The following is a 72,089-nucleotide window of genomic DNA, read 5'->3' as shown; positions in this document are numbered from 1 at the left end:
AGTTATGAAGTGCTGGCAGCCTTGAGGAGCCTAGGAGGAGTTGGTGCTGTTTGTGTCTCTGCAGTGCTTGTTATCAGGAAAGCAGGGGGCTATGTTTAGGGGAAGAGAAAGGAACAAATTCTTGGCAGAGAACTGAAATTATGTCCCGTACATGAGCTTAGATGCAAATCAAAGCATGATAATGGAGAAATACCCAAGGATTTAGCAATTCTGGATGAGAAAGAGGATTTTGGCCTTGCACTTGAAATCTCTAATCTTGAGTGAGCAAGTAATCTAAATCCACCTAATAACAGTGAATGAAATTATAGTTTAGCTAAGTTATTACTCCCTTTTTTCCTTTGTATCATTCACAATAATTTTATCTTTCACTAACTTTAATTGGAGCATTAATTTAAATTGCAGTGATTTTAACTATTGAGCTTTCAGTATGTGTTCTCTTGGTTGATCAAAACCAAACTTGGTCTCTATTTTTACTTTTCATTGTTGATAAAATCCTCACTGCAGCCTGGTACTAGTGTAAATTGAAATGATGCTTTACTAGATCTCCATCTGTGAATTTACCACCTTGGCTACCTCAGAGAGTTTCAGGTGGGCACTAAGTACTGAAACAGGTTGTAGTAGTAGCTGTAGCCAGTGTCCCTTCCTAAAGGCTGTTCTAACACAGCCCAGAGATACTGTTAAAGCAGTTCTAGTAAGACAGCACATAGGAAATGCACAATAAAAGCTAGGAGATGCTTTGCTAGCAATTAAATATGAGACCAAGCTTGCTCTTTCTTGGGTACAAATTTAAACTAAGTTCTGGAGTAATCAGGGCATATTTTAGGATGGACCCAGAGTTTATCTGACCTGGCTGGATGTGGACCATGTTTTTGGCCCAAAGTACAAACTGCACAAAGTGGTGGTACTGGTGGTACTAAAATTATCCACTTCACCGTGAGTAGATATGAAGTTCCTGTTGTTATACAACATAATTTGAACTCCCAATTTTCACTCAGTATTGCAATAACGTTAGAATTTTGTTGCAGCCCAGCAGACAAAGATGTCATGCAGCATGAGGCAGCCACCCTTTTGGACACTGGTGGCAGGGGCTGCAGCTCTGCTTCTTCTTCAGTGTAGTCCTGCAGCACTGATTGGCTCGGTCCTTTCCCTCTCCCTTACATGGGCTTGAAGAGCCTTGGGTGGATTCAAGCAAGTGGAAACCTTGGTGGGCTATGGCTGAGCAGGCAGAAGAGGGGAGAAACAGATCTAAGGTTTGCTAAGAAGCATGTGAGTCAGTGTATGTCAGAATGGAGTAAATGTAATGATTTGCCTTGTACATTCTTACAGGGTTGGGGAAGGAAAAAGAAACCATAAACCCAAGGAGTGGTGACTTAATGGGTGTACTTGTGATGTGGTGGAGGCTCAAGCCCTGCTGAGGAACATCCCCTTTACATCAAAATCTAACCCTGCAGTAAAAGGATGTGCTCATCCTCCTGCTAGCATGAAGCCTCTGTGTAAAATGCAGTCTGCTGAGACAATGTACACAGAAATTTTCAATCTCTTGCCTGTGATAATCTGTGCCTCCTCATGCCCTCCCCAGACTTACAGAGTGGTAGGGGTTGGACAGCCTCTGGAGATCACCTATTCCAACCGCCCTGCTGTGTCACCTAGAGCAGGTTGCACAGGAATGGGTTCAAGTGAATTTTGAATATCTCCAGAGAAAGAGACTTCATAACTTTTCTGGGCAGGTTGACTGCTCTGTCACCTTCACAGTAAAGAAGTTTTTCCTCATGTTCAGACTGAACTTTCTGTGGTCTGGTTTGTGCCCACTGACCCTTGTCCTGTCGCTGGGCAGCACTGAAAAGATACTGGCCCCAGCCTCTTCACACCCACTGTTTAGATATTGATAAGCATTGATAAGATCCCCTCTTAGCCTTTTCTTCAGGCTAAATAGACCGAGGTCTCTCAGTTTTTCCTCATAAAAGAGAAACTCCAGTCCCCTCATTATCTTTGTAGAGCTCTCCTCACATAGCACCCACCTCCTCCCTGGGGTGCTTGTGCCAATGTTTCACCATCTTCAGCATAAAGAATTTCTTCCTTCTATCTAGTCTAAATCTTCCCTCTTGTAGTTTAAAACCATCACCCCTGGTACAACAGGTACAAGGCCCTGCTAAATGTCTGCCTCCATCTCTCTTATAGGCCGCCATAAAGGCTGCTGTAAGGTCTCCCGTTGGAACCTTCCCTTCTCCAGGCTGAACAATCCCAACTCTCTCAGCCTCTCATAGCAGAGATGCTGCAGCCCTGTGATCATTTTTGTGACATCCTCTGGACTATGGCTTCATGGCCATGATTCCTCATTAAAAAGCCACAAGCCTCTCCAACAAGTCTGTGTCTTTCTTATGCTGAAGGCTCCCAAACTGGACACAGGTGGGGTCTCACCAGAGTGGAGCAGAGGGGCTGAATGCCCTCCCTCAACCTGCTGAGAAGGCTTCTTTTGTTGTGGCCCAGTGCCCTTCCTTGTAAGAGAGATGCCCCAGTCTCTTAATCTTGTGTGTAAATCCCTAATCATCTCCAAACTAATCCTTCCCCACTATGGGCAGGGTCCAGTAGATTTTGCTGCCCTGCTCCAACACTAGCCTAGAGTCCACTGGATCACAGTTATGTCAAACACTGTCCAGACTTTCCTGCAGTTGCCACAGATCCCAAATGTCTGAAATATTTGTGACCTGCCATTTTCTAACCAGTGTAACCCAGTCTTGGTTGTTCTTGCAGCCAAGGAGGAGTAATCATTGAGTTTGAAGACTAGAGTAAAAGGTAAGTAAAAATGATGAGGGAAAGTCTGAGGCAGGGAAGGAGAAGGGAAAGCACATGGCATGGGTGAGGTTAACAGACTTGTGAGATGCACAGTTAAAAAGTTTGGTGGTCTGACATGTGCTAAACTTCTGCCTCAGAGCTTCTTCATCTAGGACAGCAGCGTATCCACCTGGAGGAGCCAGTACTCAGGTATTTAAGTCCTCCTGTACAGAGAAGATGAAATTCCAAGGTTATGTCCAGGTAGGCAAGAGAAGATGAGGACTAACACACTTCAGGAGCTGTTGAATTACCAGTCCTGTCCCAGAAGTTTCCAGGACAAGCTAGAGACCATCTCAACAGCTGTTTGACAGCTCTCAACCTTGAGCAAGGGAAACTGCTGCCTACTGTTTGGTCACTTCTGCCAGTGAAAATTACTTACCCAGCAGCCTTCATCTCTGGCTGCCAAGTTGTGAATGATCCACAGGTGGCTTTTTAGTTGTCAGATTATTTTTTGTTCTGCAACAGCTGAAAATCCAACTGCTGGATGAACTGTGACCTGCAAATTGGAGTCAGGGCAGGCAAGGAGAGGGAACAGGCTGTGCATTCCTTGCTCCTCCAAGGAAAGAAAGCAAGATTTTACTTAAACAAATAATAAAGATTAAGAAGCAGTGAAATCCTTTCTCCCCCCTCTTTATTTTGTCTCAGCAGTATCTCAGATATGGTAAGACAAGGGTTACAAGCAGAGACATTTGAGAACTTTAGGACATAGTTCAGGGTTGATCAGTGTAAGGGCAACATGAACTAACAGACACAGTGGCCACGGTTATGGCAAATATGGAAGCTCTTGGTGAATTACTGACAAATCAGGCAGCTAAGTAACCATTTTAGATGTCCAAAATCCAAGCTCTGAATATCCTTTTTGATTCACTGTTTGATGTTTGTTATCGTCTGTAAGACTCTTGGCTGAACCACCCCACTCGTTACAGTGGCATCATTTCATCCTGCCATGTTTAGCACTTGCTGCTTATCCAGCCTAAGTTTCCTCTGTAATCCTGTGGTTTGCTCCCTTTACACCCTCTGCTGCTTTTTGCATTCAGCTGCCCTGAAAAATATTTATCCCCTGCAAATGCCTGTCCACTCATTTTTGATGCTCTGAAGGGACTTCTGCCTATATTGAATTGTACAGCTGAGATCTGTTGGTGACCTGTCTTTGGACTGGAAAATATGGACAACAACTGGTGTTTTTTAGAATGTTATCTTCTCTGGAGGCAGGATTAGGCCACAGAGATGTGTGTGTCCCCCGCCTCAAGTCCTGTTTATTAACCTCATTTTGATACCAGAGTACTCTTCACTGCAGAGGTGGCAATACTAGTGTCACACATAAAGGACCACAGAATGGCAGGGGTTGGAAGGGACTCTTGAAATCATCTTTTCCAAATCCCCTGCAAAGGCAGGTTCACCAAGAGCAGGTCCAGCTCTGCTTCTCCAAGGCAGAAAGATATATAGACTTATTTCTCAGTTGATTAAAATTAATTTTTTTTCTCCCAAGACATAACAGTTTCCATTAGAAATGCCAGTGTCCCCCCCAACTGTCCTTTCTTTCATTTGAAGAGAGCTATGAAATGACATTGCTGTTAAGTGTGTCTTACCTTCTCACTAATCAAAACCATCCCTGTTTTTCTCTTATAAGCTGGCATGGACTGCCATCCCAGCTTTTCTTTGCCTTTCACTATCTTTCCCTCCCACCCCCTTTGTTTGGAAGCAAGAGATCATCCAAGGGACACCAATGTATGCATGCTCAAGAGGCCTTCAGCTGTGCTCCAAAGCACAAGCAGGCAAGACTGAAAAAACAAACTTGACTCTCCATCTTCAAGGCAAAGGCATACAAAAACATCTGATTCCTAGCCTGGAAAGCAGGGTACATGCCATTTGCAAAGGCTCTGAGGGAGATGGGCAGGTAGTAGTGCCCACCACAGGGGCAGAATAGGTCACAACAATAGATCTGTCCTCTTTGAAAAAGCAGATATTGAAGCTATCAGGGATTTCCTGGGACACAAACCCTAATACTCATCAGCAGACTACAGCTTGCAATAAAGTCACTTTGGGAAAGAAACTGTCACTTTCTAGAAATGTTTGGGAGATTTTCAGTGCATGATGCTCATGGTGTTTTTCTAAAACCATCTCCTCCAACTCAACTAGAAGTTATGGTTTTGATATGTAGCCCTCATCTTGGCAGGCAGGAAATTAGCCATTAAGGCTGCTTCTCAAAACTCCTTCTTTAGGCAGTTGTATGTTTGATTCTGCCTCAGATCATAGAATTTTGTCACAGGCCAGAGTGGGTAATTCCTTGGATACACCTTTCACCACTGCACACAGAAGTAGCTTAGATGCCACTCTTATAATAGCTCAAGTGCCCCTACACAGGGAAATTCTACATTTTGTGTTACAGAAAGTAGAGGAGATGATCACAGTAACAAGGAGGTCATAAAACATTAGTTATACACAAGGGCTAAGGCTCAGTCTTCTTCCCTGGACACAGAAGGAAGCAAAACCAGTCCTTCAAATTTCAAGTTTCTGGTGAATTTACAACATAAATTATTCATTGTTCAAAGCAAAGGCATTCCCTTATCAACTCCATCTCTACTTTCCTGAGCATTAAGTATGGTTGCAATTAATTCTTGAGCAGAAGAACAAATAAAATTATCTCCCATAAACCTTTCCTTCTGCATCCTATTTTAAGAGCAGTAACAAAAGCACATTGCTGGAAGTTTGTTTCAGACATGCTGTGATGAATTATGAAGATGCTGGAGGAAAACATGCACATGCAGACCCCCTTAGACTTTGGTCCTTCACCAGCAGAGACAACTGCAGCTCTATCCTGTTCCCCGACTGAGCTCAAGGCTTTCATGGCTGGATTTTGTCTCTCCCACTGACAGAAGTGGTGCTAACATACTCATGGAATCATAGAATTGTTAGGGTTGGAAGGGACCTCAAGGATTATCTAGTTCCACCCCCCCTGCTGTGGAGAAGGATGCCTCACACTAGATCAGGTTGCTCAGAGCCACATCCAGCCTGGCCTCAAAAACCTCCAGGGATGGGGCTTCCACCACCTCCCTGGGTAAGCTGTTCCAGTGTCTCACCACCCTCATGGTGAAAAACTTCTTCCTAGCATCCAATCTGAATCTCCCCACTTCCTGTTTTGCTCCATTCCCCCTAGTCCTATCACTACCTGACACCCTAAAAAGTCCCTCCCCAGCTTTCTTGTAGGCCCCCTTCAGATACTGGAAGGCCACAAGAAGATCTCCTCAGAGCCTTCTCTTCTCCAGACTGAATAGCCCCAACTCTCTCAGTCTGTCCTCATAGGAGAGGTGCTCCAGCCCTCTGATCATCCTCATGGCCCTTCTCTGGACATGTTCCAGCACCTGGTGGGGTCTCATCAGAGCAGAGTAGAGGGGGAGGATCACCTCCCTTGATCTGCTGGCTATGCTTCTCTTGATGCAGCCCAGGATGTGATTGGGTTTCGGGGCTGCAAGCGCACACTGTTGGCTCCTGTTGAGCTTCTCATCCAGCACTCCCAAACTCTTTTCTTCAGGACTGCTCTCCAGCCAGTCACTGCCCAACCTATATTTGTGCTTGGGATTGCCTCGACACAGATGCAGGACCTTGCACTTGGTCTTGTTGAACCTCATGAAGTTGGCTTGTGCCCACCTCTCCAGCCTGTCAATATCCTTCTGGATCGCATCCCTTCCCTCCAGCGTGTCTGCCACACCACACAGTTTGTAAGGACTTTGCTTCCCTGCGTGCCTGTGTGTGCAAGGCAAAACTGCTCAGCTGGAACCCTTGAGGAAAAGAGCTCAAAAATGTAAACTACCCCAGCTGCATGGCTCTCATGGCAGCTCCTTGGGCATGCAATCCAGAGCGAGTACTTTGTACCCCATTACATAGGTCCTGAGCTGAAGCAGAGGATGTGTAAAGGTTGGACTAAAGGACTTTTACTAAGGACTATTCATTTTGCCATAGGACCTATATGTGCTACCTGGTATCAGAGTTAGTTTTAATGTTTACAGAGGATAGCATTTATCTCCCTTAGCATAAAGCATTGGATTACGGAGACCTGCACTTGAAGAAGAAAATCTGTGCTTTTCTTGGAGTTAGTGTAGAACCACAGGCATATTATGCAGTGATCCATTTGTGATAAGTGAAGGAAAATAAGAGTAAGTATGGACCTGTTAACCTGCATTGAGTACCTGGGGAGGCCGCAGTAATGAGCTCAGCTGGTCCAGCACCTCTGTCTGTCCAATACAATGCTGCATGGCCAGGTCACAGAGTCTTTGTTTGCTGTAGGTGGCACAAAACAGCCCAGCTCACGCTGGAGAGATAACTGACCACAGATTTTACACATCTTGGGTTAATGCATCACTGAAAAAAGCCCACCTTCTTCATTCTGATCATGTTTCCAAACCTGAAGCAAACAAAAAAGCCTCTAATACTGAGGCCAGTTTCTGCAAACTTCCTAAATCCCTGAGCACAACCATCCATGGTTGTGGAGACCTTAGAGCAGCTATTTAGTTGAAACGGGCCTATAAGAAAGATGGAGAGGGACTATTTACCAGGGATTGATGAGAGGTAATGGCTTCAAAATGAAAGAGGGGAGATTTACATTATATATTACGAGGAAATTCTTTACTCTGAGGCACTGGAACAGGTTGCCCAGAGAAGCTGGGGATGTGCCTTCCCTGGAAATATTTAAGGCTAGATTGGATGAGGCTTTGAACAACTTGGTCTACTGGCTTGCCCACATGTGCAAGGCAAAACTGCCCAGCTGGATCCCTTGATTTACAAGCTTTGTTAGACCTCATACAACTGACCTTGACCCATCGATCCAGCCTGTCCAGTTCTCTCAACAGAGCCTTCCCACCCTCAAGAAGATCAGCACTCCCACCCAATTTAGTGTCATCTGCAAATGTACTGAAGGTGCACTCGATCTTCTTGTCCAAGTCATTCACACAGATGTTAAAGAGATCTGGCCCCACTACTGAGCCTGGGGGAACGCCCCTTGTGATCAGCCATGAACTGGATTTAACTCAGTTCACCACCACTGTTTGGGCTCAGCCATCCAGCCATTTTTTTTTTTACCCAGTGAAGCATACACCTAAGTCATGAGCCACCAGCTTCTTGAGCAGAATGCTGTGGCAGACAGTGCCCAGGTCAACAACATCCACAGCCTTTTCTTCATCCACTATGTGGGTCACCTTGTCTTAGAAAGAGGTCAGGTTGGTCAAGCAGGACCTGCCCTTCATGAACCTGTGCAGGCTGGGCCTGATCCCCTGGCTGTCCCACACATGCCATGTGAGCTTGTTCAAGTTGAACTGCTGCACACTCTTCCCTGGTACCGAGGTCAGCCTGACATTTCCCTGGATCCTCTTTCTGGCCCTTCTTGTAGACAGGCATCACAGTGCCAAGCCTCCAGTTATCTGGGACCTTCCCTGTTAACCAGGACTGCTGATAAATGATAGAGACTGGCTTGGCAAGCTCTCCACCAGCTCCCTCAGTATGTTGGACTTTGATGACCCTTGAGGTCTTTTCCAACCTTACTGATTCTGTGTGATTCTGTGATTCAGGTGGATCTCATCCAGCCCCATAGACTTATGAGTGTCCAGGTGGTGCAGCAGGTCATTAACTGTTTCCTCCTGGATTACAGAGGGCTTATTCTGTATTCCGTCCCTATCTTCCAGTTCAGGGGATTGAATACCCTGAGGATAACTTGTGTGATGATTAAAGATGAGGCAAAGAAGGCATTAAGTACCTTAGCCTTTTCCTCATCTTTGGTAGCAATGTTACCCCCTGCATCCAATAAGGAATGGAGATTCCTCCCATCTCACTTGATCCTCCTGTGCTAGTGCTGTACTTGCCCTGACTGCATGTGGTGGAAAATAAAAAGCAACTCCCAAAGGGAGATTTGACATCTAGCCAGGAGTTTTCCCTGTTGCTTCTCCAGAACATCAGGAGAAAAGATAATTTCTTCTCTGAGACATTAAACCTAGCTTTGTACAGTGAAGTAGGCTGAATTTAGGGGTTTGTCTACTCTCCTAGGTTAAGTCCCAGCTCAAATGCCCTTCTTACATGTCAACATAAACTCTCTGCCCATTCCTTGGCAGGGAGAAGAACTCTTTCTGAACAGATCTGGGACACTTTGCACATCCCTGCCATCCTTCAATCTCCTGATATTTTATTGTTTCCAGGCTGCTATATCTGTTGCAGTCCCACCAGCTCCCTGATTGCCTTTTCTTACAGCTTCTTTACCACCTCCTTGTTTCACATATTTTATGCTTTTCAACACTTGGAGATGCTTCCTGTGTCTTGTCTGATCATGGACACACTTGTGCAAGAGCACCAGTACATGCGCATGGGTTAAGGGCACAGCAAGACTCATCTCCCACTAGTTGTATTTCTCATCTCTGCCTGAGCAAGCAGATCTTGCTGATCGTGTACCTGCTCACTCTGACACTGAAATTAGCTCTCAAATCCCTCCCTCCCCTTCTGCATTTGCAAATCCCACTGTGTCCTTGGAGTGATTACGGCCATTGCAGGAAAGCAGCATCCTGATCAATACGGCTAATACACGTTCTCGTGCTGGGCTCCCTCATCGGGGCACAGCAGAGTCTTAGATTAAGCAGTAATCCTCCCCACAGCCCACAAAGATGGATAAAGTCATCATTTCCATTTTACAAATATAGGGACTAAGGCAGAAAGATTATCTGCCTTCCCTCGAGGAGCCCAAATCTCAATCCTGAACTCAAATGAAATTAGTTTCTCTCTAAGCAGGGAGATGCAGCAGGTTGCAGCCATGGGCTAGGAATCACAGCGTGCCTGGGGTAGACTGTTGGGAGAGGACACGAGATAATTTATTAAGTGCAATAGCAGGCCTCTAAATCTGCCTTAGGTCCCCTGCATTGTTTGAACCCAAGATTCTAGCTTATTTAGATAAATTTACAATTTTTCCAAGCCAAAAAAGTTAGTTTTCAAACATTTTGACTCTTTTGCATGATGCAGATATCTTCTGTCACCTCTATCAGGCTGAGCCACCAAGGATGCATGACATATCCCCATGGTTAACCCCATGGTGAGGGCTGAACGAGGTGAAGATCCCACCAACCCCTTCCCTAAGGATCTAGGATTAATGCAGCACAGCCTAATGTCCCTTTTCAATGCTTTAGGCTGAACCTGTGGAACTTCAGCTGGTCGTGGCCCTCCTTAGCCTGTCACCTAATCTGATAGCCTTCTATGAAACCATGACCAAGAGAGTAGATGAGGGCAGAGCAGTGGATGTCATATACCTTGGCTTCAGTAAGACTTTTGATACTCTCTCCCATAACATCCTCACAGAAAAACTCAGGAGATGTGGCATAGATGGTTGGTCTGTGAGGTGGATTGCAAACTGTCTCCACAACAGAGTTCAGAGAGTCATCATCAATGGCACAGAGTCAACCTGGAGACCTGTGGCAAGTGGTGTCCCCCAGGGATCAGTACTGGGTCCAGTTTTGTTCCATATCTTTATCAACAACCTGGATGAGGGCATTGAGAGTACCCTGAGCAAGTTCGCTGATGATAGAAAACTGGGGGGGTTGGCTGACAGCTGACAGGCTGTGCAGCCATCCAACGTGACCTGGACAGGCTGGAGAGCTGGGTGCAGGCAAAGCTCCTGAAGTTTAATAAGGACAAGTGCAAGGCCCTACAGCTGGGGAGAAATAACAACAGGCACCAGGACAGGTTAGGGGCTGCCCCGCTGGAAAGCAGCTCCACAGAGAAAGACCTTGGAGTGCTGCTGGACAGCAAGTTCTCCATGGAACAACAATGCACTCTTGTGGCCAAGAGAGCCAATGGGACCCTGGGATGCATCAAGAAAGGTGTCCAGCAGGCCTAGGGAAGTTCTTCTCCCCCTCTACTCCTCCCTGCTGAGACCACTGCTGGAATACTGTGTCCAGTTTTGGGCTCCCCAGTTCAAGATAGACAGAGAACTGCTGGAGAGAATCCAACGGAGAGCCACGAGGATGATGAGGGGACTTGAGCATCTCCCCTATGAAGAGAGACTGAGAGCCCTGGGGCTGTTTAGTCCGGAGAAGACTGGGAGAGGATCTGATCAATGTCTACAAATATCTGGGGGGTGGGCAGGCTCTTTTTGGTGGTTCTCAGTGATAAGGCAAGGAACAATGGGTTCAAACTTGAACATAGAAGATTTCACCTCAACATGAGAAGATACTTATTTTACCAGGAGGGTTGGACTCGATGATCTCTGGAGGTCCCTTCCAACCTCTGGTGTACAGTTATACTGTGATACCTGGCAGGTAATGAGCTGTGGGCACACTCAGAGCCTCCTGCCTTTCTTCTATGTTTATCCATAGAAGAAATTTTGACTTTAGCACCTGAGCATTTAAATGTGTCAAGCTCTACAACAGTGATTAGTGAAAGCTTTGAACAGAATTTATAGTGATGCTGAGTCGCTGTGCAAAGGAACAGGTGGAGAGTGCACAGCAACCAAAGGGACAGTGAATGAACAGCGGGACATATGTCTTTCTTTCCTTGCCACTGGAGAGCAAGGAGTACTTCAAAACTGTGGCTTATATGATCCATTTCAGATATTTACTTATCTTCTTGACTCCAACAGGACTGTTGATAGCAAGCTGAGGTGACAATCTCTCTGTTGCAGGTGTCTGACCTCTTTTACTTCATCCAGCCCATTGCTGCCATGCAGGCAGGAGGTGCTTCCAGTGAGCAGAAACACCAAGGACCTTCGGATTTCCAGTACTTTTTAAAAGCTTGTTGTTGTAGTCTTGAGAACTCTTTTTTCATAATACGTTTCTCACATGCAGCTTCCTGACAAACACATTGCAAAGGGTTGGTGGTGCCTTCTGAAACCCCCTCATCATCTTCCAGTCCTATTTTGAGCCGCTTCACATCAGGAGCCCATTGTTGCTGTTGGCCATGGTGCTCCTCGCCCGGTGCCTTTTGGCCATGGAGCTGCTTGCCCTGTGCCTTCTGGCATAAGCTCTTGCACCTACCAACTATCCTTTTCCAATACCCACATCTCCAGTCCCAAAGGCCACTCTAAATCATACCTACTCAAACATGCTCGGATGTCCCTTTTCCATCCTTTAAGGCCCATGTGAGCATCCCCCTGTGTGGATCAAGCATATGGCCTGGCATATGGGGCATTAGTGCAGCAGCTGGTGCAGAGCTATGTGGGCTTCAACGCAGCGGGCGCACACATTTGCTGCAAACAAGAAACCCATGTATGTGATGTGACCACATCCCGTGCTTTGGACATCCCAACCTGATTAAGTGGTAGGGTAGCTTCGTTGTGACTGCATCCCCTCCCTGCTGCTGGGGCTTTACTCTGATGCTGCCTGTAGAAGCATCAGGAAGGGAATTCCTTCCTCATCCACATTCAGAGTCATTCCTACATTTCATTCTCCCTTGTTCTTGCGCAGTTGCTTCAGAGCATCACCAGGTGGGACATGGACACTTATCTCTTTTATTTTGGGGGGTGTTTGGCAGGCTTCCACCCTTTACCACAGATGTCTGCTAATTGAGCACGGTTCCCTGAGCTAGCCATGGCCACACAGGTTCCTGGTAACTCCTGCTGCTCTCACTGTCTCATTGTCACAGGGTCTCCTTCAAAGAAGTTGTCTCTTGATTACTTTCATTGTCCTTCTTGCTCCAGATTTGTATAGTGGCCCACTCTATCTGAGAGTGTAGCTGAAGACAAAAAGATGAGGATCCATGGGGGTGCTCCCTCTGAGACTGATGAAGCCAATGCCAAGGCTGACTGCTCCCCAGTGATGATTCACACCTATACAAGGCCCATGTGTAAGAGTTAGACTGAGAGCACACACCCATCTGATACCTGTGCAGCAAATGGAACCACAGATGAATTTCTGTGCCTCCCTGCACCTCAGTTTCCACACAAAAAAAGGAGAAAAAATATTATCTTGACTTCTCTCTGAGTTCTTGTGAGGACAACAGCTAAACACATATTATATGCATGTGGATCTGCATGTGTATTTACACATATGTTTTGGTTATTGAATCTGTCTCAAAGCAGTCATATATCCAGCTTGGCTATTTTTGTTCGAGGGAAAAATCATCCTTGGAGCTACCATACCTTTTGTCATGGGCTGAGCTGATCAAATGCAAAGGCAGCTGGATAAGGAGCACGTCTACACATGGGCTACTGCTCCAGCAGTGGTGATTGCCTTCTGTTCCACCCTTTCCCCATGGGAGATCATCTCCCAGCTCCCATAGAGCCTCTGCTTTGCTCTTCGCTTTCCTCATCCAGGTCTTCTTATTTCAGTATTACACAGCCCAACTCCTTCATCCCTGCAGCAAAACTCAGAGCAAATCACTGCTCACCTTTGCTTCAGATCCAAGGACTACATCTCAGAAAGGTTGTGAAAGCTGGTGGGCTGCTAGAGACAATTTTATATATCCAACTGAGTTTTCAGTAGGGCAAAGAAAGGGCCAGAAACATCTCATAAAAGCTGCTTACATAAGAATCCAGGTTCTAAGAACTCAAAGACTAAGCCTTATATATTTCCTAAACAATGCAAAACTCCACCTAAGTTGCAGAAGTTCCTTCCACTAAGAAAACACTTCTCTGTTTACTACAGAAGTGGACTTAACAGCTACACCTTACAGGCAGGCAGGCAGGTTTGCAGCCATTAGTATAGGCATTTGCCAGAGGTTACCTGAGAGCAGAGGAGAGTTTTAGCTGACAGTCAGAGTCTGTCCTTAAAACCTCAGCCCCTGCCTGGTTTGAGCAAGCTAGTGCCTTGTGTGCTTTGCATCGCCTGCCTGCAAATTGGCTGACTGAATTTAAGATGACCCCTGAGGCTCAAGGCACTGCATGAGCTATTAGGAAGCCCAGTTGCATTTGTGATAACTCAGTCGGTGTCATCTCTACAGAAAGAAAAGAAATAAAGTAAAATTTCCAATTATAAAGGGTGGTTGTAGCTTGTCACTAACATTTGGCTTCTTCCTTTGTATTTGCATTTTATGTTTCAGGTTTGTTTTTTTTTTTTTTTTGGGGGGGGGTGGGGGGGGGGAGGAAGGGGTGTCTCTTTAGCATCAGTTCCTAAGGATATAAGCTTTATACAATTGCATAATTTGGCCCATCTGCTTATCTGAACTGGTTAATATTATTAGTGGTACCATGAGCAGAAGAGGCAAATAGCAGCTGGGGCCTTGTGTTGGGCATGAGGGTTCAGTCCCAGTTCATACTTGGGCTGCAGGGAAGCAGCCTTCTCAAAATTAGGGTCCTCAGGATGTCACTGAGGTTGTGGGTTGGACATCCCTGCCCTCACTGACCTAATTATTTGGCTGAAAGCTCTTAAAGAGTCATAAAATCATTTAGGTTGGGAAAGACCCTTAAAATCATGAAGTTCAACTGTTAAACTCTGTCTTGATGTGGTCGAGCTTTGTATTTGCTCTGCCTGGCTGGTAGTGAGGCTGGGTGTGACAGAAGTTAATGGAGGACCTTGCTTGTCTCAGTGCAACCCAGATCCCCAAAACACCTCCAGATGCGGGTAGTGGACTACCCACGTCCTCCACATCATTCTGCTGCCGGAGCTGTCACTAGGCCACCACACGAGGGCACTGCACGTTTGAGCATGCCAGGGAGCTGCAGAAAAGGGATGAGCAGAAACGAGGAGAAAGTCTTAACGTTTTTATCTTCTGCAGACAGATTTCATGCTGGAGTACCACACGTCGACAGCCCAAGCAAGGAGTGGTGACAGCCCAGATGAAGGGTCACCAGAAGGTCGTCCAACGCCTACCTCACCATCATTTATTAACTTCTCCATCACACAGCCCCACAGCAGCATTAAGGATACATGAGTCAATCACTGCTTCAGGTAATAGTTTATTTTCTCCAGAGGTGTAAAATGTGCAGCAGGTACACATATAGGACTGCCATTTTCTTAGCCAAGAGAAATTGCAACCAAACAAGAGGCCAAAACAAAGAAACCTAACAGTATCCTGCTCTATAGCAATTAGTGCAAGTCATGTAAAACATTGGTTCAACACAGGAGAACAAGAAACTGGGGGAAAAAAAAAAAAAAAACAACCAACCAACCAACAACAAAAAACCCCCACTTCCAAGCCACAGGTATTTTCTCTCCTGTTGTTGGGATGGTAAGGATCCCAGAAGTTGGGCTGGGAAGTTTGGATGGGGCCACATTCACTTGGGCTAGACAGGGAGAGTAGGTGTATCTTCTAGAAGAAGGTTTTGTTCTCATTTCTTTTCTTTTTTTTTTTTTTTTTTTTTTTTTTTTTTTTTTTTTTTTGGCTTGGGAAGAAAGTCACATGTGAAGCAAGAAGGTGCAGGCTGTCAGAGGTGCCAAAAGGTGATTGCAGATGCTAAAAACTCAATCATGGGTCACCTGCTGCAAAACACTCTTAAAATGAGATGATTGTTTCATTACTGTCTTAAAACTTTCTTCTGAAACCACACAATCTCCCAGCTCCAGGGCACCTCGACTGTAAATAGAGCACTATTCTCCTCCAAAATGTGTGTAAAAATTCCTGTGGGGATGGGGGCACAACAGGTCCCTCCACACTGCAGGCAGGACAGGAGTGCAGCAGATATGGGGCAGTATTTGCAGCACCACTTATGTAACTGGGACTCCTACTGAGGACCACACAGTTGAGTCTAAGGCATTTTAAAAATTATTTTAAGAAATTACTTTTTTTTTTCCTTTGCTTTTATCCCCTTTTTCTTTCTGCAGGTGACTACCAAGTAGAATAGCCTCTCCTCAAAGTGCAAGGTCTTTCTTTCATTTTATTTTTATTCTATTTTTTTTCTGCATTTCCTTTCTCTTGCACAAGTGGAGAAAGAGGGTTTTGTACTGCTCACCAAAAGGTTTCAAGCCAAGGGCAAGGAGTTGACCATCCAGCTCCATGCTGTTGTACACAGGAGATGCTCCTTTTGCAGCAACATCTGGTGCAAATGAATGCTGCATGCACAGCATTGCCCCAGCACAGCTTCCCCCACAGTGATCTGGATGATCCAGCAGATAACAGCAGCTGTTCAGGAGCAAGAGCACGGGCATATGTTGCTGCTAACAAGCATTTACAGAAGCTGGTTTCTTTCTGTGATTCCCATGTGTCTGATTAGCACACAGTTCCTTCAAGCAATTTTCAGATTTTTTCACCATCCCCTTGCAATTTTTTTTTTTTAGCATTATAAGCAAACCAGAATATCTTGTGTTAAAAGCTAAAAGATATTAAAAAAATTAAAAGTAAATACTTTAAAAGTACTTAATTTTATTTTAATTTTGTATTTTTTTGTGCTCAGGAACACACCGTTTATGTGCTGACTCTGCCTTGGTCCTGCAGGTGCTGAGAGCATTTGAGATACTCAATGGCCAGCTGCTTGCCCTGGGAGGGAGATTGATATTTCCATTTTATCAAGCCACATTTTTGGACTGTGCCCATAGGTCCAGACCCCTGCCCAAATACCTCATGCTGTGAAGCCCTGCTCAGGAATATAAGGGAAGGAAAACCGTCAGTGGCTGTGAAAGCTAAGGGTACTTTGCTGGGGTTGCAAAGTAACCCAAGTCTCTGTTCCCCAGGCTGGGGGAGGATGGACTCAGACTTTTATTTCCCACTGCAATCCCAGTCTAAACAAACTGAAAAGAAGTTAAGCTGTCAAAGCTGGGAATGGTCCCTGGACTGTGCCACCCGCCTGAGAAAGATTTTGCCAGGGAGTGCCCCATCATCTAAAAAGGGAGGAGGGAGCTGTGGTGCCACAGGGAACATCCATCCCCATGGTTAACCTTATCTCACTATGGGAAAGGAAAGCAGTTTAGTCCAAGCCAGTTTTTGTAAACCATTCTGGTAGGTAGTAGATAGTCAGGTGCTGTCAAAGGTGATTCATCCCACCCTTGGGAGGTCCAGCGTAGGTGGGGTGAATCACCCTCCAGCTGTACCTGCCTCCTTCTAGAGCCAGGACAGCGTGAGAGAAAGGCTGGAAATCATGTTGCAGGTTAGGACGCCCAAAATTAACGTGTCAGCATGTCTCAGTGTGCACAAAGTGTCAGTTACTTCACTTCCAAATAGATGAATGACATGGGATGAGTCCCATAATTCATACCTGTGACCTGTTTCCCAGGGTTTTGCACCTCTTTCATAAATAGTAAGGAAATTCTGCAACTCCACAGCGGCAACATGAATTACAGAACTCACGTTCTTGTCAGTTGTATTCATAGAATCTTTGAGAGGGAAGGGACCTTTAAAAGTCATCCAAACCCCTGCAATGGGCATGAACATCTCAAACTAGAATAGGTTGCTCACATCCCCATCCAAACTGATCTTGAATGTTTCCAAGGATGGGCCATCTACCACAGAATCACAGAATGGTAAGGGTTGGAATGACCTCTGGAGATCATCTCGTCCAACACTTCTGCTACAGCAGGTTCAACTAGGGCAGGTTGCACAGGATCATGTCCAGGTAGGTTTTGATTATCTCCAGAGAAGGAGACTCCACAACCTCTCTGAGAAGCCCCTTCCACTGCTTTGTCACCCTCAAAGAAAAGAGGTTTTTCTCTGTGTTCAGATGGAACTTCCTGTTCTAGTTTGTGCCAATTGCCCTTTGTTCTGTGGATGAGCACCACTGCAAAGAGTCTGGCCGCATCCTCTTGATGCCTGCCCTTTAGCTATTGATAAGCTTTGATAAGATCCTCTTTCAGTCTTCTCTCCTGGCTAAACAGCCCCAATGCTCTCAGCCTGTCCTCACAGCAGAGGTGTTCCAGTCCTCTGATAATTTCTCTGGCCTCCTCTGGACTCAGTCCAACAGGACCAGGTGTTTCTTTGTGCTGAGGATACCAGAGCTGGACACAGCACTGCAGGTGGGATCTCACCAGAGTGAAGTTGAGAGGCAGAACCCCCTCCCTTGACCTGCTGACCACACTGCTTTTGATACAGTTCAGTGATTACTGGTACTGCTGCAGCCAAGCCCTAGGAACTGTTGTGAGAAGATAAACAAGAATCAACCACACTGTGAGCTGGGAGAGAGCCCCCAGTTCTTTAAGCCTGAGGCTTTGGTGCTCATCACACCTGTTCAGGCTGGTGAAGAGGACTGGAGCCCCAGAAAGGCACCTCCATACTTAGCTGTGCTCCCATGTGGATACCTGTGGCCTGGAGTCACTGCACAACATTGAAATGGGAAGAAATATTTTTTTTTTCTAGTCCTCCCTCTGCACCTTCAAACATGATCACTGCCAGCTTCTGGCCCTGTCCAACCCAACCCAGCGCAACACGGGAAAATCAGCCTTAACTCATTAATTGTCATCACCATTGCAATGGCTCCCTCAGGTTGGAGTCCGTACCAGCAAGATGCTTAATTCATGTGTGATTATTTTGGCTTTCCAGAAGGTGTTTTGAGAAAGCACCAAATTTGTGTTTCCATCAAACATCTATAGACCTGAGGTCACAGGAATAGCTGTGCTGGCCTGGGGAGGAAAGCAGCTCAGCATCTGCAGTGGCTTAGCCTTCTCAGCATGGCCAGAGGCAAAAGAACCAAGTCCTGCTGCTAATTAAAGAGCACAAATTAATGCAGTTTAGTAAAGACATAAAAGGCTCTAGTCAATTTTTTTCCCCATCCACTTTCTATCATGAATGAATGTTAAGGGTGATTGTCCCGTGAGTAACTAAGGCAAATTTGTTTGTGTGTGTGTGTTTTTCTCCCTTTTTGTTTTGATTTTCCCCCCCATTGTTTTGTACATAAAGCAATCACATAAAAATAGTTATAAATAGAAAAATTGCAAAGGTTTTTCTGCTCTAGACAAATAGGAAAAAGTAATCCCCAATCAACCCAACATTTGTTGGATTCAAGACAAAAAACTGAGACAGAAAAAACGCCTTGCTTCAAGTCCTTGTAGATTATACAGTACTCAGCATCTTTGGATACTTTACAATGACTCCAAATCGTAGACAAAAAAAACACCTGAAGTAACCAGTCATCTGCAAAACGTTGCTTGTGTAAGAAGTTGATATGGATTAAAAATGGAATTTGATGCAGTTTAAGAAGCTCTTGTTTGTTTGTTTGTTTGTTTTTTCATTTTTTTCTTTTTTTTTTTCTTTCCTCTCCATTGACTTGTTGCACGTGGAGTCTTTGTGTATTTCTTTTTCAAGGAGGAAGCAAGCATTGGGCAAATTCCTTGGAACCATTCTGCTATTGATGGTCTCAGTGCAGAAGTCGTTCATGCCCTCATGGGGGGTTGTGGATCCTGGACCCTTTGTGTGTCCCCCCCACCATGGCCCAGTGGGGAGACCCTCATCTAGCCACCGCTTCAGAGTGGCACCATTGATGAGCAAACCAAAAAATGAGCGAACCCAAAGTCCTTCCACTCCCTTTGATTCTGTTGATGTTGACAGGTAACAGTAAAAAGAGAAAGAAAATCCTCTAATTCGTAACATTTACATTTTCAAGTGCTGGTTTCATGTAAAACCAGATTCCCAGGGCACCTGCCACAAGCCATCTCAGTGGTGGTGAAATTAGTATCTCACCACATCTAAGAGGAGTTGTCAGAGGCAGACAGCCAACAAAAGCCTATATCCTTGAGAGCAGCTAATGTTTTTATGGGCTGGAGGAGGCCAACAGGGTGATTTCAGCCAACTGCTACTTTTTTGGCCTCAAAATAAATATTAAATAAAGGTGGACAAGCCATGGTCCTCAGGGATGCTGAGGAAGACCTCAGACTGTTGGCCACCAGGAGCACCAGGCCATCTTGGAGCACCTCATTATATGTTACTGCCTGTCCTCGGTTCAGATATGCTAGGATTAAGTCTTCACCTTTTTCTCCCAATTTTCCTTCCCATACCACCAGGGGTTGGGAAGTGGCTGTGTGGGGCTTGGCTCTGAGGGGTTTGGCTGTGTAGGCCGTGGCTGCCAGCTAAATCTGAACCATGACAGTGCCTTTTGGAAGGCATGAGACTCTTAATCTCAAGGTTCTGGGTTCAAGCCCCGCATTGGGTGCCAAAAAGGACTGGCCTCTCCCAGCTTTCTCTGAAGGGAAAAAGAAAAACAAATCAAGGCCAAAATGTAACCCTATCCTAGCCAAACCCAGGAGATTGCCTCATCTTTTGAACCAGCAAATGGTGCTTGGATGTAGATAATCTCAGGTGCAAGAGATCTTAAGTGGACTTCTTTTCCAAAAATATCCTTTGAGACAAGCAGTACAGATATTTGCACACAAAATTTTTTCCCATTGACAGTGCAGATCTAGGGACACACGTTTTTTTTTTTTTTCTGGTCTGGTTTTTTGTCATCCAAATACATATAAACACTGGGGAGAATTAAGGACAAACTCACAGACATTTCAGAATGATCATCAGTGGTGAATTCTGTCTCTTTGGTTTGAAACAGTTATTTAATTTCAAAATTTTTATGTGGTTTATTTCACAAAGTAAGAGCTTAATAAAAGCTCAGAACTGAAACGTTTCTGATCCTTCAAAAAATTTTCCTTCACCTTTTCAAGCAACTGAAGTCAAAATACTCAAAACAGGCTTTGGTTCTCCTTCTGAAATTTTGAAATGGACAAAGAGCTGAAATAAGTAGAGCTCCTCTTTTCTCCTCAGAGATTTTCTCTCTCTTTTTTAAAATTTTTTTTCTATTGCTTTTTAGGGTTCCAACTCATCCTGCACAGCAGGGCTTTCACCTGCCCTGCAAATCTGATATACTGTTGAGAAAGGCAATGGTCAGGATGCTCCCCATCCCAGCATGGCTGCTTGACCCTCCCTTTTATCCCCTGTAGAAGAAATTTTGTAGCCAGACATTGGAATTCATTAAAAAAAAAGAAAAAAAAAAAAAAGAAAGAAAAGTCCTTTTGGCCCAAAAGGCCAAGGAATGTATCATATCAAAACCAAGTCTGGACGGCTCACCAGTGCCCAGCAGGACCCACAGGTGGAAAATGGGGAACATCTCTCCCCAGAAGAGCCATCTCATGGTGATGGCCATGCCCTGGACTAAGACAAATGACATTTTCAGGCATGTTGAAGAGAGTAGTAGTCCTGGCCTTGCCTTCCTGGATGGAGCTGCTAGCAGTGGGTGACTGGACAGGGCATCAAGTGCCCCATGGCCTCAAAGCCAAGTGCATCACAGAGTCTAAAGTGCCAGTGGCCATGAGGCACAGCACCTGCTTACCCACCTGCTCGCCCCAGGAATGGCCCCATGCCCCAAGCTGCCCCAAGGCAGGCCACAACAGAAGAGAATCACATAATCACAGAATGGCAGGGATTGGAAGGGACCTTCAGAGATCATCTAGTCCCACCCTACTACTAAAGCAGAGTTGCCTAGATCAGGTTGCAAAGGAACACATCCAGGTGGGTTTCAAAAGTCTCCAGAGAGAAAGAGACTCAGCAAACTCTCTGGACCATGGACAGCAAGGGGACAAAGAAGAAGATTCTTGGGAGCATGGGGATGTGAAAGGGCAGGTGAGGACCCTGAGGGGCCAGCTGCCCTGTTGGGAAGGAAGCAAACTTATGGTGGGACCAGGTGCAGGTTTAGTTGCTTGCCTCTGAGATAGGAGGCATGTGGCTGAGCCCTGCCAACCCACTGAAGCCTGTGCTCCAAGGATCAGGGAGGGAGAAGAAGGGCTGGGCAGCGAGATTTTCATTATGGCCCAGAGTGAAGGCGAAGATGCCAGCATTCCTCTCCAAGTCCAGCTGGGCTCGCCTGAAGAGGTTCATCTGGGTTTCTTCAAACTGGCTCTCCAGCTCCTGCAGGCTGAAGGAGGTGTTGGCCTCACTCAGAAAGTGCCTGGGGCTGGGGCCAGGAAGGCACATGGCTGCACTGCTGAGGTGGCCACTCATCTCCTCCAACGTTGGCGGCATCATGAAGCTATTCTCCACCGGCGGGCCACCAGGAGTAAAGAGCAAGCCAGCAGCCCTCCATGCCGCCGGCTTGCGTCCTCGCCGGGGTCGCGCGATCCGGCAGCTCTGGCGCTTGATGTGGCGGTGGAGGTGGTCGGAGCGGGTGAAGCTTTTGTAGCAGAACTCACACTGGTAGGGCCGGATGCCCGTGTGGATGCGCATGTGGTTCTTCAGGTCATAGTTGTGCACAAATTTGGCATTGCAGTGGATGCACAAGTACGGGCGCTCCCCTGTGTGCTTCCGCATGTGGATTTTGAGCTTGTCTTGCCTGCAAAAGAAAAGGCACTTGGTCAAGTGGCATGGGCTGGAAGGGATGCAGTTGGGATTCCTTCTTAGATCAGGACAGTCAAAGGTGATGGGAAGGTGGGGGGGTGATCCTTGGGCTTCACCCAATATTCTTGCAGGCTGGTGTTTGCATCTGCCTCCTCCTTCGTGGGGCAGCATACACCCAGACCTCCACAACAGCAGTTTGCAGTCCATCACAGAGTGTTCAAACCAGCTTTAATGGGAGGAAAACAAAACAGTAGAAGAAGTACACCTGAATTTTTTGCCTGCAAATATGAAAATTAATTCATCTTATGGGAGCATGCTGCTTGGGCGTGAACCTCATGAGGTTCCACAAAGTCAAGTGCAAGGTCCTGCACCTGTCAGTACAGGCTGGGGGATGAAGGGATTGAGAGCAGCCCTGCAGAGAAGGAATTGGGGGCTATTGGTGCATGAAAAGCTGGATGTAAGCTGGAAACATGCGCTTGTGGCCCATCCTGGCCTGCATCAAAAGCAATGTGGCCAGCAGGTTGACAGACCTCTTCTCCACTCTGGTCAGACCCCTCCTGCAGTGCTGTGTACAGCTCTGGAGTCCTCAGCACAGGAAAGACATGGATCTGTTGGAGTGGATCCAGAAGAGGCCACGAAAATGAGCAGAAGGCTGGAACACCTCCCATGAAGACAAGCTGAGAGAGTTGGTGTTTGTTCAGCCTGGAGAAGAGAAGACTCCAGGGAGAACTTATTTAATTTTTCCAGTACTAAGAAAGATGGGGACTTTTGCAGCAGGACAGGGGGTGATGGTTTGAAACTAAAAGAGGGGAGATTTAGACTAGGTATAAGGAAGGTTGCCCAGAGAGGTGATAGATGCCCCATCCTGGCAAACACTCCAGGTCAGGTTGGACAAGGTTCTGAGCAACCTGATGTCCCTGCTTACTGCAGGGGTTGGACTAGATGACCTTCAAATGTCCCTTCCAACCCAAATCATGCCATGCTTCTATGAAATGAAGTCCCTCTTGGAGAGGATTTTCCTTTTCCTTCCATGCTTGCACTGACCACTGGGTGTCTCAGGAGCTTTCATTTGAAGCTGAAGCACGGTAGAGGGTAAGGCAAGCAGAGTGCACAGGCAGCACTGTCCTTCCCTGCCATGTTCTCCAAGGCCAGCATACATCCAGCCTCACACACATTTTGGGAGAGGTTTTTAAATACAGCCACGGGACAGTGTAATACACATTGCAATGGGGCTTACTTACAAATATAGTTGGGGTTTTTAATTCTAACATCTAAAAGCAAGAATATTTTCCCTAGCTGGCAGTCCCAGTCACTTATTTTTTATTTTTTTTCCCCAAATAAACATTTCTTTGCTACAAAAAGCACAACTAAGACATACGATTATAAAAAGCAAAGCTCGTTGTAGCTGAACCAAGCCAAGTAGGCTGCACCAAGCCAAGTAGGCTGCACCAAGCCAAGTAGGCTGCACCAGTGGAGTTCAAGTAAGTAAACAGGAATGTGAGAGATTTCCTACTGGTTTTGAAATGCTTCAGTACGATCCCTCCAAGATGGTAGTAATGTGGCTAAGAAAAGCATAATGTATATGGAGGCACATTATTGTTCTATATAAAATATGTGAGCATGCAAAAAAGAAAAGCAAAAACCACCCCCAAAAATCTATCTATGCTAGCATGTGAAGTCCTAAAAACTTACAAGGTGTTGCCTTTGCACTAATTTCTGTTACCCTGCCCATGTGGACCTGAAATCGGTTTTGGTGATACGACCAGCAGTATGCTGATGCTGGCCACGGTGTGAAAAGTGCAGCCCTGAGGTGGGTATCTCTGCAAACCAGTTACTCAAGACCAAGAACACAAAGTAGTATCCCTAGCAGGAGAGTAACTTGTTCATCAGATGATGCTTTACTACCTTTGGAAAACTGGCCTCAGCCTGGTCCGCCACCAGCACCGGCAGTGGAAATGCTCCCTGGTGCTAACGAACTTACAACTCATGCAGATTTTTAGGGAGGCAGGAAAAAAAAGGCTTCTCTGGGTCCCCATGCCAAGCCCGAGGCCACACACCAATCTCCCACTCCAATGTTTTCAGAGATGTTGCTATCGCAGGGTTTTAAGAATGGCACATTTCCCCCAAAATGGCTGAAAATCAGTTCTCAGCAGCAGACAAAGCTGTGTGGAAAATTTCACCACAAATGGATAATGCAGACGAACGAAGGGGCTCATAATGAGAAGTGTTGGGAAATGTTAATAAAAAGCAGAGCTACCAGCCCCACCTATAATATAGTTTAAACCTATATATGTAATGTTTAACATAGCAGGATCACTTTTCCTAATAAACATGCAGTGTGCCAGGACTGTATAATGTGAATACAGGGAAAGCTTTTTCAGGCTGTTACCCATCTCCAGCAGCAGACAGAGAGAAACTCAATCCTCCCTGCCCCAGCAGTGTCTCAGTGGGATGGAAGAGAGATTTTATATGGCTCTACCTGGAGAAGCTCAGGGCTTGGGGTGAGGGGAGAAGATTCCCTGGCTTCAGTAAAGCAGCTGGGGGAGGATGTGGCATGGGAAACACAGGCTTTGTGAGATGGGATCTCCGAAGGAGAACTGCTCTCCCTGTGTGTGAATAACCTTAATGCAATTGCATTAGGAGAGCGATTAGGGCGCTGTGAGCTGTCACAACACAAATAACAGGAACAAATAATGTTAACCTTTCTGGATGGAACAGTTTCTCCTTGAGCACTCCAGGGTTGTCTTGGTAGAAAAGCTGAAATATTTGCAGTTTTCTCCAGCATTCTAGCAGGGCAAAACAGCAGAGTAAAAGCTGAGCAGCCTTTGTTTAAGGAAAAAAAAATTAATGAGCTATTAAATTAAGTCCTGCTTCCTGCCATCAGACGTCCTTGGGAGTCAGGAGAAGCAGAACCAGGTGCATGTGGGGTCCTTGCCATGGGATGTAGATTCCACTGATGTGAAAGGGAAGGGATCTGACAGGGAGGTTGGGGGACTCCCACCCAGCAAAATATATTTTCTCTATTTGTCCTCTTACATTTGCTCCTCAAGTGTAGAAATGATACAAAGGACTGATTCATTCATATGCCCCACTTGGGAACATCTACTTCCCTGCATCCTCACTCCTTGAGGACCCCAAGGGGTCTGGGCTTGCATCTCCCTGGTGGAGGCACCACTCAGTGCTGTGGGTGGAAGCCTGATGCTTTTGGGAAGCATGAGATTCTTCCTGAGAGCAAAACATGTAAAGTAAGTGGTGACATTAAGCAAACACCTGCAGAAATCTCTTTCTACATTTCAATCACTCCACTTTGCTTAAATACACTTTCCCCTAAAGCAGAGCTCTCACATTAAGAGGAATGCTGAAAATGGCTAAAAAATCCACCCAAACAAGACGAAACAGCTGTGTGCTATTCAAAATACTTCCAAATACATTTAAAAATAAACCAACATTTTGAAATTTCTACTTTACTCAGGGGGTTAAAAAAGAAAAAAACCTCCAGCCTTCAGCTCTCTGTGGGGTGACCCAAACTGTTTTTTTTCTTGAATGATGATGGGAGACCCAATATTGTGATTATTTTCTTGAGTTAAAATTGTCCTACCCTTATGTTTCGCATTTAGAAGTTGTTAAGCATATGGCAGGATATAGAAACTGTCAGGTTTAACCCTGCCTTAGTAATGGGCTTCAATAGACGATTTCTGTGTGGAGCTTGTAACCAGAAAAATGCTGATTTAACCTGTCTGGATTAGGTGTCATCATATCTAAATTCCCACCTATAGAATCATATAATGGTTTGGGTTGAGAAGGGTGTTTAAAGGCCATGTAGTCCACCCCCCTGCAGTGAGCAGCGATATCTTTGACTAGATCAGTTTGCTCAGTGTCCTGCCCAACCTTATCTGGAATGTTGCCAGGCACTGGGGCATCTACCACCTCGCTGGACAACCTGTGCCAGTGTTTCACCACCTTCATTGTAAAATATGTCTTCCTTACATCTAATCTAAATTTCCCTTTTTTAAAAGTTTAAAATCTTCACCCCTTTTGTCCTTTTGTAACAGACCCTGCTGAAAAGATTCTTCTTATAGACTCCCTTTAAGTACTGGAAGGCCACAGTAAGGTCTCCCTGGAGCCTTGTCTTCTCCAGGCTGAACAAGCCCAGCTCTCTCAGCCTGTCCTCACAACAGAGATGTTCCAGACCCTTGATAATTTCGGTGGCTTCCTCTGCACCTGCTCCACCAGGTCCCCGTCTTTCTTGTGCTAAAGACTCCAGAGGTGGACAAAGCACTGCAGGTGGAGTCTCACCAGAATGAAGAGTTTTCACCTGAAGCCTCCTAGTAAACTTCACAGTGAGTGTGAGTGAGTACTAAGATCATTCCATGCTTCATTTTCCTCAAATGAAGCCAACAATGCCATCGTTGCCTGTAAAGAACTTTGCAAGCCCTTTGGGAGAGCTCAGCTGTCTTATTCCCATTATGAGGAAGGTGTCAGTGACGGATCAAGCCAAGTTATTTCCTCATCAGCAACTGGCACTTGCAGCATCACACCCAGGAAAGGGATGGGGACCACAGGATAGGGCCAGAAGCTACACTCCACAGGCTGAACCCATCCCTCTCTTCTCAGCAGATCCTACCCATCTGTCTGGAGGTGATGACCCAGCACTAAGCTGGGGATGCAACACTAGCAAGGGCAGGATCCAGATTCCTGGAGGCAGGAAATAGCACCAGGCAGTGGCCTTTCCCCTGCAAATACCAGGGTGAGCCAGCTCACATTGCATACGCCCGCCTGAGGCATGATGTTCCCTGCATTATAACATAGTGTCTGCTGTGTTAATGGAGGGGAGCATGGAAATTTATTTTCAGGTCAAATCCTCATCATCTGCATAACTTCCACTCACATATTATTACAGGGACAGGAGAAGAAAAGACAGGCTGAATGCAGGAACACCCCAGGTGTCTAGCCATTGTCAGGATCTCGCCTTTGCCTACTGTGCATATTATATTCCTCTGGTTTGCTCTCCACAGCCTAATCGGGCTCTCTCTCTCATGCACAGCCAGGAGCTGAAATAGCATGCTCTTGTCAAAAAGCTTTATTATTATGGTAAAGATTGTACCCATTAGATATTAATTATACCCAGCAAGAGCAGGTCCAGGAACCTGTTTGTCTCTGCTCACCGACTAAATCTGCCCAACTTTTCACAGAAGGGTTGCAAACTGTAGCATTAGATTTGCATAGCCCACTCCAATTTATTCCCTTTGAGGGGTCTGCTGATCTCAACAGAGATGCAAAGGCTGGGAATTGGTATGAGGGACAGATCTAGTTGGCCATGGCTGCCTCAAAGCAAGCCACTTTGGGGTTGGTCTCACCAAACTTCAGATACCTAAAGGTTAGTTGCCTTAGCTAAGCCCTGCAGGTTGTCTTTGTGGTCTTTGATGATACCTTTGCTCATCCTTTTTTGTAACCTACCTTTGTGAGGGTGCTGATCTCCTTCTGTTAACAATGGAGGGAGTTCAGGTGCTAGGCTGTTGGGCAGCCACCTTTCAGGGTTATTAATCATAAAAACATTGAGGTTGGAAAAGACCCTTCACCATTAATCCAGCACTGCCAAGTCTACTACTAAATCATGTCCCTCAGTACCATATGTCTTTTAAATGCCTCTGGGTATAGTGACTGCATCAGTTCCCTGGGTAGCCTCTTGACAACCCTTTTGGTGGAGAAATTTTTCCTAACGTTCAATCTAAAGGTCCCCTGGTGCAACTTGAAGTAATTTCCTTTTGTTCAATCATTTGTTACCTGGCAGAAGAAGCTGACACCCACCTCACTGCTAATGCATAATAGTCAGGACCATTCCAGCCTCAGAAAGCCCAGGCACATGTCTAAACATGTGCAGCTTGGTTGTGGTTTACACTGATGCCAAAATGTGCAAACCCAAACTAATTACATCCTGCATCTAAATGATCCTCCCAACTCAGCACATCTCCCAGCATATTAAAGATGAAGCCTTTTTGGCCATTTGACAATTATTTTCCAAGTCCTTCTGGTCCAGCTGTGGTGGACTATGCTGGATTGAAAATATCCCATTACTTATTCAAGCTTTTGACCAGTGAGGTGATGGATCCTGTGAGTTGTGGATGGCATACACAACACACCAAAAGCAGTAGGTTTGTTTTCTTCCTTCACCTTCCCTTCCTTTCTTTTTTTTTTTTTTTTAAATTTTCTTCCTCTCCAAAGGGATGGAAATCACACCCTGATTTCTTCAGTACTTTTTAAGGGAAAAGAGATTTGTAGCTTAGGAATCAGCCATGGGTCATGACATGGCCCCTCCAACCCCCACCCTCCCTGCACATGGCAGAGGTTACCAATGCACACCTGGTAAAGCGGACTTCACAGATATTGCACATATAGGGCTTCTCTCCTGTGTGGGTCCTCATGTGCCTGGGCAGCTTGCCAGCTCCCATGATGACTTTATTACACACAGGACATTGCTGGGATGTCTTGGGCTTTATCTTCCTCTCTTCTTCCAGGGGCCATGGAGGAAAAACTCCTCCAAACTGAGTAGCACTTAGGCAATTGAGATAAGCACTATAGTCAGTCTCTGCCTTAATATGCCCTAAGGGAGCTGCTGGCGCGTTGATAAACATGTTCTTGAAGAAGTCATTAGGGAAAGGAGGCGGAGGTAGGTCTTCCTTCTCCTCCTCTTCCTTGATCTTCCTCTTTTTGATTACCAGATCCAAAGGACTGTTGTCTATCTGTGGCTCCTCGAGTTGGGGGAAAGAGCTAAAATCACCATTACATAGATGGGGGAGGAAGCTAGGAGTGAAAGGAGAGAGAACTGGCCTCCTTTCCGTGATGTTCACTGTAGGGTACAAGTTTTCCCTTAGCAAAGACTCGATGGAGAAGTCTCGTATCATGCCCAAGTGTCCAGCAGGGTTATTGGCTGGGTAGTGATTTGGAAAGTCTTTAGGAGCCTCTATATATGCTTCTTGGGTAAGATCAGGCTTAGAAGGGCTTTGGTGACAGCTTACTTCTTGGACATCAGTTAGGTTCTCCTGATTGACAAAATCTTCCCCTTCTTCCTCCTCCTCCTCTTCCTCCTCTTCTTCATCATCATCTTCGCCATCTTTGTCATCTTCCTCTTCCACCTCTCTGTCAGGCTCCATGATTTCAAGGCATACGTTGATAATGCACTGGATCTCCAGCATCTTGGCGGCGCTGAGGATGTGCTTAACATTTGAGGTGGTGATGGTGAGGGTTGAGGTGTAGGCAAACTCGAGGATGGCAGAAAGTGCTTCAGGCTTGACAAAGTCAATCTCGTAAATGTAGGGCTGTTCTGCTAAAGTGCCAGTAGTGAAGAGTTTTTTGAAGTACTTGCTGCAGGCAGCAAGGACCGACCGATGGGTCCGGTACTCCTGGTCCTCTACAATGAGGATGACGTCGCAGAGGAGACCATCATGCCGCTGCTCATTTAAACCACATAATACTTCACTGCTGTGGTTCGGGAATGGGATCCCGATAAGATCTTCAATGCCATTGGCCATATTCTCATTTAGTGCCCTAGAACAAAACACAGGCAGTAAAGAATTAGCAGAGATTTCGAAATCAGTAACATGATCCAAACACAAAAATGACTTTGCCTTTTGTCAATGTCCTCCTCTCCCTGTCCCCACTTGGATCTCTGTAATCACCTCCTGCTTGTACTGCCTCAGTGCATCTCCATATCAACTTTAACTCCTTCTGGGTCCTCTGTGATTTAACCCCTGATTCTCTCCAATCACTTTGTTTCAATCTTTGTCTCCACCTTTCTCTTCTCAGTTCTCACCCTCGCAAGCTCCCTCCTCTTTCACATCCCTCCCCCAGAAACCTTGTGTACTAACTCCCTCCCCATCACATTTCTTGCACATCTTCCCAGAGCCAACATCTTTCCAGGCACATGTTGGATTTGCCCTGCCAGCAGCTATGTGGGGAAAGGCTGATGCTGTATGGTTTCTCACTGCCAAGTGCCAGCACCTATACTACTTAAACAAGATAAGCCAGGGAGTGTCCATCTCATCTACACATTTTTTTTGGGACTGGTGCAACTGGACATCCCAAATAGAAGGGCCTGCTTGTTGTGGCTGTTTGCTGCAGTAGGACAGCCATCCTTATGGAACAGCAGGTCTCTAGTTCTGTGCCCTCCTGCTGCTTCATGCCTGGATGCTATATCATGTCACATCAGCATGTGGACAACCCACATAGGGATGTCTTCCTGACGCATCTAGCAAGGGAGGTAAGCAAGGAGTTGTGTGTTACAGTGTACGTAAAGGCTAAGAGAAAGACAATCAGGGAGCAAGGGCCTAGCCAGAGGCAGATGGCTGTCTGGAGTCCTCACCCATGAGCTGAGCATGCTCCATTCCCTACCCTGTTTGGACTTGTTAGCATGGTATCAAATGCCCTGTGCATCTGGCAGACACCTTTCCCTTTTAGAGCAGCTACAGCATCAAAGGGAAATTCAGAAACAAAGAGCCCACACCCAAAAGGAAAACCTTGTTTTTAGTTTTTGGGGTTTCTTTGCCATTTTTAAATCGGTAAGATGTTTCCTCTTTCACATGGCTCCAGAAGCCCTTCCACATGAGAAATCCCAGGAAAGGAGAATGACTTCCTCCAGCAGGCAGCAAATACATTAATCCCATCACATACAGAATACATCAAACAGCCAGAGTAACTTTGAATACACTAACCCCTTGGAAACCCTCAGGACACAGAGCAGTGTCACCTCTATGAGCATTGGCTCATGGCGTTGCTGAAGGTAGACAGTTCACAAACAAGTGGTTAATCTCTGAGAGCACCCAGGGTACATGTAAGTAAAACTGCAGGCCCACACTGGCTCTTTACAGGAGGCTTAGGTCATCAAGCAGGTTCTCAATCCCACTTGCTGCATCTCTGGCAGCTTCCCAGTCCCACCCTGTGCCATCAATGCATATCTCCTCAGACCCATCAGCATGTCCTAAGTGCCCTTCTGTGTTCAGTTTCTGGCTATTCTGACTCCAAGCCTTCTTCCCACCAACTGCAGGGTTCATAGTGCAGGGCTAGCTGCTGGCTCCCACCCTACCACCTGCTTTTAGCACTTGGAATGGAAAGAACCTGGTCTCATGGAGGGAAATCCATCAAGGAGTGACCATGGGGAAGGCTGGAGAGCTGCAGAGGAGACCAGACTCTGCAGCAAACATTGCTATGGAAACTCCATTTTCCTTTTCCTCACTCCTCAGGGTCAATCTCCAGATGAGACTTCTCAGGTATCTCCTCCACACCCTAATCAGGGCTGCTGAACTGCTGCCGTGTGGGAGACAGCAGGTGAAGGCTGTGGCAAGACCATGAAACCTAGACAGAACACCCCTCAGGGAAGGATAATGGACGACCAGCCTGATGGGAGCAACACTGAGATGACGGACAAGCTGTCCCTGAGCTAGGGAAGCCTTAGAAGAGGCTGGAGGGAAGCTCCCACCATGGGAATCCTTCTCCAGCCACCTCCCCATGTCCAGAGATGGGGAGAGGAACTGAAAATTACACCACTCCAAGCCCCTCCTCAGCTCCAGCCACCAGCATTTTCAGCAGAGGGATGAGGCTCCAGCCCTGCATGCTGCAGTATGCCCATTAGCTCCCTGCTAATTATGTCTGTTGTCTGAAACAAATTGATTCATTACAGTGTACTGTGCTTAACCATGTTAACTAGCTATGTTCCTCTACCAGCCTGACCATCTCTCTATCAAATCTTCCTTGGAAATCAATGATAAATGAAAGCAAGTCCAATGTGTTCTTCAAAAGGAGTTTAAGATAATAAATAACCCCTGAGCCAGGGAGGAAAACACAACTTCTTTGTTAGGGCTTTGTATCCTTAATAATACATCATGAGCAATTAAATTTCTATTGCTGTATTTATCTTCTACATGTTTGTTTTTGTTTGGAAGGAGCATTAGCATTAAAGGAGCTCCTTGCATGAAAGAACATGTCTTCCTATGAATCTGTTTTGATCTTTTATTGCCAGATCACCCTAAGTGCAAAAGATCAGAAAAGCAATTGTTTCTATGGAGATTTGTTCCAGATGCTAAACTACATACTCCCAGATTTGTGGATTATTTATTCGGCTGGGAGAAGGCAGGAAAAAATGGAATTAGGAGACCAGGGATTATCTTATTATAAATTAAAATGATGTACAGCTCCTCTTGGTGGAAATGGAGTTATTTTCCTTCCCGTGTTCTTCCCCCCTCTCTCCCCCATCCTGGTCCTCTTGAGACGTGATTCTGTTAATTCAAGCACTTAGGCAAGCTGATAACTTTACAGAATGCTGGCAAAATAGAAGGTGATTCATGTCATTTAAATGGAGGAGGGAGGGGGAAGAGAGTGAGAGAAGCAGCCCATTCATTTGCATACATTTGTATTTTTTTAACTTGCAGGGTGGTTTGACAGCTCCAGAGCTCAACTAGCCTGAGAAATGACCTTATGGTTCCCATGCCCCCAGGGAGGTTGATGGCCAGAGGCTGGAAGTGTGCTGAGGCTGATGTTTTCTGTCTTCCCCCTCCCTTCTCTCCCTCCTCCTGTTCTCCCTTCCCCTCCCCAAGCCAAGGGTGAGGTCCTCAAGAATAAGAGGCCTAAAAATAGCATCTGAGGATGACAAATGTCACCAATGCATGCACACACATGAAAATACTGAATAGCTTGCATGGTGTGAAAAAGAAAAACCTAATGTAATAATAGCAAATTACAGCATTGTTGAAATAAACCTGGACTAGGGGTGAAAGGGTGAAGGGCATCTAAAATAAATGTATTTTGCACATGGGCATTTATGGGCATGCTTAAAACTAATTCTTTAGTTCTTTTTTTTTTTTTTTTTTTTTTTTTGGTCATGAAATGTCCCATTTAGAAAAGAATGATCCTGGGATGCTATTGGATATAGGACCATTTTCCCTTTAACTGCTCGATAGGACAAAAGGGGAATTAGGGGAAGCTGAGGTTTGTCCCCTTTTTGGGTGACAATTCTTCCATCTTTTGTATGGATGGTACTTCACTGGCTTAAGGAGGAAACTGCTGGCCCAGCACAATGGAGATGTGTAGGCAGATGCAGGCAGGAGTCTCAGCTGTGATACTAAGGTCTAACCTCGCTGTCTGCATGAACAAGGGTGGCACAGCCCAGATGCAAGCCAGGGACTGCAGTGATATTATAAACCACCTGTGATGTGTGCTCCATGACCAAACCCAAGCTTACCCAGGGCACTCTGCTGCTCAATAGCCCTTTCTTTTTTTTTTTTTTTTTTTTTTGGGGGTGTTTCTCCTTTTAACTTCAAGCATCCTTCATTATAATATAGCTTCTGAAAACCAATAATATAATATATTTTATCACAGAGGTAAAACACTCATTTAGGATTGTGATAAGTAAAAATATGAAGTATACTCAATAAGTTATCATAGAACCACAGAATGATCTGGGTTGGAAGGGACCTTTAAAAATCATCTAGTCCAAGCTGCCCTGAGTGCAGCGACATTGTCAATTAGATCAGGTTGCTCTGAGTCCCATCCAACTGATCTGGAATTTTCCAGGGATCTACCACCTCTCTGGGCAACCTTCTCCAGACTAAACAACCCCAGTTCCCTCAGCTGTTCCTTGCAAGACTTGTTCTCTGGACCCTTTGTCATTTTTGTTGCCCTTCTCTGGATGGACACACCCCAGCACCTCCATGTCCTTCTTGCAGTGAGGGGCCCAAAACTGAACACAGTGTTTGGAGCTGCAGCCTCAACAGTGCCGAGAACATCACCCACAAGTCCCTCTCTCTTCACAAACAGCACATCCATCAAGGTCCTTTCCCTAGCTGGCTCCATCACCAGCTGTGTCAAGAAATTGTCCTCTACACACTCTAGGAACCTCTTGGATCTTTCCCTCTCTGCTGTGTTGTTTTTTCAGCAAACAATAGGGAAGCTGAAGTCCCCCAATAGAAAAAGGACTACAGATTGCAAGACTTCTGTGTGGCAGTTTAGGCTGGGTGCCCCCTGCCACTGCTGCATGAGATACACCTCTGGTGTCCTGGGTGCCCACCCACAGGGGTGGACACAGGAAACGACGTATTTCTACCCATAAGTCCTGCACCCTATAAGGCCATCTGCAAAGTCATTCTCTTCCTCTTTCTTCCCTCTCTGCTCCCACGGGAGATGTCCTCTCTTATCGGGTAATGCCGGGGGAGTATCCTCAAGGCCTCTTAGGCCTGTCTAGGCCTAATGCCAGGAGGAGAATGGAGGGGGGGGCAGTCTCAGACCTGGCCAGCCTGAGACTTGCCTAGCAGCGGGAGGGGGAAGAAAGAGCCCTGGGGAGTTTGGGTTTACCCTCAGGTGGGAAGAAGGGAAGGATTGGGAAGCTTTGGGAATTCTGTGAGGGGTTCTGTACGCTTTGGGATACTCTTTGTCACTATGCTTTGTAGTTTGTAGTTCTCTGTAGCTTCACCAATTGCTTTTCCATTTAAACTTTCCATCACTCTCCAATCCGTTTGTGTGAGTCTCATTCTTTTGTCCCTTTCAGGGCAAGAGAGGGTCTGTGTCTGGCCCCAAACCAGCACATTCTGCCAGATGCCTAAAGAATATATTATCTGTCTCTTCATCATGGCTAGGTGGTCTATAACAGACTCACACCAAGATATCTGCTTGGTTGGCCTTCCCCTTGATTCATATCGATGATCACTTAACTCTATCATTACCATCATTAAGCTCAATACAATCAAACCTCTCACTGACATATACAGGGCCATGCCACCACCCCTCCCTCCTTGACTATCCCTTCTGAAGAGTTTATAGCCATCAATTGTGTCTGTACCCATCTTTCTTATAGGACCCCTTTAAGTACTGAAAAGCTGCAGCAAGGTCCCTCTGAAGCCTTATCATCTCCAGGCTGAACAACCCCACCCCTTTCACCCTTTCCTCACATCAGAGGTGTGAGAGCCCTCTGATCATTTTTGTGGCCTCCTTTGGACCCACTCCAACAGGTCCATTCCTGTGCTGCAGGCTCTGGAGCTGGATGCAGTACTCAGGTGGGGTCTCACCAGAGCAAATAAATGTTACAGAGATATAGGTATAGAAAATAAAGTAGACTAGTACTGCTTATGAGTGGAAATGGAGGACTGCTATAGCTTGGAGGGGACCTGGGAAATCTGCGCCAACCTTGAAGTGGGATGGGATCCTACCACTGGGTTTCTTTATTGCTCCAGTCCCTAACCAGGAGACCTGTGGGTGCTTCTCATCAGCACTTCCCTCTTCCATTTTCTTCCTCATTTCCAGCAACAATGTCCTGTGAATCTGGGTCCTTGGAGGAGATAAAGGTTGCCAGAAAGAGCCCAGGCTGGTGCTATGTCTGTCTCCTGGTTCAGGGCTACAGCAGGACTGGTTAATGTCCCCTTCCTATCTCCTCCATCAGGGACAATCTGAATCTTAGCAAGGAGATGGGCATCTTAGGTTTTAATTGTATGCTAGCATGTAGCATCATGACTATAACATACAGAATTTCAATATTTCCATATTTTAATATTTAAATAGGTGTGTACTTTAATACATCTATATTTAAATATATTAATATTTAGACATCATTTATTTATATATTATTTTTATTTATTTATATTTATGTATTTTTGTATTTGTATAGAGATTCTTGGAACATTTCTTCTTAAAATGCGTGTTGCTTGGCCTTCTCTTTGCTACGACTTTCCTCATGGGAAGGTGCTGGCATTTCTTTTTTGGTGTGCCTGTATTTGCTTTCCCTGGTGGTGTCATCCCAAAGATATGGGCGTGCCCCAGGCTAAGCTGGAGAGTGCAAAGTGGCTGCTTCCCCTGTGCTGTGCTCATTCTGCATTCAGCACAGTGGAGGAAGGAGCCCGAGGCTCCTCGTGATCTGTGCCTGCTACTGGTGTCAAAACAACATTTTTCCAGGCAAAACAAAGTGTCTCTCCAATTCCTCTTTTCACTCAGCCCCTTCAGAGAAGGGTTTGGGGTGAAAAGCTTGGGGCTGAGCACCTCCCCCCTAGCCAGATCCTGCTAACCTGAAGACAGCATCCCTCACATGCTTGCAGGCATGGAACCCCAAGATGGATCTGAGCTCCATAGAATAAAGCAATAGAATCATAGAATAGTTTGGTTTGGAAGGAGCCTTTAAAGGTCATCTAGTCCAACTCCTCTGCAGTGAGCAGGGACATCTTCAACTAGGTCACATTGCTCAGAGCCTCATCCAATCTGATGTGGAACATTGCCAGGCATTCGGGCATCTACCACCTCTATGGACAACCCATGCCTATGTTTCACCACCCTCACTGTAAAAAATTTCTTCCTTCTAGCTATTCTAAATCTCCCCTCTTTTAGTTTAACGCCATCATCCCTTGTCATGTCACAACAGGTCCTGCTAAAAAGTAAATTGCCCTTATCTTTATATAGGTCTCCTTAAAGTTTTGAAAGGCTGCAGCGAGGCCTCCCTGGAGCATACTCTTCTCCAGGATGAATGCTCTGAACTGTCTCAGCCTTTCTTCATAGGAGAGGGAGGTGGCTGGATCTGGATTTGGAGTGTTGGGCATTCCCAACCATCCTAACATGCAGAGAAAGTCAGCAGGAGGTCTCAACAGCCTTACCCATCCCAGTTTGCTCTCTACCACCAATTCCTTCCCTGTCCCTGAGGGACAGGCACTTTGGTTCTGCTGCTTTCCTACCTGTGCCTCTTTCCCAGTCCTCGCTCCAGCCTGCAGGAGCAAAGGCAGCACTGTAGGCAGACTGGCTGCTCTCCCTCTACATCTCACCATGGTTCTGTGTATGTAGGCCTGCCTGCTACATGCATCAGGCCATAAATATATGTGTTGGTTTTTTTTCCCCAGGTTTATTTGTCTGTCATTGTAATGAGGCAATTAAGATGTGCCTGTGAGATTACCCTAAGATATCAAAATATTACAGCTGCTTCCTACGGGATACACTGGCCCATGACTGATTATCTCTTACTTCTCAATTGTGTTGTTATTTTGGGGCAATAGGGGTGCTGGGGCCCTGTTCCCACATCCACCATTTACTCTGTGATGTTAAGCAAGTCCCTTGTGCAAGTGTCCCTGAGCAGAGACACCCACACTGACACCCCACCCGAAGCTGGCCCCATGGGGATACACCATTGCCTTGGCCAAGCACTTGACTCCATTTTGGAAGAAGACTCTTCTTTCATACCAAGATGAAGTTGGGATCCCTCAAAGCCTATTTGAAAGGCAGGTGTTTGGGATTTTTTTTTTTTTTTAAGCAAATAAAAAAAGGGAAGGTATAAGACACAAAAAAGGCAAATATTTCCTTAAGCACACCTCTGAACATCTTGTCTCCAGAAGAACACGTTATTAAACCACCCACCCCAGTTCCTAGCGTTTCTGCCCTCTGGCAGCAAGGTGGGGCTGAGTGCACTCCTTGTCTTTCAGTCACTTCCCTGTGAGATGCTCAAAACGATGAGGAAAACGCTCTGACACCAACCCCTGCCTCCCTCGCAAGGAAATCAGGTTTTTAACATGAGTCTTACTGCAGACCCAAAGGTGATCTTGTGGGAGGGAACTGGCTTGGTAGCAATAGCACCTGAGTTTTACTGCTGGGCTGGGCACATCAGTCCCTAATAGCTGAGACCAGCCTTCCCCCTGGGACCAGTCTTGCATAGGGTTAAGTTGAGAAAGTTGGGGGTGTTTGGATTTTAAGAGGTATACCAGAAACTCATCTACCCAAACCCGAGTCTCTCTCCTCAGAAAAAATAATGGATTTTGCTTAGATCTGGACAAACTAGAAAAGGGCAGAGGTTTCTTTGTGTAGAAGGACATACCGAGGGTACCTTGCCTATGGAAGCAAGCCTGGGGATGAAGCCCCTTAGAAGCTTGTAGAGGTAGCATTACCCCATGTGACTCCTGGCAAGGTAGCAGAACCATAAATGGAGCAACTCAGTACCATTTAAGAAGGTGCTCCATACGATGCTGAGGTCAAGGCTGCTTATGGTGGCCATCCAGAGACCCAGCAACACTGACACAGATGGAGACCTCTCACTGATGCTGAGAGGAGAAGGATGGCCAAGAAGCCTTGGAGGGACAGCCCAACCCTTTTTGGCCAGCCTCCACAGAGCCATGAATGCATGAGATGGCTTCTGCCTGGAGGAATAGCCTCAGAAGCATGGTTTGGTAACATAACTAAAGCAGTTATACTTCAGGGATTGAGATTACAAGGGTGACCATCATCTTGGTATTTATCCATTACCTGATGAACTTTTCAATATTAAAACTGATCTCTAAACAAAATTCTTGGGCATAACAGGTATTCATGAACATCTGGGTGGCAAGTTGAGTCCATGTGAACCACATACAGTTCACATGTGAACCCCTATGAAGAGAGACTGAGATCCCTGGGGCTGTTTAGTCTGGAGAAGAGAAGACTGAGAGGGGATCTGATCAATGTCTATAAATATCTGAGAGGTGGGTGTCAAGCGGAGGGGGCCAGGCTCTTTTTGGTGGTTCACAGTGATAAGACAAGGAACAAGGGGTTGAAACTTGAACAGAGAAGATTTCACCTCAACATGAGAAGAAACTTCTTCACAGTGAGGGTGACAGAACACTGGAACAGGTTACCCAAGGAGGTTGTGGAGTCTCCTCTGGAGACTTTCAAAACCCACCTGGATGCATTCCTGTGCGGACTACCCTAAGTGATCCTGCTTTGGCAGGGGGGTTGGACATGATGACCTCTTCAGGTCCCTTCCAGCCTCTGATAGAGGCTTTGAGACAGAACAGTAGTGAAGAGGTGATTTGGTACAGTCAGCATGGGTTTGCCAAGGGCAAATCCTGCCTGACAAACCTGGTGGCCTTCTATGACAAGGTCAAAACATTAATAGATGAGGGGAAACCAACTGATGTCATTTACCTGGACCTGAGCAAAGCCTTCCACACTGTCCTGCACCACATCCTGGTCTCCAAACTGGTGACACATGGGTTTGATGGGTGGACCACGAGATGGATAAAGAACTGGCTGGATGGACACACCCAAAGAGTGGCTGTCAATGGCTCCGTGTCCCAGTGGAGGCCAGTGACAAGTGGAGTCCCTCAGGGATCAGTCCTGGGACCAGTCTTGTCCAACATCTTTGTCGTGCCATAGACAGTGGCATTGAGTGCACCCTCAGCAAGTTTGCTGATGACACCAAGCTGTGTGGTGCAGCAGACACACTGGAGGGAAGGGATCCATCCAGAGGGATCTTGACAGGCTGGAGAGGTGGGCACAAGCCAACCTCATGAGGTTCAACAAGACCAAAGGCAAGGTCCTGCATTTGGGTCGAGGCAATCCCAAGCACAAATACAGGCTGGGCAGGGACTGGCTGGAAAGCAGCCCTGAGGAGAGGGACTTGGGGGTGCTGGTGGACGAGAAGCTCAACATGAGCTGTCAATGTGCACTTGCAGCCCAGAAAGCCAACCAGAGCCTGGGCTGCATCAAGAGAAGTGCAGCCAGCAGGTCAAGGGAGGTGATTCTCCCCCTCTACTCAGCTCTGGTGAGACCCCACCTGGAGTGCTGCGTCCAGTTCTGGAGCCCCTGTTACAAGAGGGATCTGGACATGCTGGAAGGTGTCCAGAGAAGGGCCACCAGGGTGATCAGAGGGCTGGAGCACCTCTCCTATGAGGACAGACTGAGAGAGTTGGGGCTGTTCAGTCTGGAGAAGAGAAAGCTCCGAGGTGACCTTCTTGTGGCCTTCCAGTATCTGAAGGGGGTCTACAAGAAAGCTGGGGAGGGACTTTTTAGGCTATCAGGTAGTGATAGGACTAGGGGGAATGGAATAAAGCTGGAAGTGGGGAGATTCAGGCTGGACGTGAGGAAGAAGTTCTTCCCCATGAGAGTGGTGAGAGCCTGGAATGGGTTGTCCAGGGAGCTGGTTGGGGCCCCATCCCTGGAGGTGTTTAAGGCCAGGCTGGATGAGGCTCTGGCCAGCCTGATCTAGAGTGAGGTGTCCCTGCCCATGACAGGGGGGTTGGAACTAGATGATCCTTGTGGTCCCTTCCAACCCTGACTGATTCTATGATTCTATGATATACTGTGATACTGTGACATATATTTACACATGCTGTATAAAACTGAATGTTGGAGGCTGGAACTATTGGTTTCCTATTATTAGGCCACCAGAAAGCCATCTACACCTGAAATTCCACCAGGAAATCATAATAAAAGGTTTGGGAAAACCACCTCCAGAGTGTCAAATGATCCCAGCAATGATAGATTTAACCCCTTCTTCATATTAATGACTTCTATGCTTCCCAGTTTCAAAAATTTATACAGAGGTTTAACAAGCCAAGGAAATCTGGGGCACATCAGTCCTGGAGAGCTGCTGTATTCCTTTGGTTCAATATCACTTGGGAAGTATCATGAGGACTATTTTTTTAAGAGGATAAATACTGATTACAGGTGTCACTCACTCATTGGGGTGTGGAGGCACAGATGTCTCCTGTGCCCCTTGTGAATCCATCCTTGGGAGCTTTTAAAGGATAGTATTACGCCACAGCAAATATTATGCATCTCTCAACAAATCTATCTCTGCAGGTTAGCTCCAGCTACTGAGAGCCTACGTGGGACACTTTGTTCTTCAACAACTTTGTTTATGTACAGATACAATCTGGTAAATTGCAAATTATGAATCAAATCCTTCACCGGTGAGCTGAACAATCGGGTGCTACTGGTTGTAATGGGAATTTGCAGCTGCTCCATGGCCAGCAGGAATCAATCCCAGTCCATGGGGTATTTAAGATAAGGTCATTTTTTCCCAGCCTCAGTTTTTCTATGGGCTTGTTGATTAAGCTGACCCCTCCATTGCCATGTGATAATGAACAGGTTGAACTCCTTTTTTCTCTCCCTCAGCCTTCATCATGACAGGCACCAGGTCTCCAAAATGCCCCAGCAGCCCCTTAGATCTACCTCAGGGTCTCTTGCCATAGTTAATTTTATAATGAACTCCCAGACTCTGATATGAATTTTGGTGGATCAACACCCAGCCTCTGGGTGAGCCTGTAGGGACCTGCCACCCAGCAGCTCTGCACACTGCAAGCCTAACACTAGGAAGGTACCATCATACAACCAGGACCAAGGTCCATGACTCTTCTGTTTCTTTGAAACCAGTTCTTGGGTCCCAGATAAATGCAAACAGGAGCTCTGGCAGAGCCAGAGTCAAGTTCAGTGCCTCCTGTAATTGAAGGACCATGTTTTCACTTTGGTTTCTTCTTTATGGCTTCTTTTAAATTATCCAGCACACTTCCCAGTTTCAGAATTTATAGAAATCTCCAAAATCAAGAGCTCTGGGGTCACTTCTGGGTGGCAGTTTGATTAAATCTGCCTGCTGCATGACAAGTTCCATCTGATGTGCTGAGCAGGTTTTGGCAAAGAGGGATCCCAATGATAAATGGTCAAATAAATATAAACAATTAATGAAGCTACACTGAAGGCACAGCCTGGCTCCAGATGGTGTTTTGAGGACTACATCTACATACAAAGCAGGGCTAAATTAGTTAACCACAATGTCTAGTCACGTACCATGGAAGAGGACTTTATAGGGTGGCCACATCTGACCACAGCGTTTCCTTGTAGCCTTGCACCCCCAACCTTGCAGCTCCTTGAAGGTCTAGATGACAAGGGCATGGTGCTCTGGGCACCAGCTCCTTCTGCTTCTCTCTGCTGAAGTTTTGGGAGATACTGCAAGGCTGGAGGTGCTCAATATAATCTCCTTATTTTTTTCCCTTGGAAATCCCCAGGGGCCTTCTCTACATGACTCTCTGTATTAGCCTTAATGTGCTCCTGGGCATTTAGGGACTTTTAAACATGAAGTCCCTTGTGCAGGAAATGATCCTGGACTAATACCTCCCCTTCTTATGTATCTATATGCACAAACATACATACACATCATATGTGTGTGTTTGTGTGCATGTGGAAATCCTGTGGGAGGGGGGAATATGGTGAGTGAAACAGAACAGTTTCCAGTTACGTGGTGCAACCACTGCACTCTCATGGAAACTCACTACACTTAAGTGATATGTCTCCCCACCCACGCCATCTTCTGTGAAAAAAAGCCAAAATGAGGAATAAAAAAAAAAAAAAAGAGAGAGCAAGAAGGAAATCTCTACCACAACTGGCCTGGCTAAACATCAGGTCAAGTGGTTCGCTTCTGTATCTCTGACATGACTTGGATGAGGATCCATGAGGTATGTGACATTGTTGGTGACATTTCTGCCCATGGATTTGCAGCTGCTCTCCTCCAACACCAGCTTCCCTTTTGTGCAAGCTGCCCAGACTCTGGTATGGAGGATATACATATACAGGAATACAGAATATACAGGAAACAGACATGTATATATATAGGATACATCCCTATGGGCACATGACATTAGAACACTAGGAGCCCATCAGCGGTGGGTACCTCCTTCCAGCACAGCCTTAAAATAGCAAAAAACCCCATTTCCTCCCATTCTGAGCTCTTCTGGGAGAAGAGGCAGGCCCCTTTGGTCCTTCTCGTTCTGCTCTTCTTTGGAGCCAGAAAAAATGAAAGAAAAAATTTAAAAGGCTCCTATTGAACAGCATGCACACACTGGGTGGGTTTGCTTCCTGACAGAGAAGAAAAAAAAAAAAAAAAAAAGCCACGGTGGAAAAATGTGCCCAGCTTAACCATGGAAAACTGGTTTGGCTGGCGTCCCTCCAGAGTGGACAGGATTGCGAGGGACTTGGACGCGGATCTGGGTAAGGCTGTCACTAGCCAGAATAGAATGAAATAATAAAATAAAATCATTTTTCTGTGTGCCCCCAAAAAAGCAGGCACTGAAGGATAGAGCTCCCCCTTCCCTTCTCTCCTCTTCCTTTGCCCCCAGAGAGAAAGCCACCAAAGGGAGGACTTTGAGAGGAAAAATAAAAGGGTCAGAGCGTTAGCATGTTAAATCAGAAGCAGATGTGTGCCTGCTCGCCAGCCTGAGTCACTGCAGGAGGGTGGGGAAGGGGGGGGTTATCGCTATTTTGGTGCTGGGTGTGGGGTACAGAAAACAATGCAAGGAGAAGGCGGTGCAGTGTTTGAGCAGGATTAATATCGGCTTGGGAGCAGGTACAGGCAGGCTCCAGAAGTGGTGGGTTTGGAAGCTCAGCTCAGTGGTGGTGCTGGCAGCAGCCATGCTCCACCTTCCTCAGAGGGTTCCCTGTTCCTTCAGACCCTCCTCAAGCTCTAACACAGCATCACTGGGTATCCCCAGTCACACATGTCCCTGTTTGGAGGAGTTTTTTGCTGGCCTCCATTGTGCCTCTCAGTATCATCCCTCCAGAAGGAGCCTCCATACCCACGTGTTGGCCAAGACATGCCCACTGCCAGACCCAAGGCATCTCTAGCCTTGCACCAAGGCAGTGGGCTGGAGCTTCATCCTACCTTTCACAAGGACAAACTCAGGAGTTAGCACATCTCAAAAACTCATCTTGCTTTGGGTCAAGCCCTCTATTATTTCACCCCCTACCCTGCCCTCAGCTGCTTGCACCATGTTGACATTAGGTTTGCAGAGCAGAACCTCCGACTGGACTAAGCCACCCAAAATATTATTTTGCTGCTTGGCTCTCATGAAAGCCTGTGCTGCCTCATTCATTTTTAATTGCCATTTAAGTCCTGGAGCACCACACACACGAGTCCCCTGCTACAGTTGGGCTAGAATAGCTCTGACATGAACATAAAGTGGCTCTTGGAGAGATCAGTTCATGGAGGTGCCTCTGCAGAGTGTTCCGTCCTGCAATGGCGATCCAGCCTGCAAAGTCATGAGGTGTGAATGTTGCATCTCTCCATCCTCTGCTGACCCAAGAATCATCATGGATGCTCCATCCCTGGAAACATTCCAGGTCAGGTGGGATGAGGCTCTGAGCAATCTGATCTATTGAAGATGTCCCTGCTCACTGCAGGGACTAGATGACCTTTAAAGGTCCCTTTCAACCCAAATCATTCTACGATTCAGTGATTCTATGCTAATTTTCCTGCCAGTCAACACTTTTCTGAACCACATGTCCCCAACACGCCGAAGCCACAGTGAGGTGTGTCACGTCTCTAACCCCTGAGGTGGGTCCTTCTAAGAGGAAATACTTACAGGCTTTGGTAGAGGACACTCACAGAAGGGGGATGAGACTTTCATCTAGACTTCTTGTATGTAAACCAGCCAACTAATGAGCTCTCTGAAGACCACAGGTAATATATGAGCATAATCATACAGTGTGTCCCAAGCACTGAATATCCAGAGGTAACTTCCTATCTTCAGGGGATCATTTAATCCAGCTTTTAAGGTTACAGAGCAATTTAACTGAAGAACAGCAGTCAGATTCAGGTCTCATTTGTATCTCAAGTGCTTCTATGAGCAAAGCCCCTGGTTTGCCTCCCAGCCTGATAGAAAGCTAACAGCAGCTGAGTCGTCATCTCAGCCCTGATCCTGCAAAGCCTCACCCACCTGAGCAATCTCTGCAATTCAGTGGGGCCCACCCATGCCCAGCTTGGTAAATATAGTCAAAGCTGGTGGAGCACCAACAGCATAAAGAAATCGGAACTCTCCTCAAGGTATAACCTGAAAAAAGGAAAAGTATCTACAACTTAAGATGTTTCATCTGAAATTATGACAATTGAAACTAAATTGAAAATCGATGGGATTCCTTTTTCAGACAATGCTTCTGCCAGCAAGAAGGGGGTTTGCAGGATCAGGCTTCCACACAATCCAAGTCCTACATCCCAGCTGACTACACACACATGCCAACTCATAGTCTGATTCGATTTAAAACAGCTGAGTTGTAAATGAGGCTTATAATGGAATTGGCAAACGACCCTTCAATACAGCATTGCAAATCAACAACATTCAAAAATAACCAGGGCTTGAGGCAGAAGTCAGTTCTTGACTGGGTGTGAATGCAGGATCAGGGGTGTATCATACCACTGGTGACCAAAACAGCCCAAGGAAGCAGGGAGAAAACCTCATCCTCTCCCCTCATAGGGATTTTAGATGGGTGATCCTTAAAAAAAAAAAAAAAGAAAGAAAGGGAAAAGGAGGAGAAAGCTCTTCCATGTAAAGAGAGACAGTCTTGCCTGTTTGTTCTGGCCTATCCTGAAATCCAGGCAGTTTCCAATTGGAACTTAGAAATGCTGATGGTGTTTGGAGTCTGTCTGCATGTCTCCCATGACATGAAGAGGCATTCAGGATGATGGGTTAGGATTCTGCCCCCCTGCCCCAAGAACTGTATTTACTGTTACATTTTGAACTCCCCGTGCTGTCATTACCATGTCAGGTGAAATTACACATACAATAACCATAACATCAATGCATGCACAAGTTCTCAAAGGCTGGACAAGGAAACATTTTCAAGGGAAGCTGCTCACACGTCTGGCAATATCCAAAGGAGTCTTTGGATTACAGGGTGCTGGATAAGGTCATAACTTGGCCTTCCTGGAACTAAACAGATGGATTTGATGCCTTTTTTTTTTTAACCCTGGCTTTACTGGGTAAAGTATATTCTTATTTATCCTGGTGTAACTATGGATTGACTTCAGGGATTTAACCGATGCTGTTCTGGATTTGCACTAATGCAAATGGGACGAGGATGTTACAGTGGACTGCAGGACAGTCTTGCAGATGGATCCAAACTGCACCATCCCCAAATGAACTTCTGGGCTGATGGCACCACAAGGATGGTTTCATGGATTCTGCAGCTAGTTTGTGCCTTACAGAAAGAACTGCATGGAGACAAGAACTAGAACAGGGCCAGCTAAAACACTGCAAAACCATCTTTTACCAAAATGGCTTATTCCCTTTCAGAAAAAGGACTACATTTATCCCTATGCAACACTTAGAGACTGAAGAAAGATGCTCTCTCCTGTTCCAAGATGTGCCAGAGGCATAAGAAATGACCCCCAGTTTCTTATCCATTATGAGGCCATGGTAACTACTCTTCACAGCTTGGCCTTTGAGATTGCTTTTATGAAAATCTCTATTTCTGATGGGAAAAAAACAGCCATAAAGTTTCTCAGCTGGGTGAAGGGAATGTGACTGATGTTCCTGGACGATGGTTCCAGCATCACAGTCATAGAGGCAGGAACCTCCAGGAGAGAGGCATCATCTTCCATTGGTACAGCTGAATAGGTAAGGCAACACCTGTACAACTCTGCTGGCATCTGCTTAGGGCGAATAGTACAACAAAGTCAGTCTAGTTAAAGTGTTACAACTTCCAGGCAAACCTGTGGAACGTTACAGATCAGCCTCACAGTGTAGTGTGACATACCCACACCCAGGGAGCTTTTGGCTCTCAACTTCGCCTATCTTGTGGAGCACCTGCTTTGCTCTTGCTATCTTACACAATGAAGGAAATTCAGATATCTGGAACAGGCTTCCCAGAGAGGTGGTAGATGTCCCATCCCTGGCAACTTTCCTGGTCATGTTGGACAGGGCACTGAGCAGTGTGATATAGTTGAAGATATCCCTGGTCACTGCAAGGGGGTTAGACTAAATGACCTTTAAAGATTTCTTCCAACACAAACTGTTCTAGAATTCTATGATCTAACACAAGAGTAATCCCAAGTGTCTGCATGCTGGAGAGCAGAAGGCTGCTTCTGTGTACTCTCACCAGAGTGCAGGGTTGACCCATCTCCTGAGCAAAGCACTGGAGGATGCTCTAAGTTTCTGTGCTTGGGAAACATCCTGAAGAGGACCAAGAGAATTGTGGAATAACTCACGTAATTTCAGGACATAGTTTTTGTTCTGGGTAGGAAAACATCAGCATTTCACCCCACTTTCCCTGTCATTTCGCTGTCTGTATTTTGCATCTCCTTTCACAGCACAAGTATGTCAGTCTTTGGTTAAATGTATTACAATGAATTCTCTCTAGGACAGGAAAACTCATTGGTTAAGGGGCCACAATAAAAGCAGACATTTGGAAACATCTAACTCTGTGTCCACCTGCCTGGCCTCCCACCTCTGGCATTTCTAATCCACATTATCATATATGCATCACATTAGGATGATACTCCTTGCAGCATTTTAATTTCTTCTCTGTTTGGCTGTGAAGATGCTCACCAAAAAAGGAGACTTGAACACTGTTTACATTTTCCTTTTTAAAAGAAAAAAATATTTTTTATTCTATATCTCTGTTCAGCCCTTCTTAAGAATGGGCAGGAGCCCAGCAGCTTGCCAGTGCTGCACTTCAAAGCCTCGCTCCGGCGTCTGGTGAAACACCAGTGCTGCAGCATGCCAGGGACCTTCCTTTTTCAAGTCGGTACTTCAAAATATTTATAAATGCACATAAGCCCCATTTTGACCACTGCCTCTATTTGCAAACCCTGCCCTGAGATTCATGTCAGGTCGAGAGGAGTTATGTTCACATTGTTGGCATACCTGAGGACAGGCAGAGGGACTCGCTCCCTGCACACAGAACAAAGCCCCAAGTTATTGCAGAGGTCTGCCCTCCACCAAGTGCAATTATGGTTAGAGAAAACCCTTGTTTATAGCAGAACCCTTCCAGTTGGAAAAAAAGAGATTTAATTATAAGGTAATAGTGCTGTGGGCGTGCTCAGAAGTGAAGCACAGATGTGGGTGCGAGAGGCCACAAGCAGGGTTGCTCTCCTTGCCCTGGTAGCTCCAGGCTTTGTGAATGGTGAAAGTGGGGATTTGAATTCTTCCTTCACAGCTGACCAGAGAAGTAGGCTTTCGCATAGAGGGTGCAAAGCATGGAGAATTAAAAAAGCCAGGAGAGACATCTTCCTCACCAGGACAGGAGAAACAGGAGTTTTAATGAGATGGGTGGCAAAAATGCTCAAACGTTTCCCCTTTCCCTTCCCCTGAGCCTCAGTAAAATGCTTGCTCAGGTAGGTCACGCGCTGGGCTTTGTTTCCACTCCCTCTTCCAAATGATATTGCAGCAATGTGAGTTGCTGGCATTTTATACAGAGTTGGACTATAGGACTTCCTCAGCCCAAAAGCTTGACCAGGCCCTTATAAAAACCACCATACAGAGGAAAAGATAGAATCCAGTTAAACACACAGAGCTTTTCAATGCTGTTTATGCCAAGGTACAGGCTCACAAAGTGCATGCATCACAGAATATTTTTCTAGCCCTGTCTTCTCTTCAATTTATTTTAAGGAACAGAGTGTGGTTTCCTTTCCCTCATTTCTCAAATTTTGCTTAAAAATAAAATTTGAACCTATATCAAACCAAACAGCTTCTTGCCCAAGGTGGTGAAAAACAAAAAAAGCCTCTTCTATGGTGAACTCATCAGGAAAGGAAAATAAAGCCCTCTGTGGCTGTATTCCTCCAGAACCATTCAGCTTCCAAAAGCCACTGTAAAATTTGCAGTGGATCCTTTCTCCTATCACATGTGACTTCTTGGAAATGTGTAAAGGCATCTAATAGAGCGCAGTATGATTTATACCTGGAGTAGGGCAACTTTAAGGGCAGCAGGAATGTGGGTGTAAATCTCCAGGCAAAGAAAAATCAGTCATAGGTCCCTGGTCCTCTGAATGGCACTGAATAAGAACAAAGCTCTATGGTAAAAAAGAGTGACATGTCCTTCTGCTGTATAGAAGGGATTTCTAAGGGCACAGCACCATAAATAATAATTCAAGCCATGTCACATGTGCTGTATGTAACCCATGATAAGCCACAGAATGGGTATCAAGAAGATCATAAAAATGACCAGAGGGCTGGAACACCTCCACTATGAGGACAGGCTGAGAAAGTGGAGTTGTTCAGCATGCAGAAGAGAAGGCTCTGGGGAGACATTAGAATAGCCTTTCAATACCTAAAGTGGACCCACACAAAAAGGTGGAGAGGGACTTCCTACAAGGCCATGTAGTGATAGAACAAGGGACAATGACTTAAAACTAGAAGAGAGAGGATTCAAATTAGATACTAGGAAGAAATCTTTTACAATGAGGGCAGTGAAACACTGGCACAGGTTGTCCAGAAGAGGTGGTAGATGTCCCATTCCTGGGAACATTTCAGTCTGGTTGGACAGGGCTCCAAGCAATGTGATCTAGTTGACAACACCCCTGCTCACTGCAGGGATGTTGGACTAGATCACCTTTAAATGTTCCTTCCAACTGAAACCATGCTATAAATCTGTGAAGACCTAACAGGTGGAAGTAGAAGGGGAGGCTGTCATCCTCTTACATTCATCAGTGCTTTCCAAAAACTGAAAAGCTTCCCAACTCACATGCACAATATGAGATGGGATATGTCCCCAGGGGAGTATAGACACCCACTCTGACATTCAGCTTTACACACCAAGGGACTATGCACACAAATACAACCTCCTCTGCCACCGCCCGGCACTGGACAGTCACGGGGACAGCTGCTGTATGGCAGGTCATGATGCCACACTTACTCCTTCTCAATATAGACAACTCATCCCTAGACCTCATGGCCATACTGACTCCAAACAAATACCAAATAAACACAAATATCCTTGGAGGCAAGCAGGGATGGATGGCAGTGAAGCATGTGGGTACCTCCACAATACATTTTATTAATATCTCATTATTACTCTTAATGTTCACACAGTGACTGCAAGGCAGAAATCCACCTCTAGCAACCCTGCTGAAGTCTGACAAGACCTTCATTGTTCTTTTGACCTTCATCAAGGGCAGGTTGCACCTCTGCTGTTGAGATGCATTTGAGTTTGAAGGCATTGGAGAAAGCCCCACATGAGAACAAAGAAGAGATTGCCTGTGGAACAACATGCTGAAATGAGAAATGAAATAAATGGCCAGTCCTAATTCCTGACATAAAGCAGATTTTGAAGGGAAAAAAAAAAAAAAAGAAAAGAAAAATAAAAAGAAACAGTCATGCATGGCCCTGCTTTGCTAAACAGGCAGATGGGGCCTGTATTTCTTCTCTGAAACTTTAATGGGAAGAATATGATTCTGCTGCAAGCGTATTTTATATGCCTGGTGATTAGAAGGGAAAGGAAGGGCATAATTTATAGAATTGTGAAGATAGCATTCTGGCTGCAATGTTTCTTTATTTCCTTGTTATTCCTTTTATTCTTCCTTCTGCTCCTAGACTAGTGAAAAGTGATGGATGGGCAGTAGTGGAGACAGAAATCTTCCTTTTATATTTGCAGGACAGGTACCACAGCAGCTAGACAAGTTACACCTCCTCTGAACAAAAACAGTCCTGAGACCCAAAAAAAAAAAAAAAAAAAAAGCTTCAGGCTCTCTCCACTGCTCTGACACCCATCTCATCTCTCATTGTTAACAGGCTTCACACTTTGAAACAAGAAGGTTGAGCTTTGGTTGTTTCTTCCTGTAGCCAGCAACATAAACCAGCCAAGCTCACACTCTGATCTCCAGACCATGCATTTCCAGGGACAGTGTGCTCCTTAAGCATTGAGCTCTGCCAAGACCCTGGCACTTCCCATTCATGCCACCTCAGAAGAACCACCTGTGTTTGGCTAGTAAGCCACCTTGTAGAAAAAGACCTGGTGGTCCTGGTGAACAATGCTCAGAAGTCAGCAGCATGTCCTAGCAATGAAGATGGCCAGACACACACTGAGTTGCATCAGCAAAAGTGGTGCCCAGAGGTCAAAAGAAGTGATCCTTCCCTTGGAGCTCTGTGTCCAATTTGTGCTCTCCAGACAGACATTGTCATTACACTTGATTAGGGAGATGCAGCACACAAGGTAAGAAGATACGCTTGTTTAGCCCAGAGAAGAGAGGTGAAGGGGGGATCTGATTTTTTTCATCTGCCTACTTAATGCATAATGATAGACAAGATGGAGTCAGATTATTCTCAGAGCACAAGAAGCTATGAACAGAAGTTGCAGCAAAGGAAGTTGAGATCAGAGGCAAGAGAAAGATATTTGTCAGTAAAAGCCTGGTCACATCTTGAATCATGAAACCAGAGAGATATTTGGATTTGTATTTTTTGAGATACTCAGTACTCATCCACACAAAGGCACAAGTGTGACCTAGAGTAGGAATTTGAATCACAAGCCTCCAGAGGTTCCTGCCACCATACTCCATGCTCAGGTTTTGCAGATAGGGAGCCAAGGCACAAAGTAGAAGAAGTAATTCAACCACAGGCAATGAACCTGCATCTGAAGCCACATCTCCAGAGAGCAACCTAAAATCCTCCTTTCATTGTTTTTGAGTGCCTTAAACACATCACCAAAATCACGTTTGTGTGTTGGGCTGCTGGAGTCATTTGATCTTGCTTCCACGGTAGAAGGTAGCACTTCTCTAGGTGCAAAATTCTTGGGATTTTTTTTTTTTCCATTGTCAGGGCCAATTCAACAACTCATCTTTCTGCTAAGACTGTCAGCAAAAGTGTCAACTGTATGGCTGGTTTCTATGCTGTGGAATCATGCCCACCAAGACTTGGACTAAGATTATGCAGCCCATTTCACATAAGCCCCAAACCAGCCCACACTTGCCAAAAAAAATGAAGACTGTATCAGCCATGCCTACATGACTTCTGGCTTTGGGCCATTTTTCTCCAACCCTCTGAGCAGCCACGATATAAATCTTGCTCTTCTTTCACTAGTCTTTGCCATGACAACACAATCACTTGGCTCCCCATGCCACGGTCTCATCGGGTGTTTGTCAGAGATGCGTCAGTGGAAAAATGAACTCTGTACCCTGGCAAGAAGGAGAGCAGTTCTTCATAAAACTAACTACTACTGCCCTTTTTCAGCTCACAAATTTGCTGCAGGAGGAATTCAAGACCATGTGAAATCATTATGACTATTTACCTGCATGAGGAGCAAATCCATATTTCTCCCTCCCAGGGAATAAGGAAGAAAACCCTGCCCAGAAACATGCAGGGTGAGAATTTTGCTTCCTCACCAATCCCAGCACTTTCATGCCTAAATATCTCCATGAAACTTAGAATCATAGAATGTTTTGGCTTGGAAGAGAACTTAAAAGGTCATCTAGTTCAGTTCACCTGCAGTAAGCAGGAACATCTTCAACTAGGCCAGGCATACACATATACATCCTTTATTAAGAGCTTAATTCACTCTTTAGAAAGAAGACTGCTTAAACCATAAGGCAGAAAGAAGGAAGACATTGTTTACGATGAAGGTAGTGAAACACCGGCACAGGTTGCCTAGAGAGGTTGCAGGGGCCCCGTCCCTGGAAACATTCCAGGACAGGTTGGTCAGGGCTCTGAGCAACCTGATTTAGTGGAATATGTCCCTGCTTTCTGCAGAGAGGTGGGACTAGGCACCCTTTAAATGCCCCTTCCAACCCAAATCATTCTACAATTCTACGATACATCAGTTGAATCCTTCTATTCACCCCAGCAAAAATACATCTGCGGGTAAACAGAGAAAATCATTCCATGAAATGATTTTTCACTAGCTGAAAACTCTTTTATTGAATTGTTTGAAACACTGACTTTGGAGCATTGCTAGAGCTTGCTGATGAATTGCTGGGACCCCACTGTGTGCTGGACAGTGTAGGAATATGCAGCCCAGTGACAACCCAGTGCAAAACCATGAGAGAAGACACTGGGATTGGACATGATGTGGATCTTGCTCAGGAAACACACACAGTTATTACATTATTTTCACTGGAGGGTGGAGTCTGTCCAGAGAGAGAGAGAAGAGAGCCCATCCCCTGCTGAAAGCTGTGGGAGGCCATATTTCACTTGGCCAACCAGTAGATTAAGGCAGGTCCCCTAATTTAACATTTCCTAATGGAAGGGAGGGAAAAAAGGCAATTCAAGGGGTGGAAAGAGCCCAGGTAAAATGTTAGCTAGAGAAAACAGGGTGAGTAGGAGAGGCTCCTGGCAGAGAGGAGAGGGGAGGAGGACTTGCGGGGGGAGAAGAGGCTGCTGGCTGCACAAGCCACTAAGTGCTTCAAACACAGGGCTCAGATAAGTGGAGTTGCAGAGCAGGGTGGAGGAGATGAAGGAAGCAGGCAGGAAAGAAGATTACAGGAGTGCAAGGAACAACAAAGAAGTGGAGAGAGGAGAAGGAAAAATTATGCAGGGCCTCAAAGGTCGAAAGAGTCAACTTCAAAAGGATTCCTTAAGAGACATAAAGCCAATGTCTTCATGTTCAATTATTCGATTCACACAAACCGAAGTAATATATGGTTAGTTTTTCTCACCTCCCAATACTCAATTTGGCACAAAGGAAAGACAGAGTGGAGGGACAATGGCAGAAACCTGGAGTCTTTGCTTTCCTAATGGACCCGATGGGGCTGGAGGCAATGCTACCACCTTGCAAAGGATGAGGAGCAAAGGAGGAGGTGAGAGGCTGAGGAGTGAGGAGGACTTCTCCTTTCTGGAACTGAAAAATGTTACAAAATTACTTGCTCAGCCTGAGACAAAACGTTTTCCTGAATACTGGGCATCTGTTTAATTAAAAACACAGGAAATGCAGAGGTAAACAAACTACACTGTCTTCAAACAGGCTGAAATGAAAAACTTCATTTTTTTACAGTTCCTCCATTAACCTGACAAAACTGACCCACATGCACAGTGGGTTTTTTTGTCACTTTGCACTAAAACATATTTAGCTGAATTATCTCTCCCAACTGTACTTAAGGAAGCTAAAGTGTAGTAAAATCGGAAAGAGCTGGCTACTGTATCCTGTGGTGCTCAACCCATCAGCACAGTTAAAATCACTGACAAGCTATGGCAAGCTAATGTCAGGAAAATGGTACCCAACAGGAGGCTTGAAGCCAGTACAGTGAGCTCTGCAATAAGTTCCAGTCCATTAAACAGCAGACTTAAGTAAAATATTACAGCAGGTCACATTTTAAAGCGGATGGAATAGGTTAGGGAATCACTGAGGACCCATGAGGATGCTATTGGAGGAAAATGGAAATTCTGCCATACCCTTTTTCATCTCCTTACCCTAAACACCATCATTTTCCTTCTGACTGTTACGTGCTTCGTTCCACTCAACACAATTTTTCTCGTGTGCCTCTCCAGCAGGAACCTGTGCCACTGAGGCGAAGCCATAGTGCTGTTACCTCAAGCACCTGCAGGGCTACCATGGTGCCCAAGAAGATTCTGAGCAGCCACATAAAAAAACAACCACCCAGAAACAGTGTGACCTGGTGAAAGCCTTGTATAACAAGTAAGTATAGGCGCAAAGAACAGAAATCATGCCCTCTGTTTTCTGCCCCCCTGGATCCCAAACATTTAGTACTATTCTCTGTTCAGTTTTGACCTTACAAGTTCCCTTAACCTTCTCCTGGCAGTTTCCTAATGGGCAAATAAATCTCTGGAGAGTATCTTAAATTCTTTTTTATCACAGACTGTATCAGTGTGATAATAAGATCAGCCTTCAGACTCCCCATTAAGTCACAGAAGGTGTGGTCATCAGTCATGCTTTTCCCAGCCTTAATTGCCATACAGACATTTTAAGTGGAAAGTCCATCTAATGAGCCAAATCATTAAAACATTCTTGGTTCCTATTTGAGATGGAAAATTATATCACTTTTAATAAGGGAGTAGCATCTTTGCCCCTCTATTCAATCATGTGGCACAGGGAAAGGTGAGACTTACCTTCAGGTTTCATTTAAATACAATCCCCTACTTCAGGTAAGAAAAAGTAATAAAACTCTTCAGAGAAGGAGAACTGGGTGGTTGGAGAAGTCAGGATTGGCCCATCAGTGAGCAAAGGGTTCAACAAAGACAGAGGGGTCACCACTGACACGGTGGATGCTCCTGAGTGCTGGACAGGTGGTGGAAGAGCCACCATAGTGGCTGTACAAGGGTGGAGAAGATAGTGACATCTGGTGTGCTTATGTGAAAGGCTATACAGGACATGTGGAGCAGGCTTTTCAACGGGACATCTTTTTCCTAAACTGTTGCCACGAAAAACCTTCATAGTTATACTGGCCACCATCAGGAGCCTGCACCATGTAGAAGCTGTTGTGCAGTTATCATGTTCCTCATCAGTGGGAAACTGAGGCAGGACAGCACACAAATTAAAAAACTCTTACACAGGACAAGTCCAATTGAAGTTCCTCAAAAAGGGCTCAGGCTGTAAGTCCTTTTCAAAGGGGTAACTATTGACTGCCCTGCCGAGCCCCAAAAGAAAGCCTCACTTTTCCCATCTCTCCATCTCCAACTGCTACTCATCCATCTAGGTATGCTCCATCCAGGAGTTCAGCCTAGGTAAAATCAGACTAAGTCCCTGGTGGTCTCCAACCACATAAGATGCCTTTGGCTACATGCCAACATGCCCTTCAAGATGCCCCAATTGACAAAACATCAGCAGTGAGAGCTCCTCCATAGGGAATCCCAGTGGGAAGCACCAGGCAAGCCTAACTTATGAGCTCCACATCCAAAGGCGGCTTTGCCAGGTGCTTGGAGCGCTGGTTCAGAGGGATTCCTAATAAAAACAAAGAAGCACGGAAGGGTGTGTTACTTTGGGGTAATAATACATTTTAAAACTGCATGGCAAGGCAAAGACAACGCCACACCCTAAGCCACCCGAAGGGTGTGGGCATTATACAATGATTTGCCCACACCCAGCCTGCGACGACAATTAACATCCAGCCCCATGTAAGAATAGGTAAATACCATATCTCAAACCAGGAAACTTTCTGTGCACATGGGGGAAAAAAAACCCACAAAAGATGTGTCTCAACATGAACATCACTGCGCAGATTGGCACCACCACAGCACACAGAGATTATTTTCTGCCCTTCTTCTGCAAGAAGACAGGGTAAAGACAACAGCAGTTGCATTTTGAGTTATACTAAGTATGGATTTCTTTGTTTTAATAATTTCCTTCTTAAAAAACAAATCAAAACACCCCTCCCCAACAAACAGAGATGATGGAAAAATCTAAATGCATAATTACATTCTAATAACTACAAAGTCATGCGAGCTGCTTTATAGATAATAAAATGACAAGATCTCATCACACCCAAGTTTATTTTCATAGTTGTAAATCTACTTCTGGTAAAGTCGCCGGGAAAAGATTTTACTATTGAGTAATAATGGAAACAAAATAGCACTTACTAAAAGGAAACGGAAGCAAGAACTTATCCTACATTGAAAAACAACAGAGAAACCAGGTTTGCTATTTGGAGATAGCAGAAATAATTTTTTTTTTTTTTTTTTTTTTTTGCTGGTCTGAGATACCAGCAATGAGACCAGATGGTTATTAATAGAGACCTCATTTCATTTTTTTTCCCTAAATCACAGTGCAGATGCTATGATGCTCATGAAAACAACAATTAAAGACGCAGTTCCAGGGTTGCATCTCCAGCCACCAGCGGCATCTTAGAGGAAAAACAAAGTAAGAGTGTCTCCAGACTTACTCCTAATCATTTCTGATCAGGGTCCAGAAATTCAAGTTGCTTTTCCAACATAAATTTGCTTGTTCATTAAAAAAACACAAATGAAATAAACAAACAAAAAACGAAAAAACAAAGCAAAACCAGAAAATGGCAAGAAGCGGTGAAGATTATGATAAATCTACCTTCTGGGTGATTCCAGGAAAAAGGCTGAGCTGATGCTACCGGCTTTGTATCTGCATGAAGGATGGAGCTAGTAGAGTTGCTATATACCTGTCTGAGACAGGGAGGCTCAAAGCCTTCCCGAGGGACAGGTGGTGCTCCTGAGGAGGAATGCTTGTTGCAATATTAATGAGGGAGGAGACAGGACCGCCAGGGAGAAATTAAATGCATCTTCCTGGCTGACACAACGGGAACCGTTTGCATAGCTTAAGAGCAAGGGGGTTATGCTGGATGTGGCTATTTGCCTTCAGAGCACTCAGTTGGGGCAGATCAGGAGATGTTTGTATGGGTAAGAAAGTCCTGCTTGGATTTGTGAATCCTAATTGTGGGCAGGAGAAGGGATGAATTTTAATTCCCCAGCTGTAGATGCAAACAATAGAAGCAAAGCATAACCTTATCACCATATATACACGCAATGAAATAAAAATATCTACTACTGTTTGTGCTGATGATAGATCAGAGCACCTTCAAATAAGACAAAGTTTCTACTGTGCAAGGTACAAGGTTGTTTTATTATTATTATTATTATTATTATTATTATTATTATTATTATTATTATTATTATTGCTGTTACTATTTGCAGTGACCATTTATACTGCATCCATGTCTCACAGCTAGAAGTGGGATGCTCATCCCCTTGTAGGCAAGACCAAAGAAGGAACAATCCATCCCTAAATGCTTGTGCTCCAAATAAACGGTGGGAGAAAAAGTAGATTACTTTGTACAGATGAGGAACCGAGATACTTGGTGATGTGCCAAGGGCCATGGAGAGCCATGGTAGAGCCAAAATTTGGAGTTAGCTCTTCCAAATGCCAACTCACTACTTTATCAAGATAATCAGCTGGCTCCCACCTAAGGAGCAGGTTTATCCCACAATCAAAGGCAGGCAAAAGCTCAGAGGGGCTCCATATCAGGGCCACCACGTGGGCTTCCCATGCCAGGTGGTTGCTATGTCCTGAACCTCATGGCCGGTGATACCAGCCCAGCAGTGAGCTGGCAGCGTTTTGGCAAAGCCAGAGGATTTCAGTTTGCACTGGGCAGTGTAAATCGCCCTTAAGGAGCTGGGAGGGCAAGGTTTGGGCTGGTGGCATTGCTGCGATTTTCACTGAACAAAAACCAAAATGGCTTTCAGCATGAAACTGGATTTCCAGCATGGGCTTGAGGAGAGTTGCCAAGTGAAGAACAGGGAAAGCTGGGAAGGCTGAGAATGGAACCTTATTGCACCCAACACCCAGCCTGGAAGGGCACTGGGGGAAGGAGATGGCACAGAGGGCTTTGCAGGCAAACATGGATGCTCAGTAAAAGGGTGCCAGCAGCAGCAAAAGCAGGGCTTTTCAAAATAAACAGTTTGGGGGAAGAAACAAGAATGGTGCACAAGCTAAAAATAAGCAGCAGCAAGTGAAAAAAGGATTAAAGGAGCCCAAAAGGAATAGAAAACAGCAAATTGCAGGGAATTGTTCAGCAAACAATAAAAGGCTCCACACCATCTCCCTACAACAGGTGGGTGGCAAGAGGAGAAAGCAACTCACGACAAATGATAGCTGCAAAAGAGGAGATGGAGCAGGGGAAGAAAATTCAGACCTGACAGATTTGTTAAGTGGTTATTTTCCCTCTGTCTTTGCAGAAGACAAAGGGAGGCAAGGCTCCCCAAGACAGGGATTGTATTTCACTCCGTGGTCGAGAAGGCTTTTGAGTGTCTGCAGATAGCAGCAAGAAATGGTCCTAAAAAGATTAGAGCTCTTAAGCTAGGGCAAAATACTATACCCAGACAACACACTCGAGTTTTAATGACAGTGTGGAGAAAATTGAGTGAAGCTTTGTCTGCTGCCTTTAGGAAACTGAAAACTTAATTTGAAACAGCACAGAATAGAGCTGGGCTTTTCTTTCTCACTAGAAAGGCTTTATTCCTGCCTTTTAAGCATCATTTTTGATCCATTCACCATTTTCCCCAAACTAACACAGGTTTGGGGAAGGACTTTCCTGTTTTTAGAGTGACTTGGGTAGCTTGTCTGTAGCATTTCCCTGGCTGTAATGTATTTCTTTTCATTGCATCCCTCTGTCAGGTTATTATCCACATTTACAGATACTCAGCTAAGGGATACAGAAGCAAAGTGGGGTCTTACAGAATAGAATGTGCTGGAAAAGAAACCATGAGTTTCCCAGATTTAAGTCCCCAGATCATCTCTTGCATCATCAGGTTCTGTGATTCCCATGTTAGTTTGCTAAGCTGGATGGGCCAAATCCCAGTGGGTGCAAGCCAGAAGAGCTTCCACACAACCCACTTCATACTGGGAACAAAACCAAGCATCATAAAGAACCATAGAGTATTTTGTGGTGGAACGGACCTTGAAGATCATCTAGTTACAGCCCTCCTGGCCAGTGGCAGGAACACCTTCCACTAGACTAGATTGCTCAAAGGCCCATCCAGATTGGCCTTGGACACTGTCAGGGAGAGGAGAATCACAACTTCTCTGGGCAGTCTGGTCCAGTGCCTCACCACCCTGACAGTAAAATATTTCTTCTCAATATCTAGTCCAAATTTCTCCTCTTTCAGTTTAAAACCATCAGCCCTTGACCTTTCACAACAGGCCCTACTAAAAAGACTGTCCATACCTTTCTTACACAGCCCCTTTTAAGTACTGAAAGGCCACAATAAGGTGTCTCCAGAGCCTTCTCTTCTCCAGGCTGAACAATCTCAACTCTCTCAATCTTTTGTTATAGCAGATATGTTCTAGCCTTCTGATGATTTTTGTGGCCTCCTCTGAACCTCCTTCAACAGGTCCACGTCTTTCTTCTGTTGAGAACTCTAGAGATGGACACAACACCCCAAGTGGTGTCTCACCAGAGGGAAGTAGAGCAGCCAAATCACCTCCATCAGCCTGCTGGTCATGCTGCTTTTGGTGCAACCCACAACATGGTTGATCTCGTGGGCTGCAAGTGCACACTGCCGGCTAATGTCTAGCTTTTCATCTGCCAGTACCCCTGTTACATGCAGCCCTAAATCATAGAACCATTTAGGTTGGAAAAGACCCTTAAGATCATTGAGTTCAACTGTAAACCCAGTGCTGCCAAGTGCACCACTAAACCATGCCTTGACTGGATCAGGGATTTTGTGTCCACCCAAAAAATGAGACTGATTGGTATGGATCCCACAGTATCTGATGTGCCTTATGAGAGTCACCAGGAGTCACCTGTACCACTTGGCTTGGGACAACAATAAAAGAGGGCCTGTCTCGACACAAACCTCATGGCTGGGACCTGGGCAGACATTGCTTCTATGTTGCCCCCACTGACCCCTTCACCATTTGGCAACACCGAGGTGGCTTCTCTGCTGTCCCCATCTCAGCTCCTGCATCTCCCTGCTGGAGTCTTTGGGCTGCAGGGACACCCCTGACCTTGCCCAGGGCTCAGTTACTAAGAATAAAATGCAGAGGGTTGTGCTGCACCGGCACGCAGCAGGATAATTGCAGGGAAACAGCTGCTGTATCCCAGCGACCACGGTAATTGGGTACAGGCCATCCTGTAGCCAGGTTTCCCATGCTATTATCTGCTTATTAATAGAAACCAAATCTACCTTTACAGAGACAGCACTGCAAGCCTGGAAATTATGTGGTGCAGGGCTACAAGGAGGTGTCTGCGGCATCTTTGCAACAGCCTCAGCCCTTTGCCACCCGAGGGCTTGATCCCCACATGAATGGGGTATGGCTGAGTGTCCATGGATTTATGGCTGGAAAATAACATGGAACATCTGGGATGCTCCTGCCTGGGTGCCATGGGAATTGAATGTAAACGATAAAGGTACAAGTGACATCATCAGTTTGAGGAGAATCAAACCATGATGCTCTCCTTGCTGGAAGGTGTGAAAGAAAAGCACTGATTTCTGAGAAACCCAAGAACAACACGAAATTCACTGCATGATCTTCCAGGTCACTATGGGAGCATGGCTTTCCATGGCCAGGAGTAACACAGGTCCTTCTCCTCATCCCTCTCTCATTCTAGGCTGATTTCCCCTATGAAGGTCAAGTTGGAAGCAGTTCTGAATAAAATGTGCCCCTCATCACGTCTTTTCTTAGTGGGTAAGAAGAGATGAAGGCACCAGTTGTGAGCCAGTACTAAAGATAGAAGGTAGATTAGGTGTCTCCTCCTAAAATCCAGTTGACAAATACCTTACTTTTTTAAATACAGATAGGAAATTAAGATTTACAAAGGTCTTCGGGACCATCTGAAGCTTGTCTCAAATTTGGGATTTGGTGTGAGACTTCCCAAGTAATGTCCAGTTCCACCACCCTTCCTGTTTCATGGTAGGTGAAGCCTAGCAGATGCCCTCCTATAGTAATTATTTTAACCATCAAAGTTAATACACTCAAAAGTGATGGAAAGAACCATCAAGCCACTCTTCTTTACCTCATCTTCACCCAGCTTTTAACACTTCCCATTTCAACAGCAATTAATACCAGCCTTTCTGAAGATGACTCCCACAGGCTGGTAACCAAGTCCTCCCAGAGCCAAATCAGCACAGATGTGCTAGAAAGTGATACAGATGGTTTCTCCTTCCCTTGAAACTCGAGACTTTGCTTCTGCTTATCTCTGTGCTGTTTTGCAGGCTGGGGATGTCAGGAGCACGTCCCTTCTCATATGGCAAGTGAGAAATCATCCCGGGAAGATTAAAGCAGAGAGATGAGACCTGGGTTGTCTCCTGCATTTTTCAGCCCTTCTCCATCACTTTGTGAAAGCCTGGTGCTGTTAAGCAGCTACGTAAGAGATGAAAAGCGTCAGGGAAAATAAATAATACATAAACGCTGAAGTGTGTTGCCAAGGCCACCTCCAGGATGGATCTGTACCCAAGTGTGCTCCCTTCCAAACGTCTGCCTGCTCCAGCCCTGGAGAGATGTCAGTGGGAGTGAAATGAAGCTCCTGGGCAAGACATTGTTTCAGAGTGACACATTGGAGAACCTTGGGGATGACAGAAACTGTAATTGCTGTGATTAAACTTCATCAGCCCATTTCACCCCTCTGAAACCCAGATTTGCTGCTGATTTCAGCAGAAGCAGGACTGATATCCCTACCAGTGGAGAGTTTGGGAGTACCTGGGAGATATCTCCCTGAAGTATGCCCCACTGCCTGAACAGGGTCTTGTACTGTTGAGGCCTCATGGATGCTCTGACTTCTATGAGGATCTGAACAGTGTTTTCCATCTTCCTCGAAAAGCTGTCCAAACTAGGTGCATAGTGCCAGCAGCCTGATAAAAGGAAGTCTCACACCCAGCATGGGATGATACATATGACTTCTAGGGGTACAGAGCAGAGACCCCAAGGGAGCTACCCTGAGAGCTTCATAGCTCCAGAGCATTAGGAGGTAATGTATTGGTAGCTTTATATACATTATAAGAATATAAAATAAAAGGCACCCAGTGTGGCTGCATGCAGCAATAGCCATGATGTGAGCTGCCCAGCCCTGTGGCATGGAGAGCTGGCTGTGCCAGTAGTGTCGGCAGCCCACTGGAAGTGGTCCTCTTTCCTCTTTGTCCTTCCCAAGAGTTAGGATGTGAGGCATCACCCCTGATCCTCCAGTGATGATACAGGAGCATCCAGTCCTGATCTACAAAGACAGGAGAAGATGCTCAGGGTGCTGGGGGTTGCTGATATGGAGTGTGGTCCTTAGGGTGGCTGCTTCGAGCCTTGCTGTGATGGAGGCATGACACCCCTCCTGCCTTACCCCCCTTGCCTGGAAAACAGCCAAAACAATCCCAGCAAAACACCTTGCCACCCACTAACCCCCTCCTCATCTGCTGTGCCTGCTGCAGAGGATGGCTGGAGGAGATCAGGAGACACAGCACATGGCAGAGCACACAGGGATGCTGCAGGGACTCCTAAAATGAGATGTATACAGTCAGTCTAATGCTTCTGTAAAAAAATCTTCATGTCTACTAAGATCAGAACTGGCTACAAAGGTTGAAGATGTTTCTTGAGAAATATTAGTTAGAGCTGTGTACATGTATTTGCCTCATTAGTTTTCTATAGTGGGAGATTATAAAAGCAACCAGAAAAGGAGAGGAAAAATATTCTCCTTGTCTAGTATAAAAATATAGGTAACAATTAGCAGGCAATAATTGATTCATCCAATACTTTATTAACTGGAGTTTGGGTGTGCAAGTGACAGGCTCTGCAGTGAGCCTTTCATGTGACACGTTATTAAAGGCTCTTTTTCTGGCTCCGAAAGGCAGTGGCTGGCAGATCAAAGGTCAGACATTTCAAGGAGTAAATTGGTTTAATGTGGCTGCAGATAGCCTCACAAAAACCTAATAAATATGCAGTGAAATGTAAGGAGAGAAAATTGTGGACAGGAGAGACAATTACTTTGAAACCAGGAAAAGAGCAGCTCAAATTAATCAGTGTACAGGGTCCTTCTCTCTGTCTCAGGATTTAGTATTCAGAGCAGGAGCCCAGCTGCTGGTGAGATGTGCTGGGGAGGGGGGCACTGATACCCAGCACTAAAATCTGCCAGGGGAAGAAGCTCAACTCTATGCTGCAGCCAGCATGGTGGTGTGAACCAACCACCATGGCTCACAGAAAAATCTGTTCATGAACACCACAGGGGTTTGTGGTGGCTGGTGAAGAGATTTTCTCTCCAGGGCTGAATACTGCAAGGAGCCCTTGGTGTGACCTAGTGGGCTCATGCTGGCACTGGGGCACCAGCAGAGAGTGACCCACGGCCCAAACCCCAGCATTGAGTGGTAAAAAAATTAAGTCAGAGGGGTTTAATTGTAATATTTGATGTTTTTAGCTCATCTCCTTGTTTTTCACTTGTCCTTGTGACTTTATCAGAAGTGTACTCATTTATTTTTAAACTCTGGGCAGCAAAGTATCCAGCACCTGGGTACTTTGGGGAGGTTTTTTTTCATTTCAAGAAATGCATTAACTCAAGTTATCTCCAAACACTTGCAAGGCAGAATTTATTTTTTTTTTTTTTAGCTAAAGTCACAGCTTTGCTCTTTTTAATTAAAGGTGAGAAAACACCCACTCTAGTTCTCTAATCTGGAAAGACACTTCCTGCGTGAAAACAAAGGACTACATTCCCAGTATGGCTGGAAACTGGAGCAGAGGAAACAAAGCTTTAAAACAAAATGTCTGGTCCCCTTCTGAGAAGCAGATAAGGGCACAACCTCTTCGCCTTGCCTTTGCAGGTCAGCTTCCACAGCTGAGTCACCCTGCTATGGCAGAATTTATCATGACCCCACCAGACAGTCCGAGAAGGATCAGGCAGCACAATCTGTCTGCAATTCAGCAAAGACAAGCTCTGCCTGCTTACCCACATGAGGATTTTCTGCAAGCATGAAATGCACTAAACCACTTAATCAACCATGTTGTCCCATAGGCTGGGCCATCAAGGATGAATGAAAACCCTCTGCCCACCATGTCCCCATTCGTAGCTTGTTGTCATCTGTGTCCCTTTGCCCAGGATGGAGTTCCACCCAGGGTAGCACTGCCTCCTCCCTGGTAAAGAAACCTCATGAGAAACCTTGGGGTTGTGACAGAGGGGGACAGCTGGTGTCACTCATGTCCTACCAACCATGGGAAACTTCAAGGGGAACCCATGCTTCAAGGGGAGCGCTTGCTTCAAGGAGAACCACAGACTTTACGGGTCACCTAAAAGAGAAACCATGGGACATGGACCTCTGCATCTGCAACCCACACGGGCAGCTCCTGCCCTGAGCTATCTGTGTGTACATCACTCTGCTGTAAATCAGGAGCCCTGACAGTGTAATTTGTATCTGGGGAACTTGAAGCAATTACAAAATCAACCCAAAGACTATTTGTTTCACAAGATTTTGCCCTTAGTTAGCCCTGTCATCCTGCTTTAATTACACTGTAATTAATTGCAACAAAACTGGTTGGAAATGCATGTGCATGGTTGAAAGGCTGGAATATTGCAACTTGTCTGCTCCTCTGCACCCATGAGCATGCAGCAGAATCATAGAATGCTTTGGCTTGGAAGAGACCTTTTAAGGTCGTCTAGTCCAATACCACTGCAGTAAGCTTCTACCACCTCTTTGGGCAACCTGTGCCAATGTTTCACCACGATCATTTTAATCAATTTCTTCCTTCTGTCTAGTCTGAGTCTCCCCTGTTTTAGTTTAAAACCATCACCACTTCTCCAGTCACAACAGGCCCTGCTAAAAAGACTATTCCCATCTTCCTTATAGACCCCCTGAAAGTTTGCAATAGTATCTTTACGGAGCTTTCTCTTATTCATGCTGAGCAACCTCAGCACTCTCAGCAAAATCTCTGATCCTCTTTTGGTGTAACACTCAGTATTCATTTTCCCACCCTGTATGTAGATCATCTCCAAGTCCTCTCAAAAACAGACTAAGACGCAAGGAAGTTGACTACTGAGTTATTTTACATGCAGGGAAATTAAGGCACAGTAAAGCAAATTTCTCATATTTCTCTTCAGACAGGAGGACTAAGAGGGCAGATGTTGCCAGAAGTGAAACAGGGTTGGGCCTGGATATGAATCACAACCTTTTTCTCTGCCCTGGGATGCTCAGATGTTCTCATGCATGATGTTCCCTTTCATCTGCTAAAACCACCTAGCATCTTGAGGGAGCTGCAACTAGTCCATGGAGAATGTTGCCTCATTCAACATCTTCCTAAAGACAGAGGCAGCAAGACCTTCTTATGGCACAAGGACCTGATAATAAAAGAAAGCAAATGACCCATTTCTTTGGCAGTCTGTACCCTTCTAGTATTTCTAGCTCCTAGCTGTGGCATGGACATATTAATCCTGGCTGAGGTGGTCTTTCACAGTTCCCTTTCAGCTAGCGTTTCATCTCTCAGAACAGACTGTAAAAGCAGCAGCAATGCAATAGCTGGGAACTGAGGAGATACCAAATGCATCTGAGGCTGCCTCAAGTTTTATCCCCTGCTTATTTGTGTGCAAGAAAGGCAGGTGTATCAGAAGTCTGCATCCCTGCAAGGTTGGGCAGAAGGACAGGAAGGGACTTGGGAGTCAGAAGACAGGGATTAGCTGATGTGACTCATCTTCTCTCACACCCCACCAGCAAGTGGCCAGGGAAGCAAATTGCTGGTAGAGCAAGAGGGGAAATTTCCCATTTTGAAATTGCTCAACACTGATTACAAGAACGTATTTTTTTAAAAAAATCTTTTTTCTCCAGATAAATTCCTCTTCTCTCTTCTCCCTCTCTCCCTCTCCCTCTTCCTCTCCCTCTCTCTCCCCCTCTCCTTCTCCCTCTCCCTCTCCCTGTTTTCTCTCCTCTTCTTGGCAATTTCCTCCCAGAAGGTGGCTGTCATATCTTTTCACCATCATTTTGCTAATATCACAGGGAATAATTTGCCCCAAACCAAAGGAGAGCAGTGATAGCAAGCATGAACAGTGAGGAGAACATGGCAGAACACAGGGTGGTGACTGAAAGATGCACTCAGACCCCCTGGAGGGCACCACTAGCATCTGGATTGCTCCCCAGCAGCCCAGAAACACATCCAGGTCAGGGAGAGGCAGTGGTCCTTTCACAGGGGGCTGTGAAGCCACCTCTCTGGCTCTTTGCTTGGCACCATGGTGTGACACAACATGAGCAAACCCCATGGCAGACATGAGGATGCACCTGCACTGAGGAGCTTATGAGCTCATAGCAAACAGGAGCTGGCCAGGGACTAGGAAGACAGTGGAGTGGGGTCCAAAGGCAGCAGCAAAACAATTGGGATTATCCCAGCAGCAGTAACTCTGAAACATCCAGGAGACCTCCCAGATACATGCCTAAAGAGCCTTGGGCTTGGCAGAGGATCTGCTCCATCAGCTTCAGCTCACCTTGGCAAAAGGTGCCCAGATACCATGGTGACGGGCTCAGCACAGATAAACACCGAACATGGGTGTGGGTTGTTTGCATAGTTAGGAAGCTGGCTAGTCTCCATCCCTCCACCCTGCCTCCTCCCAGCAGTGCCAGGATCTCAATCCAAAGTGGTCTCCTACCTCCTCCTGGGCAGGCTCATCTGAAGGCAACACAGAGACACTTCCCAAACTGGTTCCCTGCTAGGCAGGGCAGGGTTGGGGGTGGCAACACCGGGCTGCTGCCTTTCCCTGCTCCTTTTGAGGTGGAAGTCATTGGATGGTCCCAACACCTACATAATTGCCTGAACCCACATGGAGATGATGCAGAGCCTTCATGGTGTGGGATATCCCTTACTCATCCTCTTCTGCAGCTGCCAAACAGATCAAGCCTCATACAAAACCACTGGCTGGGATGTGGCATTCTTCTCCGTGACCCAAAAAGTGCTCACGATGACCGTGTACCAATTCCTCAAGGCTGAGGACTTTTTTTTTTTTTTTTTTTTTTGAGGGACAAAGAACAAAGAAATCCAACAGCAGCAAGACATAAATCTGTAATTAAGGCAAGCCGCTCACATGAGCAACACTTGAAAATTATGCAGACCTGTGAGCAATGTTGCCATCGGGTGCACGGTTCCTCTCAGGCTTCCAGTAAGGAATAAAAAAGCTCTGACTAATATAAAGAGGCCTCCAAATCATTCTTGGCAGAATCATCCCAGCCCCGGATCCCCTCCCTCTATTCATTGCTAAAGCTCTCAGCCAAAGGAAAATAAACCATGCAGCTCCCTTGCTGACCTGAGCCACAGCTTGGTGTAGCTTGGTGATGACTGCCCCTTTCACGCTATCATACAGCAATAGAATAGTGTATAATATATACATGTTATGTACAGGTATACATGTAATATATACATTTGTTACATATATTACATCTATACAACTTTATAAAATACCCTTATAAAAAGTTATATAAATATATTTATAAAGATATTATATGTATTTTATCTATATATATATGTATGTATTTAGTATCACACACCTGGGACCTGGCGTGATACTTCCTTCTCATCTCCATCCTGCCAGGAGGGCATGAGCAGAGGCAAGGATGAGCCCTTTCACTGCTGCTTACTTTGCTAGGATCATACACACACACTTTCAATGAGGCCTGAGATCCTTCAACTTTCCTCATTACTTCCAAGTTCATAAAACCATTCCAGCGGCAACACTTAATGGGAATAAGACCAGGACTTCGAACTGGGGAGGGAAGACTTCAGTGTTTTGCAACTACCTTAATAACTTTCTATTTAATGAAGAGCAATAGCTCTGAAATTATGTCAGTGAAACTTGCCACTTATTTATTAATTAGAGGAGGAATTTCAAAGGAGGCTAAAGGAGTTAGGTGCTGGACAGCCCCAGGCTTGCTGGAAAATCCCGGGTTTGTATGGCTAATGCTTGCTCAGTGCTCAAACATGCTGGGTCTAACTCCTCATTGCCTGGTACCTTAAGTAAATAGCATCAAGCAGAAGTGTAAAGAGGGTATCAAAGGCCTGCTGCAGAGCACAGGTTTGAAATGTCCCTTTTGCAGTGGTAGGAGTAATGGAAGGCACTGCAAGACCAAGAAAAGATGGCTGTTTGGAGGCTGATAAACCAGGTTACATGTCAAGAAGTGTGCAGAAAATTTTTCTCCATTATAGGATGTTGGAGATGTTGAAAGCAGCAAGGGCTGGTGGTGCTCATGACGTCTATTCCTGGTGACCAGAGAGACCCAACTGCTTTTGCTGCTCCCAACCTCCAAATCCTCCCAAGATTAGAAACTTCCATCTGATTCCACTTCCATCAATCAGAAATGAGGGGAAAGTCCTACTTGGTCTCATTCCCCAGATCTTGTACCTGAGTGAACTGGAAGATGGATGCCACAGCCCATTTTTGAGGGCAGAACAAGTTGCAGGTCCCTGGATGACCATGCCAAGTATTTCCACCCACCCAAAACACTCTGGAAAGCAAAACAGGGACAGCTGAGCATTCAGCAGGACCTGAGGTCCTCCTCTCCCATTTTCATTTGGGCCAACCTTGAAGAAAACCCTTTATCAGAAGCATAGCTTAGATTTACCTATGTGGTGTCAGGGGAGCTGGAGAGGGGGTTGGTGCTGCTGAAACAGCCTTTAATATCTAGAAGGAACTAGTTCAGGGCTCTGTGCAACCTGGTCTAGTTGAGGATGTCCCTGCTGACTGTGGGGAGGTGGGGTTGGGGGCTGGACTAGATGACCTTTGGAGGTCTCTTCTAGCCCAGACCATTCTATGATTCTAACTGCTAAAAATACTAAAGCTTAACTAGGTATAACACACCATCCTGCTGTGTCCTGTTTGCTAGTGCAGAAGCAAAAAAGTTCATGAAAGAGACTGAGATTTAAACACAAACTTCAGGGAGGGTGTCTCCAGGTAAGGCACCACCTGCTTCCCTGTGTGATCCCCACTTGCAGCATGGAGCAGGTTGGCTTCAGTCAACCCAGCACTGCACAGCAGGCTCATCCCAACCATGCCTTCCAGATTGTCTTTAATCACTATTTCTTTGCCAGCATTAAATGTGCTGAAATGTGTTAACCATTTAAGACCAGCAAGCTTTCTGCAAAGAACCACCAAACCAAAAAGACTTAACAATAAACGCATTATATAAATATATATAATTAATGAATAGACTAGACTAGAATAGGATAGAATAGAATAGAATATCTATTGTACTTTAAACATTAATTATCTTCCTCATCAGAGTCTTTCTGCCAATCCAGCAGGAGATACGAGCAGATGTATTTCCACACTGATATTTCCTATCTAAAACAAAAAAAAAAACCAAATAACTAAGCCAGACTTGCAAAAAAAACCCCTGCAAACTGGGAGGCTGTATCATACAGGTGTTGATATACAGCCAAAATCTCCAGGCTTGGTAAAGATTCAACTTCCCAAGCAAGGAAATCAGAAAGAGAATCACAGGTTCAAGTTCAAACAGCAATTAAAAATGCATCTAAATGGTGATAGATTAGTAAAGAGGATCGCTACGACACGCTGAAGATTTCTAACACGAACGCAATTAGCCTCTGAGCATGAGATTGAAGTGCCTTCCCCTCCCCTTAATAAACCACAAAAACCCTAAAAAAAGGGAGGGAAAAAATATTTTTGAAGCAGAAATTACAGCATCTGACCCACCTTCCCGCTCTGGGTGCCGACCCTCGTCCTCCCCTTGCCTGCCTTGGCTGCAGGGGGAATCCAGCAGCGTCGCTCCCCGAGTGTCTGCAGCCAAGCGGAGATTGTCATTGATTTGTGTGTGGAAAGTTAAGCCTTTCTAGGAGCGGTTGGGAGAATTCACTCCCACCACTCCCTCTAAACCAAAAGTATTTGGCACAGAGCCCTCCTCGTCCACCTGTACTATTAAGGTCTAAACAACACGCAGGACACTGGCTGATTTTACCAGAATCTTTTCATGTTTCCTTTTTAAAACAAGTACTAGGAGTTCTTGGGAAAGAAAAACTAGGGGATTTGTTGTCTTTTGGTTTGCTGTTGCCTTTTTCTTTTTAATCTGTTTTTTAAAATTAAAGCAGATGTATCTCACCCCTTTTTGTTCTCCATTCAGTGGGTTGAGTCATTCCAGAGTGCAACTGGTGACCCCTGACCATGTGCTGGCTTGCCCCCACAGAGGTGACGCTGTGGGTGACGTTCCTACTGATCTGCTCTGCTTCCCCTGCAAACTGTGTACCGGTTTGGCCTAACCTCGGTGGGGGAGGTGTGTGAAAAACCTCCTCTTTTGGAAGGCACTGGATATAATTTAACTAAAAAAATAGAGCTTGTGCATAACTGACCCAAACAAACAAGAAAATGGAGACAAAGCATCTTCAGAGGAGGTTTGCTTACCCAAGTACATAGTCACTGTGTTGTCCAGGTGACAAGATCCCGAAGTGGGTGTTCAGTACAAGGAATAAATGACTTTAAAAACCCAGCATGGGGCTTCAAACCCCTTCCAGCACCCTGACTGGGAAGCCACCTCCTGGTCATCTTAGCCACACTGATGCAGCCAAGGATTCCACCCTGCATCTACCTCCTGCAGTCCCCATCTATGAGGACAACCCTGGAGAAGAGCCACCCCACTGGAGCCTGGCTCAGCAGATGCACAAGCAGCCTAAGCTGGCCAAGCCCAGTTTGCCAGCATGTGTGCAACCCCAAAGGCTTGGCCATCATGTTGAGTGACAAACAATAGGTCCTGCCTCCTCATTGTGTGCACCAAGGATCAGGTCATTCTTGAGACTCTGCCTCAAATTAAGCATGCATATCTCAGAGCATTAAGCTAAACACTGCTTTTAAAAAAATACTAGTTCCTTTCTGGCACAGGTGTTATGACAACGAGAAAATGCAGGGTTTTTTTTAATACAATAAATTTGTTGAGAGCAGCTGGATACTGCGTAGTTGTCCATGACCTGCCTTTCTGCTGGTTTTCTTTTAAAGAAGCACATTAAAATAAACCAAATCACAACCAAAATTGTTTATATAAGGTAAATCTTTCTGAGGCATGAGGCAAAATCAAGTGTAAGATAGCCTGGGGCAACCTGGCACTCCCAGGCACAGCTTGGAAGAGCTCTGTGCTCAGAGCATGGTTACTTTTGAAACTTTTATTATGCACTTTCTCGGTCTGTAGAGAAAAAAAAGTATTATGCTGCTTCTATCCCCACACCCAAAGCACTATCTGCAACTCCTCTGACTACTCGGTTTCTAAGGAGTGTCTGGGTAAATCAGTAAATGAAGTTGCTGTGAACAATATGTCTGGCCCCAGATAAGGGTAAAACAAAACTTGGGCAGCATCCAGCAACTACCAAGCTGGCACAAAAAGGAACATAAGTTGCCACCCACTGCTTTTCCTGGTACTCTCACAGCCTGCATCCCCCGTGGGATGGGAGCACCCGTTCAACCACCCCTGGCCAAGCTCCTCAAGGACAACACCAAGTAACTCTTCCTTTCCCATGAAAATTACCTCTTCTCCCATCAGAATAGCTTGCCTCTATCAACCCACCAAAGCAAACCTGTTGAAGAAACAACTATGTCCACCCCATGCTACCAGAGCATATTGCTTTTAATTTTTTAATCAGTGTAAATGGAAATGTTCCCAGCATCACAGAGATGCTGGAGCATGTCCAAAGAAGGGCAGTGAAGCTAGTGAAGTATCTAGAGTGTAATGTGTTATGAGGAGTGGCTGAGGGAACTGGAGCTGTGTAGCCTGGAGAAAAGAATGCTGAGGGGAGGCATTGCTCTCTACAACTACTTGAGAGGAGGTTGTAGTGAGGTGGGGGTCAGTCTCTTCCAAGCAGCAAGGAATAGAACAAGAAGAAACAGCCTCAACTTATGTCATGGAAGATTTAGGCTGGACATTAGGAAAACTTGCTTTACTGAAAGTGTTGTCAAGGCATGGAACAGGCTGCCCAGGGAAGTGGTGGAGTCACCATCCCTGGATGCATTTAAAAGCTGTGTAGATGTGGTGCTGAGGGACATGGTTTAGTGGTGAATATGGCTGTGTCAGCTTAATGGTTGGACCTGATGATCTTAAGTGTCTTTTCCAACAAAAGTGATTCTGCGAAAGAAAATATCCCCAAATTCCTGCAAGCCAAACCCAGCATTTTCATACAGAATATTTGTGGGAGGAGACAGGGACAAATGAACCATCTCAGTTCAACACCACTGCAGATCAATAGGTCCCCACTGAATCCTGGAAATTATTTTCTATTTTCAATGTGGAACTGGTTCCCAGTTTTTT

At 45.6% G+C, this 72,089-nt stretch overlaps 1 protein-coding gene across 1 annotated transcript; it reads right to left on the bottom strand.

The window, feature by feature from the left end:
• Positions 1-21,330: 21,330 nt before the first annotated feature.
• Positions 21,331-29,519, bottom strand: ZBTB7C (zinc finger and BTB domain containing 7C). The gene is made up of 2 exons (XM_054398115.1): positions 28,333-29,519; positions 21,331-21,967 (listed from the first exon to the last, which is right to left on the bottom strand). The coding sequence occupies exons 1-2, from the start codon at positions 29,499-29,501 to the stop codon at positions 21,331-21,333; spliced, it is 1,806 nt and encodes a 601-aa protein (XP_054254090.1). The 5' UTR covers positions 29,502-29,519.
• Between the last annotated feature and the right edge of the window lie 42,570 nt (positions 29,520-72,089).

The sequence above is a fragment of the Indicator indicator genome, chromosome Z (assembly GCF_027791375.1).
Source record: "Indicator indicator isolate 239-I01 chromosome Z, UM_Iind_1.1, whole genome shotgun sequence".
NCBI lineage: Eukaryota > Metazoa > Chordata > Aves > Piciformes > Indicatoridae > Indicator > Indicator indicator.
The sequence above is the reverse complement of the archived record's forward strand: the minus strand, read 5'-3'. Positions and strand labels throughout refer to the sequence as shown.

Coding starts and splice junctions, on each gene's coding strand:
- ZBTB7C (XM_054398115.1), bottom strand. CDS start 29,501: ATGGCCAATGGCATTGAAGATCTTATCGGGATCCCATTCCCGAACCAC. Junction 21,968..28,332: donor TGTGAAGTCCGCTTTACCAG/GTGTGCATTGGT, acceptor TTTCTTTTGCAG/GCAAGACAAGCTCAAAATCC.